This window comes from Scyliorhinus canicula, chromosome 18 (genome assembly GCF_902713615.1).
Source record: "Scyliorhinus canicula chromosome 18, sScyCan1.1, whole genome shotgun sequence".
Lineage (NCBI taxonomy): Eukaryota > Metazoa > Chordata > Chondrichthyes > Carcharhiniformes > Scyliorhinidae > Scyliorhinus > Scyliorhinus canicula.
Genome location: NC_052163.1, coordinates 130,348,784 through 130,410,300, shown reverse-complemented (window position 1 = coordinate 130,410,300; position 61,517 = coordinate 130,348,784). Strand labels below are relative to the sequence as shown.

The 61,517-nt window shown below is 47.8% G+C and overlaps 1 protein-coding gene across 2 annotated transcripts; it reads left to right on the top strand.

Annotated features, from left to right (window-relative positions):
- Positions 1-6,893: 6,893 nt before the first annotated feature.
- LOC119953591 (E-selectin-like) lies at positions 6,894-52,406 on the top strand. Of its 2 annotated transcripts, XM_038777988.1 has the most exons (10): positions 6,894-6,987; positions 7,115-7,237; positions 7,494-7,860; positions 15,302-15,410; positions 28,593-28,700; positions 30,997-31,182; positions 40,894-41,073; positions 46,312-46,425; positions 48,093-48,114; positions 51,956-52,406. In XM_038777988.1, the coding sequence occupies exons 3-10, from the start codon at positions 7,816-7,818 to the stop codon at positions 52,098-52,100; spliced, it is 909 nt and encodes a 302-aa protein (XP_038633916.1). In that variant the 5' UTR covers positions 6,894-6,987; positions 7,115-7,237; positions 7,494-7,815; the 3' UTR covers positions 52,101-52,406. The 2 variants fall into 2 exon arrangements, with proteins under 2 accessions (XP_038633916.1, XP_038633917.1); XM_038777989.1 differs by lacking the exon at positions 6,894-6,987 and having other exon boundaries at positions 7,073-7,237.
- Positions 52,407-61,517: the final 9,111 nt, after the last annotated feature.

Sequence of the window (61,517 nt, the reverse complement as noted above, 5' to 3'; positions counted from 1 at the left end):
TGATCCAGGCTTGGGGGCTTCGCGTCCCTCCACTGTAAAAGAATCCTGCGCCGGGCTACTAGAGACGCAAAGGCCAGAATACCGGCCTCTCTTGCCTCCTGCACTCCCGGCTCCGATGCTGCCCCAAAAATAGCGAGCCCCCAGCCCGGCTCCACCATGGAACCAACCACCTTAGACAAGGCATAAATCTGATTGATTAGATATTGGTGATGTCAATTGAAGGATGAATGGTGGTGAGCTCTGTTCTTGCAATAGTGCCATGGAATCTTTCACACCTATTTCAACATAGTAAATATTAGGCAGATGTGAAACGCCAAAGAGGAAGGGGGTATAGGTACGCAAAGAATGACGTTGGAGTAGTTATGACAGAGTTTCAAGCATATGTAGGGGTATTAGTAAATCCACTCAATACGTCAGGTCACTGCAGAGCAGTTACTGTTGCAAACAGAGTGCTGAACTATACAACCAAATTTACTTTTGAACAAGCCTTTCTTAAATTTGGGTATGCAAAATATATGGATCTGGCCTATGGACTCTTCTGGTTTGCAAAGATCTGGTTCCTTTGTTCCATTACTTAGACACCAAACATATTTGTGATGTTATTTTCTGGCAATCAGCAATCACTTTTAACATGCCAGTATCCAAACCATTGAAAAAATTAGGAATCCCCATCCATGTAACATTTGGAGGCAACAGGGTGTGGGTTTAGGGAATTTAGGACCTTTCACGAAAAGGGGAAATATGCAAAGCACCAAATGAATTTGAAAACTTGGACCATATTGAGAAGGTATGCGCTGGCAGTGATCTGTCAAGTTCATATGTGACCCACAGATTTCAGGAAAAGGAACAGAGTGCTCTATAAAATGGGCACCCTTGCATTTGGAAGGAGAGAAGGAAGAGGAGGTCTTCCAAGAAAGCTTTTTGCAGGAGCTAAGGGCCATGATGTCAGTTTTGTAAACGGGGCACATTGTAAACCTGCAGTGGTTCCTGGATGGGAAGTATTTTCCTTGGCCTCAAAAATAAACACATGATTGCACCCAGAATGTTACCTTGAAATGAAATGAAAATGAAAATCGCTTATTGTCACGAGTAGGCTTCAATGAAGTTACTGTGAAAAGCCCCTAGTCGCCACATTCCGGCGCCTGTCCGGGGAGGCTGGTACGGGAATCGAACCGTGCTGCTGGCCTGCTTGGTCTGCTTTAAAAGCCAGCGATTTAGCCCAGTGAGCTAAACCAGCCCCTTGCTTGCTCTTGGCATCAATGCTGATTGATCTGCTAATGTTTACAGGATTTTCAGTTTTTATTTACATTTCATCTGATCGTAATGATGGATAAAGCACAGTGGTTAGCACTGTTGCTTCACAGTGCCAAGGACCCTGGTTCGATTCCCGCTGGGTCCCCGTCTGTGCGGAGTCTGCATGTTCTCCCCGTGTCTGTGTGGGTTTCCTCCGGGTTCTCCAGTTTCCTCCCACAAGTCCCGAAAGACGTGCTTGTTAGGTGAATTGGACATTCTGAATTCCCCCTCTATGACCCGAACAGATGTCTGAATGTGGCGACTAGGGAATTTTCACAGTAACTTCATTGCAGTGTTAATGTAAGCCTACTTGTGATACTAATAAAGATGATTATTATGTAGAAACAGTTTCCCAGTCGGGGTCAAAGTAGCCTGCGGTGCTGGATCTTGGTGGTAGGGTTTCAAGCTAGCCCAAACCGATTCCAGCAAGTTGGCTTATTTCAATAATTTAATGATGTACCCGGGCAGCATGGTGGCGCAGTGGGTTAGCCCTGTTGCCTCACGGCGCCGAGGTCCCAGGTTCAATCCCGGCTCTGGGTCACTGTCCGTGTGGAGTTTGCACATTCTCCCCGTGTTTGCGTGGGTTTGCCCCCACAACCCAAAGATGTGCAGGGTAGGTGGATTGGCCAGGCTAAATTGCCCCTTAATGGAAAAATGAACTTGGGCACTCTAAATTTATTAAAAAAAAAAAAAAAATGATGTTACCCTGCACACCTTGCCCATTCTTTAAGAGTATTGATCCAGTTGAGGGAATTGCAGTTGAAATTGGGTTGGTTGTGTGTGCAGCATTAAAGAATTACCAAGCTTCTGAAAGGAGACAGCTGGTTTGGGTTCGGAAGCCAATGAAACATGGCTGGAGAAAATCCCCAAAGTATATCTTCGCAGAGAGGAGGCTGGAGGGTTTTACTAGCAGCGGTTGTCACAAGGAGAAAGTCTGTTATTGGGAGGGGGGAAATCCAACAAATAAAGCCGAAGGAGTCAGGTGAGAGATTTCCATTCAGGTGGATCAATGAATACTGTCTCCACGCATGGATCTATTTTTTGAAATAAATTTAGAGTACCCAATCATTTTTTTTCTCAATTAAGGGGCAATTTAGTAATATGTTTTGTGGCCAATCTACCTACCCTGAACATCTTTGGGTTGTGGGGGTGAGACCCACGCAGACACCAACAAAAAGGAAGGACGGTAGAAAGGGAAATCGACTGTGGATATCTAAGGAAATAAGGGAGAGTATCAAATTGAAGGAAAAAGCATATAAAGTGGCAAAGATTGCTGGGAGATTAGAGGACTGGGAAATCATTAGGGCGCAACAGAAAGCTACTAAAAAGCTATAAAGAAGAGTAAGATAGAGTATGAGAGGTAAACTTGCTCAGAATATAAAAACAGACAGTAAAGTTTTTACAAATATATAAAACAAAAAAGAGTGGCTAAGGTAAATATTGGTCCTTTAGAGGATGAGAAGGGAGTTTTAATAATGGGAAATGAGGAAATGGCTGAGGAACTGAACAGGTTTTTTGGGTCAGTCTTCACAGTGGAAGACACAAATAACATGCCAGCGACTGATAGAAATGAGGCTATGACAGGTGAGGACCTTGAGAGGATTGTTATCACTAAGGAGGTAGTGATGGGCAAGCTAATGGGGCTAAAGGTAGACAAGTCTCCTGGCCCTGATGGAATGCATCCCAGAGTGCTAAAAGAGATGGCTGGGAAATTGCAGATGCACTAGTGATAATTTACCGAAATTCACTAGACTCTGGGGTGGTCCCGGTGGATTGGAAATTAGCAAACGTGACACCAGTTTAAAAAAGGAGCTGTGACCAGGGCTGCCAAGCTGGAGCCCCTGCACGAAGCCTCCTCCACCCACTCCCAGATAGACCCGTACCCACCATCCACTTCCTTATCATAGCGATGTTGGCCACCCAGTAATAATTAATCAGACTCGGCAAAGCCAGCCCTCCCTCGCTGCTGGTTCCTCTCCATCATCGCCTTCTTCACCCGCGAGGATTTTCCCGCCCAGACAAAGCTCATGATCATCCTGTTAACTCTTTTGAAGAAGGACTGTGGGACAAAGATCGGGAGGCACTGAAAAACAAACAGAAATCTAGGGAGGATTGTCATCTTTACAGTCTGCACCCTCCCTGCCAGCGACAGCGGGAGTGCATCCCATCTCCAAAACTGTCCCTTCATTTGCTCCACCACCCTAGCCAAATTTAACTTGTGCAGCGTGCCCCAGTCTCGTGCCACCTGGATTCCCAAATACCGGAAATTTTAATATCCCCACTTCTGGCCTTATGATGGAAGGGAGGTAATTGATGAAGCAACTGAAGGTGGTTGGGCCGAGGACACGACCTGAGGAACTCCTGCAGGAACTGAGATGATCGACCTCCAACCACCACAACCATCTTCCTCTGTGCCAGGTATGACTCCAACTAGCGGAGAGTTTTCTCCCTGATTCCCATTGACCAGTTTAGCTAGGGCTCCTTGATGCCATATTCAGTCAAATGCTGCCTTGATGTTAAGCGCAGTCACTCTCACCTCTGCCATTCAGCTCTTTTGTCCATGTTTGAACCAAGTCTGTAATGAAGTCAGCAGCTAAGTGACACTGGCGGAACCCAAACTGAGTGTCTGTGAGCAGGGTATTGCTGAGTAAGTGCCGCTTGATAACACTGTTGATGACTCCTTCCATCACTTTGCTAATGATGGAGAGTAGACTGATAGGGCAGTAATTGGCTGGGTTGGATTTGTCCTGTTTCTTGTGTACAGGACACACCTGGGCAATTTTCCACATTGCCAGGTAGATGCCAGTGTTGTAGCTGTACTGGAACAGCTTGGCTAGGGGTGTGGCAAGTTCTTCGAGCACAAGTCTTCAGTATTACAGCCAGAATATTGTCAGGGCCCAGAGCCTTTGCCGTATCCAGTGTCTTCAGTCATTTCTTGATATCACGTGGAGTGAATCGTATTGGTTGAAGACTGACATCTATGATGTTGGGGACCTCCAGAGAAGACCGAGATGGATCATCCACTCGGCACTTATGGCTGAAGGTTGATGTGAATGCCTCAATCTTGTCTTTTACACATCTGTACTGGGCTCCTCCATCATTGATGATGGGGATATTTGTGGAATCGTCTCCTCCAGTGAGTCGTTCAGTTGTGCCACCACCATTCACTGCTGGATATGGCAGGGACTGCAGAGCTTAGATCTGATGCGTTGGTTGTGGAATCACTCAGCCCTGTCTATTGTTTGTTGCTTATGCTGTTTGACACACAGTGGTCCTGTGTTATAGCTTCACCTCATTTTCGGTCTGCCTGATGTTGCTCCTGGCATGCTCTCCTGCACTCTTCATTGAACCAGGGTTGATCCTCTGGCTCAGTGGTAATGGTAGAGTGGGGGAGATGCCAGACCTGAGGTTACAGGTTGCGATTGAATTCAATTCTGCTGCTGCTGATGGCCCACAGCACCTCATGGATGCCCCGTCTTGAGTTGCTAGATCTGTTCAAAGTCTACCCCAATCAGCACGGTGGTAGTGCCACACAACACGATGGAACGTACCCTCAATGTGAAGATGGGACTTTGTCTCCACAAGGACTGTGCGGTGGTCACTTCTACCGATACTTCTACTTCTACCGCAGCTCCAGCAGGTGAGGATGAGGGATGTTTTTCCCTCATGTTGGTTCCCTCCACCACCTGCTGCAGTCCCAGTCTAGCAGCTATTGTCCTTTAGGACCCGGCCAGCTCGGTCTGTGGTGGTACTACTGAGCCCCTCTTGGTGATGGACATTGAAGTCCCCACCCAGAGTATGTTCTGTGCCCTTGCCACCCTCAGTGCTTCCTCCAAGTGGTGCTCAACAGGAGGAGTAACTGATTCATCAGCTGATGGTGGCGGTACGTGGTAATCAGCAGGAGGTTTCCTTGCCCATGTTAACCTGAAGCCAGGAGACATCATGGGGTCTAGAGTCGATGTTGAGGACTCCAGGGCAACCCCCAACCCACCCCTCCCCCGACTGTGTACCACTGTGCCGCCACCTCTGCAGGAATGGTGATAGTGGTGTTTGTATTGTACAATGTCTGTAAGGTATGATTCTGTGAGTGTGACTATGTCAGGCTGTTGCTTAACCAGTCTGTGAGACAGCTTTCCCAAACTTTGGCACAAGCCCCCAGATGTTAGTGAGGAGGATTACAGGATCGGCAGGGCTGGGTTTGCCGTTGTCGTTTCCGGTGTCTGGTTCGATGCTGGGTGGTCCGTCCAGTTTCATTTCTTTTCGTGTAGCAGTTCGATACACCTGATAGTGGCTTGCTAGGCCATTTCGGAATCAACCTTGCTATGGGTCTGGAGTCACATATAGGCCAGACCAGGTATGGACAACAGATTTCCTTCCCTAAAGAGTGTTAGGAACCAGATGGTTTTTTTTTTTTAAGTTTAGATTACCCAATTATTTTTTCCAATTAAGGGGCAATTTAGCGTGGCCCAATCCACCTACTCTGCACATTTTTGGGTTGTGGGGGCGAAACCCACGCAGACACGGCAGAATGTGCAAACTCCACACGGACAGTGACCCAGAGCCGGGATATCGAACCTGGGACTCAGCGCCGTGAGGCAGTTGTGCTACCCACTAGGCCACCGTGCTGCCCCAGATGGTTTTTAGACAATCGTTCATCATTAGTCTTTTAATTCCAGATATTTTTATTGCGTGTAAATTCCACCAAATGCCATGGTGGGATTTGAACCCAGGTCCCCAGATCATTACCTGGGTCTCAGTCCAGCTACAATACTTCCACGCCACGGCCTTACCACCATTACGTTGTGGGAGTAAAGGCAGGATGTGAGGTTTGTGTTTGGTGAAAACATGGGTTCCACTTGGATCTTCAGAAAACCAGTAATCCTGTAAATCTACATAGCTCTAACTGAATGCTACCTTGCGTGGATGTTAAAGTTAATAAATTAACTAGTTCTGCTGTAAAACGGCATCAATGACAAATACGTGCCCTAACTGCAGTGAGGTTACATTAGAGAGATTACAACACAGAGACCAATGACTGTCTTAAACAAGTACCATAAAACTGGAGAGCCAGGGGCATCTTCACAGTTGTAGGAAGAGCAGTAATTGATCAAGAGCAATGAAATAGAACTTTAAAGGAGAGAAACAAGCCATCCAGCCCAAAGGGCCTATATTAATGTTTATCCTCCATATAAACCCTCATTCCAGCTCACTTCATCTCATTCCATCAACATATTCCTCTATCCCTTTTCCTTTGGGCTTAATGACCTTTCTCACAAACGCAGGTAACTCCATGTGGGAGAACATTTCACATCCTCAACTCTCCCAGAGATTCTCCTAAATTCCCCATCGGATTGTCAGTGATTGTCTTATATTTCTGATTTGAACCACCTCATAAATAGAAAATCTTGTCCACTTCTTCCTTATTGAAACCCTTCATAGTTCAAAAAATAACCATCCCTCAGATTAAGTATCAGTCTTGTCTTTCCGAGGGAACAGAGTTCAGACTTCTGCTTTTCCGGGTAGTTGTACAATCACAATATTGTTATCATCCTGGTAAATCGTCAGCGTTTTTTTCAGTGCATCTAGGTATTTTCTGAGTACAAGCTTCCTGCAGCAATTAATCAAACCACATTGGACTTGGATTGTACCAAGATCTACAAACAAAAGGGAGGAACCACATCAAAATATGTTTAGGTGGGCTTGTTTCATACTTTCTGCTAATAGTGCTGGACAAACTTGAGGAAAAATCCAACTTTTAGTGTTTGTTTATTTGACTTAAAATTGGTGCTTCATTCAGTAATTATTTTTTATTGCAATGAAGGACTATGGGGTCACTCCCTCTTCAACATGAATTACTTTCCTTGGATGAAGTTCTGCTGCTGTTTTCGTTGGTTCAGTTCTGGCAGTATGTGGAGCAATATCGTCGGATTCCTCTTCTTGGCTGGTATGATAACTTCTTACACATCTCCCTTTATAATTACACGGATGCCGACAGAGAGTTTTGGAAATGCGGTTGTCAAACTAATTCACGTGTAAAAAGCAATATCACTAATTCACATTTAACAATTGTACACAATAATGTTCTAGCTTCCTCTGTGTCCATTGATTAAAAATAGATCTTGAAGAGTTCAAGTCTATTCATTGAGCATTTTAGTTATAAAGAAGTTTCATTTATGGTTGTTTTCCCCCCATGTGTTTAGGCTATCCATGTATTTCTGAAAGTGTCATGTATAAGTTACAGAGAGCTGAACAATCATTCCAAGATTCCCAAGCGGATTGTACTTGGCAATTTGATGGACTGGCTGAAGTCTCCAATGTAGAACTGCAGCAATATTTAGCACAAATTGCAGGTGGCAATGAAGTCTGGATTGGTGTGTCAAAATGTAAATCAAACTGGTGCTACAGTGGCTCAGGTAGAACAGTGTCCTTCACGAACTGGGCACAGGGAGAAGCCCAACAATTACTATTCTTTATTATTTGGAGCAGAGGACTGCGTTCTGATGCTCAGCAGCTGGAAATGGAATGATGAAAATTGCTCTACAAAATACTATTTTGTGTGCCAACAATGTAAGTATTATTATTAACAATGTGAATATTATTATTAACAATGTAAGTATTATTATTAACAATGTGAGTATTATTATTAACAATTTGAGTGTTATTATTAACAATGTGAGTATTATTATAACCATGTAAGTATTATCAACAATGTAAGTATTATTATTATTGACCATGTAAGTATTATATTAACAATGTGAGTAATATTATTAACATTGTAAGTATGATTATTAACAATGTGAGTTTTATTATAACAATGTAAGTATTATTATTAACCATGTAAATATTATTATTAACAATGTGAGTATTATTCTTTGCAATGCATTATTATTAACAATGTGAGTATATTATTAACAATGTAAGTATTATGGTCGGCATTGTGGCGCAGTGGTTAGCACTGGGATTGCAGTGCTGAGGGTCCAGGTTTGAATCCCGGCCCTGGGTCACTGTCAGTGTGGAGTTTGCACATTCTCCCCATGTCTGCGTGGGTTTCGCCCCCACAACCCAAAGATGCGCAGGGTAGGTAGATTGGCCACGCTAAATTGCCCCTTAATTGGAAAAAAAAAATTGGGTAATCTAATTTATAAAATAAAAAAAACAATGTTTAAGTATTATTATTAACAATGGAAGTATTAATATTAACAATGTGAGTATGAGAATACCCAACCCTGGGACAGGGGGAGGCGAGGGGAGGCGAGGGGGGGAGGGGGAGGCGAGGGGGGAGGGGAAGGCAAAAAAAAAAAGAAAACAATGTGATATTATTATTTAAAAATTAACCACTGCACCGCATGCCGACCATAATACTTCCATTAAAAATTAAGTATTATTAACATGTATTGTTATTAACAATGTATGTATTATTATTAACAATGTAACTATTATTATGATTAATGATGGAGGTATTATATTAACAATGTGCGTATTATTATTAACAATGTATTATTATTAATAATGTGAGTTTATTATTAACAATGTGAGTATTAACAATGTATTATTATTAACAATGAATGTATTATTAACAATGTAAGTATTATTAATGATGGAAGTGTATTATTAACAATGTGCGATTATTGTTATTAACATTGTGAGTCTTTTTATTAACAATGTGAGTATTATTGTCTCAGAGCTATCATTGCCAAGCTGGTGCTACAATCTCTACAGGATGTCAATGAGGTCATGTGTCACCAGATTTCTTTATTTAGTTTTTATTTTGTATCACCGTCCCGGTTTTCCACTAATTCGCTGGAAATGGGATTCAGTTGTAGTTGCACCAATAAAACGTGTTTTCTGGCAGGAAAAGCATTTTATTTGTCCTTCTGGTGGCTATGATGGGGCTCCAGTATTATCATAGATAATCATAGAATTACAGTGAAGAAGGAGGCCGTTTGGCCCACCGAGTCTGCACTGGCCCTTGGAAAGAGCACCCTACTTAAGCCCACGCCTCCACCCTACCCTCATAACCCTGTAACCCACCTAACTTTTTTGGGCACTGAGGGCAATTTATCATGTCCAATCCACCTAACCTGCACATCTTTGGACTGAGGGAGGAAACCGGAGCACCCCGGAGGAAACCCACGCACACACAGGGAGAACATGCAGGCCCCGGGTCCCTGGAGCTGTGAGGCAACAGTGCTAACCCACTGTGCTACCATGCTGCCCATAATGGGGGGAGGGGTTATTCCCCTACTAAAGTCCTCTCCACCTCCCTGAAATAAAACAGAAACCATAGGAAATACTCAGCAGGTTGGGCACCATCTGTGGAGGGAGAAACAGAGATAATAGGTAGGATTTCCCCCCCTCCCCCGGCGGTGAAGGTGGCCCGTCGTTGGCCAATGGTGGGATACTCTGGTCCTGCGCTATCAACGAGCTTTTCTGTTGTTCATGCCCTCTGCTGGCAGGGAATCCATGGCGGACATCCCCATTATTGCGACTAGAAGATCCCGCAGAACATTTCCTGTCACGTCTTTCTACAGAACAGGGGAAAGTCAGAAATGTTATAGGTGGGTAAAGATCAAAATGAAAGGACTGTGGTCGGGCAAAAACCAGCACCTTCCCAGCAACCACCACCTTCCCCAGCAACCACCACCTTCCCCAGCAACCACCACCTTCCTGCACCTGGCTGAATTTACTTCACGTTGAACAACTTCTTCTTCAATACCACTCACTTCCTCCAAATGAAAAAGTGTTGCCTTGGATACCCACATGGGTCTGACCTTTGGGGGATTAAATGGGATCATCTTTGTTCCAGTTCTCACTCGGCCCTCTGCCTCAGCTCTTTTTTGTGTTTCCTGCCTTCAATCCAAACTGGAAAATTTACCGATTATTCTTCCAATTTCCACCTTTCCCATTGATTTCACATTGATCCATCCATGATCCATCCATGATCCATCCATGATCCATCCATGACTCTTCCCTTCCTGGACATCTGTCATTATTTCTGGGGATATGCTTTCAACCACTCCACTAAAAGCACACTGTGCCTTGACTACATTCCCTCACAAAGTGTTTTCGGTCAGGACTCTATTCCATTCTCCCAGTATTGCTCTTAGAAACCTTTCATACTCTGGCTTCTGATATGTCTTCCCTTATCCTCAAATGCTGATTCTCCCTCCCCACAGTACCCCCCCCCCCCCCCCCCCCCCCCCCCCCCCCCCCCAATCCTGCCATCCCACCCCCATGGCACCTTCACTGTTCCCTTCCTACTTTATCAACTTCTGCTCTTACATCTTCCTCTCCTCCTGAACCAAGATAATTCCTCTTGTTCTGACCTTCCATCCCACCAGCCTCTATTTTCAAAGGGTCAATTTCCACCAATTTATGCTCCCCCCCCCCCCCCCCCCCCTAGTGTGATGCCACCATCAAACTCATCTCCCCATCCCACCCTCTTTTAGTATTGCAAAGGGACTGTTATTCCGTGTTGCCCTGGTCTAATCCTCAGCCGCCGCCGACACCTTATCCTACGGCGCCTTTCCATGTAAGCAACACTTGCTCTTTACCTTCTCCCTTCTCACTGTTAAAAACAATTCATATGCACTGCTTTCAATTTAGTGTGTTGTATCCGTTACTCACAATGTGGTTTCCTCTACATGGAAGGGATCAAACTTATCTGACTTGGTAAACACATTGCGGATTATATTTGTTCAATTTGCGAGCGTGACCCTGAGTTTTCAGTCACTGCCATATTTCTTTGCTCCCACTCTGACCTTTCTGTCCTTGACCTGACAAAGTTTTCAAATGGAGCTCAGCTTAAAGTCAAGGAACTCATCTTTCAACAGTGTATATCACAGCCTTCTGGAGAGCACCATCAATAACAGCAGCTTATATTTATATCGAGTATTTAGCATAATGGAACTCCCCAAAGCATTTCACAGGAGCATTAATAAACAAGTATGGCATTGAAGCACATATTAGGTCAGGTGGTCAAAAACGTGTGGTATGAGGGGTGTCTTAAAGCTGGAACAAGGAGGTCAAGAGGCAGAGAAATGTAGGGAGGGGATTCCCGAGTTTAGGGCTGAGGAAATTAGCAGCGGGGGGTGATAGAAGGTTGGGACGGTACGGGCTGAGACATGGCAGTGGTGTTTTGGATGACCTCAAATGCAGAAGAGCATTGGAATAGTCAAGATTGGAGGTAGCAGAACCATACATGAAAGTTTCAGAAGCAGGATGAATTGAAACGGGGGAAAAGTCGGTCAATATTGCGGGAGTGAGAATAGTCAATATTACGAACATAGGTTGGGAGGTCACCTCAGGGTCAAATGTGGCACCAGGATTGTGAACAAACTGGTTCCATTTCAGACGTTTGCCGGGGATGGAGCCAGTACTTAGGGAATGATTTTTTAGAGCCGGGATCAAAAGCAATGGTTTCAGTCATCCCAATATTGAATTGGAGGAAATCTCTGTTGATCCAGGATGCGATGTCAGAAGCAGTTTGATAATTCAGTGCCAATGGAGGAACGGAGAAAGGTAGTGGTGAAATAGAGCTCAGTGGCCAACATACAGGTGAAAGTAACACTGTGTTTCAGACAATGGCAAGAGGGCAGTAGCTGGATGAGAATTAGGGGGTAGATCCTTGGGAAACACCTCACATAACAGGAAGAGAAGCCACTGCACGTGATACTCCAGCTATGATTGGATAGATAGTGAAGCAGGTAAAAGCAGTGCCACCTGATAGTGGAGAGACAATAGAGGAGGATGGGCGGCCCACATTTGGCAAAAGCAGCAGACAAGTGCAGAAGGACGAAGAATTTATCTTTGCCACAGTCATTTAGAATTGTCCAGTAATATAGTTAGACACAGTCAAATAGTAATTTGTGACTTTGCTAAGAGCCGTTGGGGTATGTGCAGGGGGTGGAAATGGCTAAGAGCCATTGGGGTATGTGCAGGGTTAGGGTTAGGGTTAGGGTTATGTGCAGGGGGTGAAACGGCTAAGAGCCGTTGGGGTATGTGCAGGGTTAGGGTTATGTGCAGGGGGTGGAAACGGCTAAGAGCCGTTGGGGTATGTGCAGGGTTAGGGTTAGGGTTAGGGTTATGTGCAGGGTTAGGGTTAGGGTTAGGGTTAGGGTTAGGGTTATGTGCAGGGGGTGGAAAGTGAATCGGAACAATTCAAACCCAGAGTTCTGAAAGAACAGAATGGATTTCAGAGACAACAACATGTTCAGGGACTTTGGGCAAGAAAGGCAGGTGGGAGATGGGGGGGGGAGGGGGGGGTTAGTTTTAATAGGTTGGAGATGGGATAGTTTATCAGGTTGGAGATGGGGGGTAGTTTATCAGGTTGGAGATGGGGGGGATAGTTTATCAGGATGGAGATGGGGGGGGGATAGTTTATCAGGATGGAGATGGGGGGGATAGTTTATCAGGTTGGAGATGGGGGGAGAGTTTATCAGGATGGAGATGGGGGGGGTAGTTTATCAGGTTGGAGATGGGGGGAGAGTTTATCAGGTTGGAGATGGGGGGGGATAGTTTATCAGGTTGGAGATGGGGGGATAGTTTATCAGGATGGAGATGGGGGGGATAGTTTATCAGGTTGGAGATGGGGGGGGAGAGTTTATCAGGATGGAGATGGGGGGGTGTTTATCAGGTTTGGAGATGGGGGGGGTAGTTTATCAGGATGGAGATGGGGGGGCTAGTTTATCAGGTGGAGATGGGGGGGGGGATAGTTATCAGGATGGAGAGGGGGGGGGGGGTTATCAGGTTGGAGATGGGGGGTAGTTTATCAGGATGGAGATGGGGGGGTAGTTATCAGGTGGAGATGGGGGGGATAGTTTATCAGGTTGGAGATGGGGGGGGGGTTTATCAGGTTGGAGATGGGGGGGATAGTTTATCAGGATGGAGATGGGGGGATAGTTTATCAGGTTGGAGATGGGGGGGATAGTTTATCAGGTTGGAGATGGGGGGGGTAGTTTATCAGGTGGAGATGGGGGGGGATAGTTTATCAGGATGGAGATGGGGGGTAGTTTATCAGGTTGGAGGATGGGGGGGGTAGTTTTATCAGGTTGGAGATGGGGGGGGGTAGTTTATCAGGTTGGAGATGGGGGGGGTAGTTTATCAGGATGGTGGGTCAATAGTATTTTTTTGAGAAGGGGTGATGACAGCAGATTTGAAGGAGAAATGGACAACACCTGGAGAGAAAACCGTTACCAACAATGTTCAGTCAGAACACCTGCCCCCATTCGTTTCCTCTTTCTTAATTGGTTTATGTTTTTGATCTTCACGTTTCTGCATTGTTTCCTCTCCGAGACCTTCCGACGTCAGGAATTGAGAATCCTAACTTTCACCTTGCCAGAGATATCTGTCTCACCCATCCCCCTCCCCTCTCCCCACCGCCACTCCCCACCGCCACTCTCCACCCCCACTCCCAACACCCGGCTCCCTGCTCCCCACTCCCCACCCACCCACTCCCCTCCCCACTCCCAACACCCGGCTCCCTGCTCCCACCCGCCACCCTACCACTCCCAACACCCAGCTCCCTGCTCCCCACTCCCCACCCCACTCCCAACACCCCGCTCCCTGCTCCGCACTCCCCACTCCCCCCCCTCCCACTCCCCTCCCCACTCCCAACACTCCCAACACTCAGCTCCCTGCTCCACACCCTACCACTCCCCTCCCCACTCCCATTCCCCACTCCCCACCCCCACTCCCCTTCCCACTCCCAACACTCACCTCCCTGCTCCACACCCGCCACCCTCCCACTCCCACTCCCCACTCTCACACCCCACTCCCCACCCTCCCACTCCCCTCCCCACTCCCACTCCTCCCCACTCCCACCGCCACTCCACACCGCCACTCTCCACTCCCAACAGGAGGGGGCCTCCCTGCTCCCCACTCCCCACCCTCCCACTCCCCTCCCCACTCCCATTCCCCACTCCCCACCCACCCACTCCCCTTCCCACTCCCAACACTCACCTCCCTGCTCCACACCCGCCACCCTCCCACTCCCCTCCCCACTCCCAACACCCGGCTCCCTGCTCCCCACTCCCCACCCTCCCACTCCCGTCCCCACTCCCAACACCCGGCTCCCCACTCCCCACTCCCCACCCTCCCACTCCCCCCCCACTCCCAACACCCGGCTCCCCACTCCCCACTCCCCACCCTAGCACTCCCCTCCCCACTCCCATTTCCCCACTCCACACCCTCCCACTCCCCTCCCCACTCCCAACACCCGGCTCCCTGCTCCCCACTCCCCCTCCCCACTCCCCACTGCCACTCCCCACCGCCACTCTCCACCCCCCTCCCAACACCCGGCTCCCTGCTCCCACTCCCCACCCACCCACTCCCCTCCCCAACTCCAACACTCAGCTCCCTGCTCCACACCCTACCACTCCCCTCCCCACTCCCATTCCCCACTCCCCACCCACCCACTCCCCTTCCCACTCCCAACACTCACCTCCTTGCTCCCCACCCGCCACCCTCCCACTCCCCTCCCCACTTCCACACCGGCTCCCTGCTCCCCACTCCCCACTGTCACACTCCCCTCCCCACTCCCACTCATCTTACCTGGTCTAATCTGCACATACTGGGTTTTGGCCACTTCAGTGGAGGCTGCTGGTGATTAAAATGGCTGGCTGCTTTCATAAACCCTGCATACATGGACCCCCGGCCCAACTCCAATCTGCCCCACGAAAACAGGAAATGCAATGTTTGATCACAGGACATTTAATTTCCATCCATTTCCAGGATTTTTGCGATGACAGGGAGCCCCTCCAATGTAGCAGAAATCTGGGCTTGCACGTCCCCAGCAGTCCCTCTTTATATGTGCTCTATGCACTTGAACAATTCTCCTCACGTGTTTATCTGAACAATATACTTTATGACCTATTTCTCGGTGATCATACAGATGCACAATATTGTTTAATTAATGCATTATCAGCAGCTAATCAGACTTTGTAATGTTAACAATTAATCTGAAAATGATTTATTTGTGTTATAATTGTGTGTGCTATTGCCTCCACAGTGCAATGTAAAGCAAACAAGCTGCAACAGGAGAGGTAGATGTGAGGAATTGGCTGGAGGTTATCAGTGCTTCTGTTCCCATGGTTTCCATGGAAACAATTGTGAAAATGGTAAGGAGCTGGAGAAAAAAACGGCATAAGAACATAAGAACATAAGAACTAGGAGTCAGGAAGTCGGCCATCTGGCCCCTCGAGCCTGCTCCGCCATTCAATTAGATCATGGCTGATCTTTGTGGACTCAGCTCCACTTTCCGGCCCGAACACCATAACCCTTATTCCCTTTATTCTCAAAAACTATCTATCTTTACCTTAAAACATGGAATGAAGGAGCCTCAACTGCTTCACTGGGCAAGGAATTCCATAGATTCACAACCCTTTGGGTGAAGAAGTTCCTCCTAAACTCAGTCCTAAATCTACTTCCCCTATTTTGAGGCTATGTCCCCTAGTTCTGCTGTCACCCGCCAGTGGAAACACCCTGCCCGCATCTATCACTATCTATTCCCTTCATAATTTTAAATGTTTCTATAAGATCCCCCCTCATCCTTCTAAATTCCAACGATTACAGTCCCAGTCTACTCAACCCTCTCCTCATAATCCAACCCCTTCAGCTCTGGGATTAACCTAGTGAATCTCCTCTGCACACCCTCCAGTGCCAGTACATCGTTTCTCAAGTAAGGAGACCAAAACTGAACACAATACTCCAGGTGTGGCCGCACTAACACCTTATACAATTGCAACATAACCTCCCTAGTCTTAAACTCCATCCCTCTAGCAATGAAGGACAAAATTCCATTTGCCTTCTTAATCACCTGTTGCACTTGTAAACCAACCTTCTGTGACTCATGCACTAGCACACCCAAGTCTCTCTGAACAGTGGCATGCTTTAATATTTTATCGTTTAAATAATAATCCCGTTTGCTGTTATTCCTACCAAAATGGATAACATCACATTTGTCAACATTGCATTCCAGGACCCTAGCCCATTCACTTAACCTATCCAAATCCCTCTGCAGACTTCCAGTATCCTCTGCACTTTTCGCTTTACCACTCCATCTTACTGTCATCTGCAAACTTGGACACATTGCCCTTGGTCCCCAACTTCCAAATCATCTATGTAAATTGTGAACAATTGTGGGCCCAACACGGATCCCTGAGGGACACCACTAGCTACTGATTGCCACCAGAGAAACACCCATTTATCCCAACCCTTTGCTTTCTATTAATTAACCAATCCTCTATCCATGCTACTACTTTACCCTTAATGCCATGCATCTTTATCTTATGCAGCAACCTTTTGTGTGGCACCCTTGTCAAAGGCTTTCTGGAAATCCAGATATACCACACCCATACGCTCCCGGTTATCTACTGCACTGGTAATGTCCTCAAAAATTCCACTAAATTAGTTAGGCATGACCTGCCCTTTACGAACCCATGCTACGTCTGCCCAATGGGGACAATTTCTATCCAGATGGCCTCGCAATTTCTTCCTTGATGATAGATTCCAGCATCTTCCCTACTACCGAAGTTAAGCTCACTGGCCTATAATTTCCTGCTTTCTGCCTACCTCCTTTTTTAAAACAGTGGCGTCACGTTGCTAATTTCCATCCACCGGGACCACCCCAGAGTCTAGTGAATTTCGGTAAATTATCACTAGTGCATCTGCAATTTCCTAGCCATCTCTTTAGCACTCTGGGATGCATTCCATCAGGGCCAGGAGGACTTGCCCATATAGCTTGCCCATCACTCCCTCCTAGTGATAACAATCCTCTCAAGGTCCTCACCTGTCATAGCCTCATTTCTATCAGTCCGCTGGCATGTTATTTGTGTCTTCCACTGTGAAGACCGACCCAAAAACCTGTTCAGTTCCTCAGCCATTTCCTAATTTCCCATTATTAAAACTCCCTTCTCATCCTCTAAAGGACCAATATTTACCTTAGCCACTCTTTTTTGTCTTATATATTGTAAAAACTTTTACTGTCTGTTTTTATATTCTGAGCAAGTTACTCTCTAACTCTATCTTACTTTTCTTTATAGCTTTTTTAGTAGCTTTCTGTTGCCCCCTAAAGATTTCCCAGTCCTCTAAGCTCCCAGCAATCTTTGCCACTTTATATGCTTTTTCCTTCAATTTGATACTCTCCCTTATTTCCTTAGATATCCACGGTCGATTTTCCCTCTTTCTTCCGTCCTTCCTTTTTGTTGGTATAAACCTTTGCTGAGCACTGTGAAAAATCGCTTGGAAGGTTCTCCACTGTTCCTCAACTGTTCCACCATAAAGGCTTAGCTCCCAGTCTACCTTAGCTAGTTCTTCTCTCATCCCTTTGTAATCTCCTTTGTTTAAACACAAAACACTAGTATTTGATTTACTTTCTCACCCTCCATCTGTATTTTAAATTCCACCATATTGTGATCGCTCCTTCCGAGAGGATCCCTAACTATGAGATCATGAATAAATCCTGTCTCATTACACAGGACAAGATCTAGGACCGCTTGTTCCCTCGTAGGTTCCATTACATACTGTTCTAGGAAACTATCGCGGATACATTCTATAAACTCCTCCTCAAGGTTGCCTTGACCGACCTGGTTAAACCAATCGACATGTAGATTAAAATCCCCCATGATAACTGCTGTACCATTTCTACATGCATCAGTTATTTCTTTGTTTATTGCCTGCCCCACCATATCGTTACTATTGGTGGCCGATAGACTACTCCTATCAGTGACTTTTGCGCCTTACTATTCCTGATTTCCACCCAAATGGATTCAACCTTATCCTCCATAGCACCGATGTCATCCCTTACTATTGCCCGGATGTCATCCTTAAATAACAGAGCAACACCACCTCCCTTACCATCCACTCTGTCCTTCCGAATAGTTTGATACCCTCGGATATTTAACTCCCAGTCGTGACCATCCTTTAACCATGTTTCAGTAATGGCCACTAAATCATAGTCATTTACGATGATTTGTGCCATCAACTCATTTACTTTATTCCGAATACTACGAGCATTCAGGTAAAGTACACTTATGTTGGTTTTTTTACCTCTGTTTTGAATCTTAACATCTCCAGTTTTATTCCTTTTCACTGGGCCTATTCACTGAGCTCCCCTCAGTCACTGTACCTTGTACTGTCGCCCTTTTAGATTTTTGACTATGTCTTCTCTGCCTTGCACTTTTCCCCTTACTTCCTTTTGCTTCTGTCCCTGTTTTACTACCTTCCAACTTCCTGCATTGGTTCCCATCCCCCTGCCACATTAGTTTAAACCCTCCCCAACAGCTCTAGAAAACATCCCCCCTAGGACATCGGTTCCAGTCCTGCCCAGGTGCAGACCGTCCGGTTTGTACTGGTCCCACCTCCCCCAGAACCGGTCCCAATGCCCCAGGAATTTGAATCCCTCCCTCTTGCACCATCTCTCAAGCCACGCATTCATCCTATCTATCCTGACATTCCTACTCTGACTAGCTCGTGGCACTGGTAGCAATCCTGAGATTACTACCTTTGAGGTCCTACTTTTTAGTTTAACTCCTAACTCCTTGAATTCCGCTTGTAGGACCTCATCCCGTTTTTTACCTATATCGTTGGTGCCTATGTGCACCACGACAGCTGGCTGTTCACCCTCCCCCCCCCCCCCCCCCCCCCCCCCCCCAGAATGTCCTGCAGCCGCTCCGAGACATCCTTGACCCTTGCACCAGGGAGGCAACATACCATCCTGGAGTCTCGATTGCGTCCACAGAACCGCCTGTCTATTCCCCTTACGATCGAGTCCGCTATCACAATAGCCATGCCATTTTTCTTCCTGCCCTGCTGTGCAGCAGAGCCAGCCACGGTGCCATGAACCTGGCTGCTGCTGCCTTCCCCTGGTGAGCCATCTCCCCCAACAGTATCCAAAGCGGTATATCTGTTTTGCAGGGAGATGACCGCAGGGGACACCTGCACTGCCTTCCTACTCTTGCTCTTTCTTTTGGTCACCCATTTTCTATCTCCCTCAGTACCCTTCACCTGCGGTGTGACCAACTCGCTAAACGTGCTATCCACGACCTCCTCAGCATCGCGGATGCTCCAAAGTGAGTCCATCCGCAGCTCCAGGCATGGAGTATGAATTTGAAAAGGTAATCCAGTAACACTGCATCGACTGTCGCCTGGTGGAGAGGCTGCCAAAACTGCTGGTGGCTTCCCTGTGGACATTCTCCATTAATAAATCTCTTGATATTTAAAAAAATATTTTAAAAAATAAATTTAGAGTACCCAATTCATTTTTTCCAATCAAGGGGCAATTTAGCGTGGCCAATCCACCTACCCTGCACATCTTTGGGTTGTGGGGGCGAAACCCACGCAAACACGGGGAGAATGTGCAAACTCCACACGGACAGTGACCCAGAGCCGGGATCGAACCTGGGACCTCAGCGCCGTGAGGCTGCAGGGCTAACCCACTGCGCATAACTCTCTTGATATTGACAAATTCTTGGACTGTGGGCAATTTCGTGGTTGAGTTTAATTCTCTCTTTTCTTTGACATCCACACAAACACACACACATATAGAAACACAAACAAACACACACTCAAACACATACACACACAAACAAATACAAACACACACACAAACAAACACACACACACAAACAAACACACACAAACAAATACAAACACACACACAAACAAACACACAAACACACACACACACAAACACAAACAAACACACAAACACAAACACACACAAACACAAATAAACAAACACACACACACACAAACACACACACAGGGTGGCACAGTGGTTAGCACTGTGGCTTCACAACGCCATGGTCCCAGGTTCAATTCCAGCCTCGGGTGACTGTGCAGAGTTTGCACGTTCTCCCCGTGTCTGTGTGGGTTTCCTCCGGGTGCTCCGGTTTCCTCCCACAGTCCAAAGTTACGCAGATCCGGTGAATTGGCCATGATGAATTGCCCCTTAGTGTCCAGGGATGTGCAGATTGGGTTATGGGGATGGGCTGGGGTGGATGCGTGAGTGGCCTCGGTGGAGGGCTCTTTCAAAGGGTCAGTGCACGCAATGGGCAGAATTGCCTCTTTCTAAATTGTAGGGATTCTATTCTATGTTGATGACCGACAACGCCTGGAATCTCAGTCTGATTTGACCTTTCTCAAACCACAGAGTTTCCTCATGAAATACTGCCACTCACTTCGCTCTGTTTTATATTAATAGTAACATTTAACTGTTGAGTAAGAAAGTAAGTCAACTTCGATGCAGTGACTATTGAACTGTTGAATTAGGATTGACCTTGAGTGAGAGTCAGCTGCACATCTCCAACTGTTACTCCGGGTTTACTGAATTCAGCACAGCCCAAGAATGGAATGTGTGCTATTGATCAGTTTCACAGGACAGTCTTTGTTCATTGAGGAACCACATTTCTTTTTGGTGAATCACGATCACAAATCCCAAATTATTTGCCACTTGTATCCATTGTATTCCTTCAGCTTTATTTTAATTTATTGATTTCAGGGATGGCTTGGCCATCATTAATTAACCATCCCAAACTGCCCTCAGGTTAATAATGTAGATTTGCTCAGGCTTCCAATTACATCAAGGACGGTCCCAAAGACCAGAGGGGTCTAGACAGGGTCCCAGCGAAGTAACAAAGTCACCAAGTTTCTTTCATTTAAAAAAATTAATTTACGGGATGTGGGCGACGCTGGCTAGGCACGCATTTATTGCCCATCCCTAATTGCCCTTCAAAAGGTGGCGTTGAACTGCTTTCTTGAACCGCTTCAGTCCATGTGGTGTAGGTACACCCACCGTGCTGTTAGGGAGGGAGTTCCAGGATGTTGTTAACAGACGGTTACATTTCCTCATATGAGTTTGTTTGCTGTACATTGATAATATTTGTGGAACAATAGCACACTTTAAGTAACTCACGCTGTGTTCTGAAAGTTACAGTAATTCCGGACAAATGAACTGTTTGTGTTGCAGACCAGAACAAGAAGGTTAAGTTCACGAAACCCTGAGAATTGATAACCGGTGTTACACGGTGTTACACGGTGTTACACGGTGCTGGACAGGGTGTGAGAATGATAACCAGGACAGTGAAATAGAAATAAATATGATACTTACTCTGTATTGTTGCTCGTTTTACTGGAGTGTATTAACACGCCTCCGTTTAAAGGCCGTGTGCTTAACACTACTATGGCTCTGTGTATGTAATTATGCTCGGAGTCGCCAGGTGCCGTATTTAGACACCTCACAAGTATATCAAGGTCAGGTTCAAAGTAATAAATCTGTACACCGATTAGTAAGTCCAAACGATTGATATTTATTATGACAAATATAATAAATACACATGCATACGCTAAAGAGACTAACTTACTTCTAATACTAAACAACTAAAATACTTATCTAGACAGGAACAGGCAAGGTCAGGGAGCAAGGCCTTCATCCCGTTCTTGGTCTGCAACTCTCAGGTACTTAAAGTTGTCAGGGCGTAGCAAGGTCTGGATCACGTAGCGATCGTTGTATTGGCACTTACAGTTCGATGGCTGATGGCTCAACGGCCGGTGCTGAAACTGGAGTCAGGATGCGATGTAACAAGTCTGGGCCGGAGTCTGGAAGCAACAGACCGAACCATGTGCGGGGTCTATTCTTATAGTCCCTAGAAGTCCGTGCCCCTTCGGGGCGGGCCTTTTACCTGCCATGTATCGATTGGGCCTTTCCCAATCGATATCTTCCAAACCCCCCAATCTGAGGGTCATTTCTCGATGGGTGGGCTGTCCCTATGGTTCTTTGTGTTGGATACTGTGGTGCCGTTCTGTCTGGGCGTCTACTCAAAAGTATCCATTCATACTTAAATGTTTCTATTTTGCGGGGTCTGGATCTGGATCACCTCATTACTATGTAGATCTTGTTGCCATTTACACCTTTGGCTGACACTCTGCACCTGGCCACAAACTGGTTTCTGTACGTGCAGAATGCTAATTAGTCTCCTGCAAACTGCTTGTCCTTGCTAAGACTGTTTTTCCCTGCAGCCTTAGCAGTTCTCCATTTTGTAGCCCAGTGTCCATCTTAGGTGGCTACAGTATGATACTTGCTTTGGCTGCATTTAGCAGACAGTAGATCTCCACCGGGGGGGGGCAAACATTGATTGTATTAGCGAGAGGCAGCACGGTTTTGTGAAGGGGAGGTTGTGTCTCACTAACTTGATAGAGTTTTTCGAGGAGGTCACAAAGATGATTGATGCAGGTAGGGCAGTGGATGTTGCCTGTATGGACTTCAGTAAGGCCTTTGACAAGGTCCCTCATGGCAGACTGGTACAAAAGGTGAAGTCACACGGGATCAGGGGTGAGCTGGCAAGGTGGATACAGAACTGGCTAGGTCATAGAAGGCAGAGAGTAGCAATGGAAGGGTGCTTTTCTGATTGGAGGGCTGTGACTAGTGGTGTTCCGCAGGGATCAGTGCTGGGACCTTTGCTGTCCATAGTATATATAAATGATTTGGAGGAAAATGTAACTGGTCTGATTAGTTTGCGGACGACACAAAGGTTGGTGGAATTGGGGATAGCGATGAGGACTGTCAGAGGATACAGCAGGATTTAGATCGTTTGGAGACTTGGGCGGAGAGGTGGCAGATGGAGTTTAATCCGGACAAATGTGAGGTAATGCATTTTGGAAGGTCTAATGCAGGTAGGGAATATACAGTGAATGGTAGAACCCTCAAGAGTATTGACAGTCAGAGAGATCTCGGTGTACAGGTCCACAGGACACTGAAAGGGCCAACGCAGGTGGAGAAGGTAGTCAAGAAGGCAGACGGCATGCTTGCCTTCATTGGCCGGGACATTGAGTATAAGAATTGGCAAGCCAGGTTGCAGCTGTATAGAACCTTAGTTAGGCCACACTTGGAGTATAGTGTTCAATTCTGGTCGCCACACTACCAGAAGGATGTGGAGGCTTTAGAGAGGGTGCAGAAAAGATTTACCAGGATGTTGCCTGGTATGGGGGGCATTAGCTATGAGGAGCGGTTGAATAAACTCTGTTTGTTCTCACTGGAACGACGGAGGTTGAGGGGCGACCTGATAGAGGTCGACAAAATTATGAGGGGCATAGACAGAGTGGATAGTCAGAGGCTTTTCCCCAGGGTAGAGGGGTCAATTACTGGGGGGCATAAGTTTATGGTGCGAGGGGCAAGTTTTAGAGGAGATGTACGAGGTAAGTTTTTTACACAGAGGGTAGCGGGTGCCTGGAACTCGCTGCCGGAGGAGGTGGTGGAAGCAGGGACGATAGTGACATTTAAGGGGCATCTTGACAAATACATGAATAGGATGGGAATAGAGGGATACAGACCCCGGAAGTGTAGAAGATTTTAGTTTAGACGGGCAGCATGGTCGGCCCAGGCTTGAAGGGCAGAAGGGCCTGTTCCTGTGCTGTACTTTTCTTGGTTTTCTGTACTTTGATAACAAGACTCAGCTTTGCTCAGGCCCGAAGCTGGGTCATATATCATTGCAATAATGTAAACTCCGAGGGGGGGGGAGAGAGAGAGAGAGAGAGAGAGGGGGGGGGGGGGGTGACGCTGGTTTGGTGAAGCACCAGGGAGATTCATTAAAGAAGAAGGAGAGGGGGAGAAGGCCATTCAGCCCCTCGAGCCTCATGGTTGATTTGATATTAGCCTGAAATCTGCATCCCACAGAGACGGACTTTCAATGAAAGACACGGTGCCGCAGCGCGGGGCCCCGGCCAATGGGGAGAAGGGTAGGGACATACGGAGAAGTGAATGTTGTGGTGGGAACACCAATCAGAGCCTTGGTAGCTCTCAATTTGCTGGCAAGACAGAACAACATCGGGCTGTGATTGGTGAATCCCAGGGGAACAGTTAGCCAGGTGTTGAGAGGCGGTGGAGAGACGTCAGACACAAATCTCCTGAATTGGTGAGAAGTTTCGGAACGATCACTGAGTAAAGATGCGAAAGAGCCGGGTTTCTGACATTCAGTCCGGCAAACAGCCTGAGGCGACCCAACATCGGGGTGCGAGTCTGCAAAGCCTTCAGCGAGGTGAGGAGGAGGTGCTGGCTAACGGCCCTCGAGGGGAACAGTGCGTCGATTCTGACCTTCAGACCAGGGCTGAGGAGGGCGGGTGAGAAATTAACCAAGGGGCTGGTTTAGCTCACTGGGCTAAATCGCTGGCTTTTAAAGCAGACCAAGCAGGCCAGCAGCACGGTTCAATTCCCGTACCAGCCTCCCCGGACAGGCGCCGGAATGTGGCGACTAGGGGCTTTTCACAGTAACTTCATTGAAGCGATTCATTGACAATAAGCGATTTTCATTTTTCAAATGTAACAGAGGTCAACAGGTCAGATAGCGAGCAGCTGGAGCCAGGGAGCCAGCCAGGGGAGTCATCGGGGCGAGGGCCGAGAGGTGGGCAGAGACGTCACTGGGGTGGGACTCAATGTCATTGGGGGTAGGCTGCCATGTTAACAGGGGGTGGGGTATGACGCAGGGGCCCCTACAAAGAGGGAGAGCGTGGGTTCCCCAAAGTGTAAGCCCCACCTACACCTCATAATCTTTCACCTCCTTACTTAACAAGAATCTATCCACTTCTGCCTTAAAAATATTGAAAGACTGTTTCCACCATCTTTTCAAGAAGACTCACGACCCCCTGGAAAAAACGTTTTCCTTTACAAATCCTGTCCAAACTTTTTGTTCCTTAAGTCCTCTGTGAACAAACCTCCTGACATCTAAACTAGTTCAATGGTTCTGTACTGCACATGTGACTGGTAACCTAACCTATATAACCAATCTATAATGTAGTTCCTTGATTTAAAACCTCCAGTGTGAAGTTTTACCCAGTAGCACTGCTAGCCCCTCACCGATCCCAGGATCGGTGAGGGTTCGGTGCCGATTTTGGCGTTGTAAAATGCCACAGATCCCACACCGGCGTCGGCACTTAGCCACAAAATTGGAGAATCCAGCCCATGATCTTAATAAAGATTTATTTACCCATGTATTTTAACCGAGATCTGCATGCCTCACAAAATGTTGGAACTCTACATTAATCATACACAAGGAACCCCCCACATGTTTACATTACATTTATCCATGTTAAAAGTTATCTGACCAACTTTCACCAATGTCCCAACAGAGAAATGCAAATCAACAATCTGTGCCAGGAGAGGGACCTGTGCTGAATTAGCTGAAGGATTTAGGTGCACCTGAGACCCAGGTTTCTATGGAAACAATTGTGAAAATGGTAAAAGCTGGAGGAAAAAAGTGAAAAAGTGATATGTTCAAGAATTTCATCTCCTGAGGACACTGATTCTCGCTGGGGTAGGATTGCTATTTGAATCCAGCTCGGAATCTCCTGAATTTACAGACACTAGCTAGAGTTACAGTCCAGATGTAACCTTCTGCCTTCTTGTCCAAGTGGAGAATTCTTCATGAATGACCAGATTATTGGATATTGACTAATTATTGTGGTGGCAGCAGGCTCCAGCCGAGCTGAATCCTGCCTTTATCTATTCCCAGGTTTATATTCCATAGCAGGTCTGAGAACTCTGGCTGATTTTTCCCTTCTCCGACTCAGAAACACTGAGCACGTGTTTCAGTTTCCAAACATTGTATTGTAAACTCAGCACATCCCATAAATAAATGGGATCATTCTCGATCCATCGCGTGGTTTCACGCTGGGCAGAGATTTTGCTCATTAAGGTAGTGAATGAGAATCCTTTTAATAATTGTAGATCACAAATCCCAAATTACTTCCCTTTGACAAACATTTCATTAATTCTGGTTAACCAGTAATGTAGCTTTTATATTCAGCTATCCAGAGAGGAGGAAGGCAAGAATACCCCCTGTCCCTGTCCCGTCACGGAGCCTGTCCCTGTCCCGTCACGGAGCCTGTCCCTGTCTATCAAAATGTCGTCCAACTTTTGCATTAATTGATATTAGTTCATTTGCCATATATTGGTCAATATTTCCTGCAGTAATAACAGGATTTCCATGAAAAAATGAAATGAAATGAAATGAAAAAAAGGGAGTTAGCAGAGTCATTACAGTAATTTCAGGCATTGAATAGGCTGCAGACTAAGAGGATAGTTAACTACCTGTCACAAGTAGGCTTACACTAACACTGCTAGTTAGTTAAGACCCATATAAGACCCATATTTTTAAAAAAAATAAATTTAGAGTACCCAATTATTTTTTCCAATTAAGGGGCAATTTAGCATGGCCAATCCACCTACTCTGCACATTTTTTTTGGGTTGTGGGGGCAAAACCCACGCAGACACGGGGAGAACGTGCAAACTCCACACAGACAGTGACCCAGAGCCGGGATCGAACCTGGGACCTCAGCGCCGTGAGGCGGTTGTGCTAACCACTAGGCCACCGTGCTGCCCTATATAAGACCCATATAACAATAACCTGCCCTGTACCTTGTGTAGTCTACATGGATTTCAGCCCAGCATTTGACAAGGTCCCACATGGGAGATTACAAAGAAGGCAAATGGGATACAGGGGAAGTTGTTAAAGTGGATTCAAAGCAGCTGAGCTGAGACAGAGGGTGATGACAGACGGCTGCTTTAGCGACTGGAAGCCGGTGATCGATGGCGTACCACAGGGATCCGTGCTCGGCTCCCTATTGTTTGTCATTTATATAAATTACTTCGATGACTATGTGGGGGGTAGAATCTGTAAGTTTGCGGATGACACAAAGATTGGCCGGGTGGTTAACAGTGGAGTTGAGTGTCTTGGGTCACAGGAAGATATCGACGGGATGGTCAACTGGGCAGGAAAGTGGCCGATGGAATTTAATCCTGAAAAGCGTGAGGTGTTACACTTTGGAAGGAGCAATTTGACAAGGAAGTATTCAATGAATGGCCTGACACTGGGAAGTCCTGAGGAACAAAGGGACCTGGGCATGTTTGTCCATAGATCTCTGAAGGCAGAAGGGCAGGTTAATAGGGGGGTGAAAAAGGTATTTGGGACACTTGCCTTTATCAATCGAATTATAGATTACAAAAGCAGGGAGGCCATGTTGGAGTTGGAGAACTTTGGTGAGGCCACACCTGGAGCACTGTGTGTAATTCTGATCACCACATTATAGGAAGGATGTGATTGTACTGGAGGGGGTGCAGAGGAGATTCACCAGGATGGTGCCTGGGATGGAGCATTTCAGTTATGAAGAGAGGTTGGATAGGCTTGGGCTGTTTTCTCTGGAGCAGAGAAGACTGAGGGGCAACCTGATCGAGGTGGGCAAGATTATGAGGGACAGGGTGGATAGGGAGCAGCTGTTCCACTTGAAGAGTCAGTTATGAGAAAGGCACAAGTTCAAGGGTGGGAGCTTCAGGAGGGGTTTGAGGAAAAACCTTTTTACCCAGAGGGTGGTGATGGTCTGGAATGCACAGCCTGGGAGGGTGGTGACGGTCAGGAACACACTGCCTGGGAGGGTGGTGACGGTCTGGAACACACTGCCTGGGAGGGTGGTGAGGGTCAGGAACGCACTGCCTGGGAGGGTGGTGAGGGTCAGGAACGCACTGCCTGGGAGGGTGGTGACGGTCAGGAACACACTGCCTGGGAGGGTGGTGACGGTCTGGAACACACTGCCTGGGAGGGTGGTGATGGTCTGGAACGCACTGCCTGGGAGGGTGGTGAGGGTCAGGAACACACTGCCTGGGAGGGTGGTGAGGGTCTGGAACACACTGCCTGGGAGGGTGGTGACGGTCAGGAACACACTGCCTGGGAGGGTGGTGACGGTCTGGAACACACTGCCTGGGAGGGTGGTGATGGTCTGGAACGCACTGCCTGGGAGGGTGGTGAGGGTCAGGAACACACTGCCTGGGAGGGTGGTGAGGGTCTGGAACACACTGCCTGGGAGGGTGGTGACGGTCAGGAACACACTGCCTGGGAGGGTGGGAGAGGGTCAGGAACACACTGCCTGGGAGGGTGGGAGAGGCTGGAACACACTGCCTGGGAGGGTGGGAGAGGCTGGAACACACTGTCTGGGAGGGTGGTAGAGGTGGGTTGCATCACATCCTTGAAAAAGTACCTGGATGAGCACTTGGCACGTCACAAGATTCAAGGCTATGGGCCAAGTGCTGGCAAATGGGATTAGGATTGGCAGGTCAGGTGCCTTTCATGCGGCCGTGCAGACTCGATGGGCTGAAGGGCCTTTTCTGCACTGTATTTTTCTGTGATTCTGTGATGTTTCTGTGATTCTAGTGTGAGCATGGCTAGCAAAAGTCCCACCCACAAGCATTACACTTGTCTATGCTAAATGCCATCTGGCAGATATGGACCCAATGTTAATGTTTGCCTTGCCTCCACAGAGAAATGTCAAGCGTTAAGCTGCAACATGAGAGGTAGATGTGCTGAATTGACTGGTGGTTTTAGGTGTTTCTGTGACCGTGGTTTCTATGGAAACAAATGTGAAAATGGTAAGTGCAGGAGAAAAAAAAGTCAAAACATATGTGTTCAAGAATGTAATATTTAAGACCCATGTTATAACTTGTTGCACACTACCCTTCCAAGTTATAAACTTGTCATGTGAGCCTGTTTGGGAAAAGCCCGACCCACAGGCATTTGTTAGGATCCCAGACGAGAACTCAGGAATTTGCAATTTGTAAAACTGTGAGAAAAGGATATTTCGCCCCAGTAGTGACAACACTGACCAATTAATTGGTATCTTTAATGTTCACACAAACTTTAATGTAAACACAGAATCAATTACATCAGTAAAATAAGTAACAACTTTACAGTTAATAGTTTAAACAGTTCTTAAATAAAAGGAAGAACTTTAACTTACTTCCTACATCTGCCGCTATATATTCCAATTAAGTAAACCAATATAGTTCAAAGGCCAATGATAAATAAAGTGAACAATCAGGTTTACTTGCTTTTCTCTGTGCAAAGACATTGGAGAGAACCTTTCAGCAGCCACCTGGAACCTATCTTGTCAATCTAAAATCCTGAGGCAAACTGCAAAATAACAGACAGACCTGTCTCCACCCCTTAAGTAGATCATAAAGCATCCGTCAGACTCCACCTACTAAGATATCCCATCACCTGTTATCCAGAACTAAGCACCATCCCTCATAAATTATCTACACCACTGGGATCCTACAAAATCAATTCCGTGCTTGGTGGGCACCACAGGGGTCGGACTGCTTTATCAACCCCAATTTTCACATTTTGGTTTGATGTTTTTAAGTTTCCGTTCCTCTTTGTTCTTTTTGGGCTACGCTCCATTCGTCCTTTGCAAGAGCGGCCCCCTTTAATTTATCCCTTAATTAGTTTCAGTTCTTCTGATTGGTTGATTGGTCCTATACTGCATCCTACAAAATCAAAACAATGTTTCTTTAGCCATCTATCTGTAAACAAATAAATGGTTAAAATCAATGGTTACCTCACTTTTATGACCCCTTAATCACAGCTTTAGCAGGCATACTGCCTGCATGTATTTTAAACCAGGGTTTTACATAACATTACTACAACAAATATAAAATATAATATGCAACAATTTCTGACATTCATCCTTAAAATAAATCAGCAATAGGGTTGGTGGGTAGCTGATGGGTTGAATGGCCTCCTTTGCACTGTAGGGACTCTGGATTCTATGAAAACTGGTGCAATGCTTAACACAGTTGTCTGATTGTCAAATGCCTTTTGGCATTCTGACATCCACTGAAGTTTCCTGTGCTTTTTCAAAAGCTCAGTCAGTGAAGGAACCACATCTGGCACAAATTTTCTGTAAAAGTCACTCAGAACCAGAAATGTCAAAACTTCTCATTGACGGTATTGGGACCTCCCCATTGGCTTTCATTTTCACATCCCGTAGGACCATCTGACCATGTCCAACAGTCCGGTCAAAGAATGTGACTTGGACTTTCACAAATTCACTTTTAGTCATGTTTACCACCAAGCCAGCCTCCTGTGGTCGATCGAATAATTCCTTTAAATGTCCCAAATGCTCTTTCCACCTTTCACTGAACTCCACCAAACCGTCCAGGTGCACTGCACAATTGTTAAGTCCAGAAACCAACTGGCTTATTGGTTAGTCTTTGGAATGTTGCTGCTGAATCTTCCAAATAGCATCAATTTAAACTGATATGGACCATTTGGCGTCACAACTTCCTTTGCCCTTTCCGATAAAGGTACTTGCCAGTATCCTTTTAGTAAGTCAACTTTGGGAAAGAAATTTGCTCTTCCCACCTTTTCAAATCACTCTTCCAAGTGAGGATTCCAAATCTGACTTTGTAACTGTATTGACATTCCCATACTCCACACACAATCGTTGCGTTCCATCTGGTTTTGGTACCATCACAAGAGGTGAGCTCCTATCGCTGCAACTCACTTCAATAACGTAATTCTTAAGCATGCTTTCAATCTCCTTTTGTACCTGTGCCAACTTTAGTGGATTCAGTCCATATGGATTTTGCTTAATTGGAACAGAACTTCCTACATCTGTATAATCACCTTTGTATTTCCTAATTTGTTCCCACATATGGCTCTGTGTGACTGCAAAAACTCTCTCAGGTCACTTTGATTTTCCTCCAGAAGGTAACTCAGTGCTTCTCAAATGTTTTCCCATATTAGGACAGGATTTCCTGGTATGTCTCTATACTTTTAATGGTGGCTGCATAATTTGAAACTCATTTGTTTAAAAATTGGAACGGTTCGGAAAGAATCCTTCATTACACAAAATATTCTGCATTCAACTCTTTTGTTCTTCAGTTAGATCTTGCCCGGTCGTTACAAAACCAGATCACGGTGCAGTTACATGCGGAGGGTTAAATGGGAAGAGCTATTTCCAGTCTGTGTGCACATTCACTTGTGATCGAGGATTTATTCTAAACGGGAGCATTTCAGCAACCTGCCAATCATCTGGTTCCTGGACGCCAGACAATCCAATCTGCCAAGGTCAGTGCCAGTTTATTAAAAGCCAACTGTTACATTTGACAGAGTTTATAGTTAAATACATTTGAATAAGTTCCTGGTTCTCTCAAAGTGAATTTTTTTTGGACAAGCTCTGCTATTTTTGATGTAATATTGTTTGCAGTTTTGGTTTGCGTAAGGACTGCACTTCCCACATGCCACCTGAATATGTATTAAATTCAGTTGATACAGTTACCATTGCAATTCGCCAACATTAGATGATCTCCCATTGGGGCTGCACCTGAGGAAATCAGTCCAATTGCAGCATTCCAGTCAAGGGGAAGCTGGGTGGGTTTGGAGGAAGGAGGCAGGAGGCAGGATAGGGATGGCAGGAAGTGGGAGAGAAGAGTCTTGAACCCATAATTTCTTTGACTAAAAAGGCAAGCGTGCTACCAACCAGCCAAGCAGATGTCTGAAACTTAATGGTGAGAATGGGGTGGGCGGGGTCGGGGGGGTGAGGGGGGAGGGGGGGGTGGTGCGGTTGGGGGGGTGAGGGGTGGGGGGGTGGGGGGGCGGTGCGGGGGGTGGGGGGGGGCGGTGCGGGGGGGTGAGGGGTGGTGCGGGGGGGGCGGTGCGGGGGGGGTGAGGGGTGGGCGGGGTCGGGGGGCGGGGTCGGGGGGGGGCGGGGGCGGGGGGGGGGGGCGGTGCGGGGGGGCGGTGCGGGGGGGTGGGAGCGGTGCGGGGCGGTGCGGGGGGGTGAGGGGTGGGCGGGGTCGGGGGGGGTGAGGGGTGGGCGGGGTCGGGGGCGGTGCGGGGGGGTGAGGGGTGGTGGGGAGATTCTCTGTTGTGTGCTGCCAATAGTGGAGTTCCTGATACAACAGAGAATCCTGTTTTGGGGGAAATGCGGGATTGGCACCAGGCCCAGATCCGTTCCCGATGCTCTGGTGATGGTATCGAGGTTCACACACACCCCCCCCCCGGGCCAGCAGGAGGAGGCAAATGGCTCAAAATTATATGGGGGGGTCTCTGATATGGGGGGGGTTCCCTGATATGGGGGGGGGGGTTCCCTGATATGGGGGTCTCTGGTGGGGGTCTCTGTGGGAGGGGTCACCCTCATGCATGCATACTGTGGGTGGGAGGGGGTGGTGAGGATGTCCCATTTGTCAGTGGGTGTGGCAGGATTAGGATTGTGGGGGGGGGGGCCGCCGCTGGTCCCCATTATTGGGCCTCCCAACCCAAATGACAGCCCGATAGTGGATTCGGAGCGGAATCCATTGCAATCCGCACCTTGCAAAGTTTGCAATTGAGCGAGGCTAGTCCGACTACCCTGAACACCCTTTGGGTTGTGGGGGTGAAACCCACACAGACATGGGGAGAATGTGCAAATGCCACACAGACAACACAAAATTATTAACTTGTCCTTGTCCAGTGTCACTGCTGCCACTCTGTGGAGTCGGGATGGATGGGCACGGAACGGCATTGCTGCAGCCGGCAAGGCTGCCATACAGCTGTGCACGCTACTGACAGCCCATGGATCGTATATCCTGCAGGGCACCCCTCTGGGTGACCCCTGGCCCCAGACGACCCATCAACTGTATCGCCATGCTCTCGCTGGGATGGTGTGTGTGGCTGGGATGGTGTGTGTGGCTGGGATGGTGTGTGTGGCTGGGATGGTGTGTGTGGCTGGGATGGTGTGTGTGGCTGGGATGGTGTGTGTGGCTGGGATGGTGTGTGTGGCTGGGATGGTGTGTGTGGCTGGGATGGTGTGTGTGGCTGGGATGGTGTGTGTGGCTGGGATGGTGTGTGTGGCTGGGATGGTGTGTGTGGCTGGGATGGTGTGTGTGGCTGGGATGGTGTGTGTGGCTGGGATGGTGTGTGTGGCTGGGATGGTGTGTGTGGCTGGGATGGTGTGTGTGGCTGGGATGGTGTGTGTGGCTGGGATGGTGTGTGTGGCTGGGATGGTGTGTGTGGCTGGGATGGTGTGTGTGGCTGGGATGGTGTGTGTGGCTGGGATGGTGTGTGTGGGGAGTGTAATGTGTATCTGTGGCTCCAGCTTGTCAGCCTCCCGAGTGTCAATCACGGATCCCGACCATTGTTTGTTAAATCAAGTGTGTTCCACGCGGCTCCGGCACTTGGGGCTGGTTTAGCTCACTGGGCTAAATCGCTGGCTTTTAAAGCAGACCAAGCAGGCCAGCAGCACGGTTCGATTCCCGTACCAGCCTCCCCGAACAGGCGCCGGAATGTGGCGACTAGGGGCTTTTCACAGTAACTTCATTTGAAGCCTACTCGTGACAATAAGCGATTTTCATTTTTTTTTCATTTACTAGCCCCTCAATGTGTGTTCCACGCGGCTCCGGTACGGCCCCTCAATGTGTGTTCCACGCGGCTCCGGTACGGCCCCTCAATGTGTGTTCCACGCGGCTCGGGTACGGCCCCTCAATGTGTGTTCCACGCGGCTCCGGTACGGCCCCTCAATGTGTGTTCCACGCGGCTCCGGTACGGCCCCTCAATGTGTGTTCCACGCGGCTCCGGTACGGCCCTCAATGTGTGTTCCACGCGGCTCCGGTACGGCCCCTCAATGTGTGTTCCACGCGGCTCCGGTACGGCCCCTCAATGGTAGCGATATCGGTCCAGGTGCGGTGCCGGTTTATGTAAATGTCCACGGATTCTGCGTTGGCGTCAACACAAAGAGCTGGATCCCCGATTTTGAGGCTATGTTCAGAGGAAGTGCCTAGTTTTACAATGAAAAAGTCATCGCCGCCCCCGCTGGGTGGGGGGGGGTGGTTAAGCAGCCGTGCCCCCGCTGGGTGGGGGGGGGGGGTTAAGCAGCCGTGCCCCCGCTGGGTGGGGGGGGTGGTTAAGCAGCTGCGCCCCCGCTCAGTGGGGGTGGGGGTGGGGGGGGGAGCAGCCGCGCCACATAGAACTCCTGGCGTTCCTGACATAAACGGCTGGAAAATTGCCGGGCCCTCGGCCTCCCAGCGCACAGCGACGACCTGCAGCAGTCGCGCTGTACAACATGGCACCAGTCGCCCGCGGACCCTGCTGGCCAAATAGTACCTCCTGGACCCGCCCTTACCCCCCCCCCCCACCAGTCCCAGCAGCCCTCTCTGACGCCCTCCCTGCCAGCAGCATGGTTCCTGCAGCGGGGGCCTGACTGTGGCGGGCTGGACAGTGTCCGCAGCCGCCACGCCGGGATTACAAAAACTCAGACCACACGCGACTGGTGCGGTCGGGAACTCGGCCCATCAGTGGGGGAGCATCGAGGGAGGGTCTCAAAGCGACACACTGACACCGTCGCAGTGGCGTGCGCGCACTCCTAGATGATGCCGATTTGGAGGGGGTGGAGCTTCCAGAAACAGCGCCGGCTCCGACTCGGTCGCAAACAGGAATTCTCCGTCCGATTGCCGAATACTATTTTGGCGTCGGGCGATGGAGAATCCCGTCCATAGTCTCAGAAACGGATAACGCCGCCCCATGTTCTATTCCAGAAAGCTGGACAAGGACAAGGTAATAACATTTGCCGGGATTCTCCATTGCCCGACGCCGATACCGTAATTGGCCGTCTGGCGGAGAATCCCTTTTGATGCCAGAATCGGTGGCGATGCCTGTGTACGGCCACTCCGGCCCCTCCAAATCGGCGTAATCAGTGAGTACACCACACACCACCGGGACGGCTTCAGGATGTCATCAGAAGGCCCTCCCCCGATGCTCTGCCCCTGATGGGCCGACTTCCTGATGGCGTGGGCACGTGTGCTCTGAGTTTTCGGCAACCTCGCGTGGCTGTGACTCCCACCATGGGTTGGATTATGTTCCCAGGCCGGCGTAAACACACTGCAGTTTTACTCCAGCGATTCCTGTGAAAGAATGCAGCTAATTCCCAGCCCTGCAGGGAGCTGGTAGGACCCGGAGTAAATCTCGCAACTTTAGCTGCAGATACCGCCCCCCCGCACTTCTGCTTTGGAGTCCGCGCATTCGCACAATGGCGGCCTCCAGCGGCCACGCCGAGCTCCATGGTGGATTCGGACCGCGGAGACAGATGCAAAAATTAGACCCCGCCCAGTCGGCCGAGTGCCCAGGCATCAAACCGCACAAAAGCATGCCCCAGCCACCCATAAGGCCCCTCAGTGTCCAATTTCCCCCACCCCCCCCGACCAGGAAAGCCGTGAATGAGTCCGCGGCCGTCACTCTAACATCCCAACCGGCAATAGCAGGTTAGTCCCACGCCGTCGGGAACTCGGCCGGTTGGGAGCGGAGGATCGCTGGGGAGGCCTCTGTCAAAGGGCCTGCAGCCACGCGGCCTCCTCCACGGAAACAGAGATTCCCGAGTCCCGGAGAATCGGCGGACCGGCTCCGGGCCCGATGTCGGGGTGAAAGTGGATTCTCCGCTCCCTGCGCCGAACGCGATTTTGGCACGAGGCAGCGGAGAATCCAGCCCATGTTTGGCACCAGCAGAGGTGGCCTGTCATTGGCTAGGGACAGGATCTTCCGGTCCCGCCCCTGTTAATGGGGCTTCTCAATTTATTCCCCCCCCCCCCCCCCCCCCCCCCCCCACTGCAGGGGCTTCACTGTCGGCTGAATCCGAAGTTCCCGCTAACGGGAACGGCCTCTGCTTTCACCACCTTTCCAGGAAGTGGGTTTCAAGACTTGAGAAAAATAAGTTTGTCCAATCTCCATTTTAAATAGGCTTTTAAACTCGTTTATTTTAAATTCCCTTATTTTTAAACAGTGTGTGGTGAACCACTGTGCACCTGTATTAGGGGATGTAAGGTAGAACCTGTACTACAGGTTCGCCGGTAGCCCCTGCCGGCTGGCTCCGCCCACTAGGAGCTGTATAAATATGCGGGTCCTCCACTGATCTGCCATTTCACCAGCTGCAGCAGGAGGCCACGCATCTGACTGCAATAAGTCCAGTTGTACCCAATCTGAGTCTTTGTGCAATTGATTGTGCATCACAGTGACCCCTGGTTCTAGATCAGGGGTGGGCAAACTACGCATGCGGCCCGCCAAAGGTCTTTATGCGGCCCACCAAGATCAAGTCATTAAAAAAAAAAATTTTTTTGTAAAAGAAATTTTTTTTTTTTTTTAATTTTAAGGTTATTATGGGGGGGCTGTTGGGTTACTGGTATAGGGTGGATACGTTGACTTGAGTAGGGTGATCATTGCTCGGCACAACATGTGTTTCATGTGAAGTTTCTACTTTAAAATATTAATTAATAAAAATTAATTGCTTTTTTTTTCTTTAAAAACCTTTTATTTTGGCTATTTTAAATATTAATTATTTTACTTAATATACTATGCGGCCCTTTAAAATTGTGAATTTCTGAATGTGGCCCTTACACGGAAAAGTTTGCCCACCCCTGTTCTAGATTCTCCCACAAGAGGAAACCTCCTCTCCATATCCACAGACTAGCGTTACAGACTCTCTGCGATTGTGGCAAGGACTAAACAACATAACGGGCTACAAAGCGAAGCCGAGCAGTATCTCTGGCAGCAGTGCACCCCTCCCCGATGAACTCCGTGCATTCTATGCTCGGTTCGAGCAGGTAACCAACAATCTGCTGTCGAGTGCCCCAGCAGCCCATAATTCACCCGTACCCACCATCACAGTTTCCGAAGTCAGATCGGCCTTCCTGAAAGTGAACCCATGGAAGGCGATGGGCCCGGATGGGATCCCTGGTCGTGCACTCAGAGCCTGCGCATACCAGCTGGCAGAGGTATTCACAGACATCTTTAACCTATCCCTACTCCACTCCGAGGTCCCCACCTGCTTCAAGAAGACCACCATCATACCAGTACCAAAGAAGAACCAGGCAATGTGCCTCAATGACTACCGCCCGGTGGCCCTGACGTCAGTTGTAATGAAGTTCTTCGAGAGGCTGATCATGAAGCGCATCACCTCCATACTCCCAGAACGCCTTGACCCACTTCAATTCGCATACCGTCGCAAACGGTCCAGAACAGACGCCATTTCCCTGGCCCTACACTCATCCCTAGAGCATCTCGAAAACAAGGACTCCAACATCAGACTCCTAATTATTGACTACAGCCCCGCCTTCAACACCATAATCCCAGCCAAGCTCATATCAAAGCTCCAAAACCTAGGACTTGGCTCTGACCAACAGACCACAATCAGTAAGAATGAACACCAACACCTCCTCCACAATAGTCTTCAATACCGGTGCCCCACAAGGCTGCGTACTTAGCCCCCTACTCTACTCCCTGTACACACACGGCTGCGTGGCAAAACTTGGTTCCAACTCCATCTAAAAGTTTGCTGCCGATACGACCATAGTGGGCAGGATCTTGAATAACGACGAGTCAGAATACAGGAAGGAGATAGAGAACCGAGCAGAGTGGTGCAGCGACAACAATCTCTCCCTCAATGCCAGCAAAACTAAAGAGCTGGTCATCGACTTCAGGAAGCAAAGTACTGTACACACCCCTGTCAGCATCAACGGGGCCGAGGTGGAGATGGTTAGCAGTTTCAAATTCCTAGGTGTGCACATCACCAAAAATCTTTCCTGGTCCATCCACATCGACACTATCACCAAGAAAGCACAACAGCGCCTATACTTCCTCAGGAAACTAAGGAAATTCGGCATGTCCACATTAACCCTTACCAACTTTTACAGATGCACCATGGGCGCGATTCTCAGCAAATGCGGCGAGTCGTAAAGGCTGCCGTGAAACTGGCCGTGTTTCACGGCAGCCTCCGCGCCCCCTCCCGGGACCTGATGCTCCCCCCCTGGGCGGGGCTAGCAGCGCGGCCCCGTGAAGCACGGCATCGCAGGCTTAGCGACCGTCGCTAAGCCCACGCGCCAAGCGTCACGGTGGCTGACGCGCACGATGACGTCATCATGCATATGCGTCAAACCCGCGCATGCGCGGGCCGTCATGCCCCTCAGCCGCCCCACGGACTGATCCTGCGGGGCGGCGGAATAACAAATAGTGCACGGGTATCGGACCCGCTGCCCGCGATCGGTGCCCACCGATCGCAGGCCCATGCCACCCTTGGCACGGCCGTGGTGCGGCCGAGCCAATCGGTGCCATGGTTGTCCGGGACGGCACTTTGCGGCCGTTTTCACGAACGGTGATAGCAGGTGTGTTTGCGTTCGTGAAAATGGCCGTAAAGGCCTGGGAACTCAGCCCATTGGCCTGAGGAGAATCGCTGTTCGCCGTAAAAAACGGCGAGCAGCGATTCGTGTCGTGGGGCGGCCGGGGGGGGGGGGGGGGGGGGGGGGGGGAGAATAGTGGGAGGTCGGGAAAAATGTTGGGAAGGCCCTCCCGCTATTCTCCGACCCGTCGTGGGCAGCGGAGAATCGCGCCCCATAGAAAGCTTCCTACCGGGCTGCATCACAGCCTGGTATGGCAACTGCTCGGCCCAGGACCACAAGAAACTTCAGAGAGTCATGAACACAGCCCAGTCCATCACACAAACCTGCCTCTCATCTATTGACTCCATCGACACCTCCCGCTGCCTGGGGAAAGCGGGCAGCATAATCAAAGACCCCTCCCACCAGCTTACTCACTCTTCCAACTTCTTCCATCGGGCAGGAGATACAGAAGTCTGAGAACACGCACGAACAGACTCAAAAACAGCTTCTTCCCCACTGTCACCAGACTCCTAAACGACCCTCTTATGGACTGACCTGCTTAATACTACACCCCTGTACGCTTCACCCGATGCCCGTGTCTATGTATTTACATTGTGTACCTTGTGTGGCCCTATTATTTAATTATTTTATTTTATTTTATTTTCATGTACTTAATGATCTGTTGAGCTGCTCACAGAAAAATACTTTTCACTGTACACGTGACAATAAACAAATCCAATCCAATCCAATCCCTGTCAATGCCCCTCAGGTATTGTCTCAATGAAGTTGCCTCTTACTCTACTAATATCCCTAGCGCTAGTTTGCTTAGAGAAAAACCTTTGATGGATTAAAGAAGTAATGTTTATTCAAGTTTCATTGATGAAAAAACATTAACAAACTAATTAGACTCAACTGCCTCCGAACTCCTAAAAAAACAACTGTGTGATGTGATTCTTCTCCAATCTGGACATTGCCACGAAGACTAAGAATCCTGTCTCGAATGACACAGCTTCCTTAAATTTCACTGCACAGGGCAAAGACATTGGTGTTAGTTCCTGTTTGCTTTGCTTTTTATAGAGTCTATACAATGTGGTTGTAGCTAGAAATTGTTTTGATTTGCCGATTGATACCCAAGAGCCGCATTGCAACAAGATGTCCAAAGTATTCAGAACTGGAACATGACACAATAGAATTTATTAAACAAGGTTCTTTGAACAGATGCTGGGCTCCCCCATTACCTCATCACTAATGGGGACATTACAGCTGCTTTAGCTACACGCCAGCTACACACCTGGCTTTTCTCGATATATTGTTTAGCATTGGGAAGAAAAATATCCAGGTGACGTGTCCCGTGGCATCATGCTGGTGGGTGAGGCCCGATAATGCCAGCAATGTTGGGTTTCCTGAGATTGGGGCGCTCCAATGTCCGGTTCAAAAATAAGAGGACCAGCTCCCAATGCCCACAAAGAACCACCCCCCTTCCCACACGTTCTCGGGGAACCCCCCCATCCCACTGGGACACGGAGAACCACCCCCCTTCCCACACGTTCTCGGGGAACCCCCCCATCCCACTGGGACACGGAGAACCACCCCCCTTCCCACACGTTCTCGGGGAACCCCCCCATCCCACTGGGACACGGAGAACCACCCCCCTTCCCACACGTTCTCGGGGAACCCCCCCATCCCACTGGGACACGGAGAACCACCCCCCCTTCCCACACGTTCTCGGGGAACCCCCCCACCCCACTGGGACACGGAGAACCACCCCCCTTCCCACACGTTCTCGGGGAACCCCCCCATCCCACTGGGACACGGAGAACCACCCCCCTTCCCACACGTTCTCGGGGAACCCCCCCATCCCACTGGGACACGGAGAACCACCCCCCTTCCCACACGTTCTCGGGGAACCCCCCCATCCCACTGGGACACGGAGAACCACCCCCCCTTCCCACACGTTCTCGGGGAACCCCCCCATCCCACTGGGACACGGAGAACCACCCCCCCTTCCCACACGTTCTCGGGGAACCCCCCCATCCCACTGGGACACGGAGAACCACCCCCCTTCCCACACGTTCTCGGGGAACCCCCCCATCCCACTGGGACACGGAGAACCACCCCCCCTTCCCACACGTTCTCGGGGAACCCCCCCATCCCACTGGGACACGGAGAGACCACCCCCCTTCCCACACGTTCTCGGGGAACCCCCATCCCACTGGGACACGGAGAACCACCCCCTTCCCACACGTTCTCGGGGAACCCCCCCATCCCACTGGGACACGGAGAACCACCCCCCTTCCCACACGTTCTCGGGGAACCCCCATCCCACTGGGACACGGAGAACCGCCCCCCTTCCCACACGTTCTCGGGGAACCCCCCCATCCCACTGGGACACGGAGAACCACCCCCCTTCCCACACGTTCTCGGGGAACCCCCATCCCACTGGGACACGGAGAACCGCCTTCCCCATGGAGCTGCCCAGAGGGTCCCCCTGGCGGATAGTGTCAGGGGGCAATGCCAGAGTGCCGGGGGCAGTACCGGGGGGCCCAAGTAAGTAACATTTCAGTGATGGTTTATCTTTATGTTTTATTTCATATAAACTGTGATACGCACCAGAGGGAGTTGTTGTTAATGAATATTTACTGACCAATATGTTCCTTCATAGCAATTACCTGTGCACTCTTAGAGAAACCAGAACACAGCAATGTGAATTGCTCGGGCCCCCATGGTGAGAAGCATTACAACACATCTTGTTATTTTTCATGTGACGATGGTTACACTCTGGAAGGAAATCATAAAACCATCTGTATGGAATCAGGGAGCTGGAATTCACATGGTGGACAATGTAAGTATTCCTTACATGCTGATACTTGACACTTATGCTCGTTGGAGGTTGGAATGACCTTCCCCATCGATTATATTTGTTCACATTCTTCAGCTAACCAGCAAAGAATAAGATGAGGAATAGAACAAAGTCCAAATTTCTTCAGCTTACCAGAGCCAGCTCTGCATCAATTCCCCAGAGACACCTGGAACAAGGAGTCTGCCAAGAACTTCTGGTGAAGAGCAGGTTGACCAAGTGGCCCTTGGTCCAGGCTATAAATACCAGCAAACCGCAGACATGAAGCCATGTTATATTCATTAAGTAGCACCATTCCTCACACACAGATAGAATCTTTCATTTATTAAAAATAAAAACAAATGAGAAACATTGCGTTCATTTAGTTAGAAATGCAAAATATAAAGCAACAGTCTTGGAGTAAACATTTTTGAAGCATAACATTTCAAACAATGAGTAACAAAAATCAATGGACAGTTTAATTTGATCTATTTCATCTAATTTTTCTAGCTGTTTAGGAATTGTATAAACATTCCCTGAATTAGAGAGTAGGAAAGGTAGATTATTGCCCTTGTCTTGATTATGTGGAGCTTTACTTCTAGCGAAGTTTGCCAATGATACAAAGTTAGGTGGTCAGGCAGGTAGTGCTGAGGAAGTGGGGAGGCTGCAGAAGGATCTAGACAGTTTGGGAGAGTGGTGCAGGAAATGGCTGATGCAATTCAACGTGAGAAAATGTGAGGTCTTGCACTTCGGAAAAAAGAATCCAAGCATAGACTACTTTCTAAACGGTGAGAAAATTCATAATGCCAAAGTACAAAGGGATCTGGGAGTGCTAGTCGAGGATTCCCTAAAGGTAAACATGCAGGTTGAATCTGTGATTAAGAAAGCGAATGCAATGTTGTCATTTATCTCAAGAGGGTTGGAATATAAAAGCAGCGATGTGCTACTGAGCCTTTATAAGGCTCTGGTTAGGCCCCATTTGGAGTACTGTGTCCAGTTTTGTGCCCCACATCTCAGGAAGGACATACTGGCACTGGAGCGTGTCCAGCGGAGATTCACACGGATGATCCCTGGAATGGCGGGTCTAACATATGATGAACGGCTGAGGATCCTGGGATTGTATTCATTGGAGTTTAGAAGGTTAAGGGGAGATTTAATAGAAACTTACAAGATAATACATGGCTTAGAAAGGGTGGACGCAAAGAAACTGTTTCCGTTAGGCGAGGAGACGAGGACCCGTGGGCACAGCCTTAGAATTAGAGGGGGTAAATTCAGAACAGAAATGCGGAGACATTTCTTCAGCCAGAGAGTGGTGGGCCTGTGGAATTCATTGCCACGGAGTGCAGTGGAGGCCGGGACGCTAAATGGCTTCAAGGCAGAGATAGATAAATTCTTGATGTCGCGAGGAATTAAGGGCTACGGGGAGAATGCTGGTAGGTGGAGTTGAAATGCCCATCAGCCATGATTGAATGGCGGAGTGGACTCGATGGGCCGAATGGCCTTACTTCCACTCCTATGTCTTATGGTCTTATGGGGAGATGTCAACTCTTCAGTGTTGACATATTGTTCCGATCCCACTTGGTGTTCTGACTGGATGGGAAGATCCCAGAATAGATCCCTGACCCCATAACCTTCACTGATTTAAATAAAACATGGAGGAACACAGCCACAGGACTGCTCATTAATTTTAACAAGAAAAAAATATTTATTTATTAAAAATGGAAAAAATGGATTATGATACACACTCCTTAGTTTTACATTTACACACAGATTTTAAGATTAATGCAGGTTACAAAGCAGTTACACATCTTAAGCTACAATGATCTCATTAACACACAAAGACATTGTTAAGCACACAAGATGAGTGTGGTCAAATACACACACTCTGCTTTGAACCCCAAGTGAAAGTCTCGAGATGCCCCCTCAGAATCCCCCCCAGATGACTGTGATTTACATTCTGAAATCCAGACTAGGTTTTCCAAATGACTTTTAAACAAAGCTTCTGCTCCACAGCGAACCAAGTTCAACCCCTTTACGATTTATTTGTCTTGACTGATGAGGAAACTGTTCACAATTGCTTTAACTCTCAATTCCCAGATTGTATTAAAATGGCATCAGATTTACTTTTAAAGTCTGGTATTTCAATTGTCTCTTTAACTCAGAACACTCTATTTACCGTTCCTTGAATTCTTCTGAATCATACATTGGTCTCTGATTTTTTAACTCCAGTCATCTTAAGAAATTTCTGTCCCAATTCCCTGGTTATCTGGACTGTATCTTGTTCCTTCGAAAGCCTGCGTCTTTGTAACTCCTTTGTCCTGTCCAGTATCTGCTGGCAGAGTTGGAAGAGGTTCACTCCCCAGTACCCTGTTTCCAACTGCCAACAAATTCAGTTAAAATTAAAACTTAAAGGTCATGGGCGCGATTCTCCCATATGGGGAGAAATCGTAAGGCTGGTGTCAAATCCGGGCGGGTTTGATGCCAGCCCCCCCCTTCCCGACCGGGAACCGATTCTGGTCTCCGGTCGGGGCTAGCATCCCGACGCCGTAAACTCCGGCATCGCGGGCTTAACGAATTTCGTTAAGCCTGCTTGCCAGAGTTAGCGCCGGCTGACGCGTCATATGACGTCAGCCGCGCATGCGCGGATTGGAAGACTCCAACCCGCGCATGCACGGATGACATCATCGCGCATTTGCGCGAAACCCGCGCATGCGCGGGCCGGGATGCCCCTCAGCCGCCCCGCGAATGGATACTGCGGGGCGGCGGAAGGACAAAGAGTGCGCGGGCATCGGGCCCGCTGCCCGCGATCGGTGCCCACCGATCGCGGGCCCATGGCACCCTTGGCACGGCCGTGGTACTGCCGTGCCAATCAGTGCCATGGTTTTAAAAATCGACAGTTTACGGCCGTTTTTACGAACGGCCAGACCAGGTGTATTTGCCGTTCGTAAAAACAGCCGTAAAGGGCTGGAACTTCGGCCCACCGGACAGCTGAGAATCGCTGCCGGCCGTAAAAAAACGGCGGCAGCGATTCGTATCGGGAGTCAGGCGTGGGGGGGGGGGGAGAATAGCGGGAGGGCGTCGGAACAGCGTGGCCGTAAAATTTTACGAGCCACGCTATTCTCCGCACCGTCGGGAGTGCGGAGAATCGCGCCCCATGATTCTCTATTTGGGAGACCGTGGGCTGGATTCTCGATTTCAGCCGCTAAGTGTTGGCACCAGCGGAGCATGTGTGGTCCTTTACGACCAAAATATCTGCATGAAACCCTCACCGTTTCTGGGACTGGTGAGGGGCTAGCACTGGCACCGGGTGAAGTTCCCGCCTTCCATGCCGAAAACAGGCAGAGAATGGCTCTGTTATTGGCCTGTGGTGCACTTATCTACGGTACAGTACGAAGCCTCTCCTATCCTCCCACTCCTGATACTGATACTTTCAAGCAACTAGTGTCCTGGGCCGCGCATGCGCAAAGCTGATACCTGCAGCGGTCACGTCGTGCAGCATGGACCTGACCCGCCATCCACAACCCCACAGCCCACCCATTGCCACCCCCTGACCACCACCCATCATTCCCCCCAGCCCTCGCAGAAGCCCCCCCCCCCCCCCCCCCCCCCCCCCCCCCCCTCCCGGCCAATCACCATGCCGGGTTCCCGCACGGCTGAAACCACACGTGTTCCACGCCATCGGTACCTCAGCCCATCAGGGGCGGAGCATCACAGGAGGGACAGCTGATGATGCGCCAACAATGTTGCTACATTGCACAGCACGTGGTGCGATGATGCCATTTCGGAGGGGGTGGAGATTCCTGCCGGTGCTGAATTGCACCAATTTTCTGATCCCCTTGGGATCATAAAGCAGATTGCAACTCAGTGGTCCACGCCATGCACATTTATGCCTGATGTGGAATACAAGGGATTGCCAGGGAATCCAGCTATCAGGTTGCCCTCATGAGCGGGTGGTCTGATAGCGAGGACCCACGGCTAGCCACCTCCCCCCCACCACACAGTAGTCCCCCACCTCGAGATTACCTGGGTGTCCCCCCAAGTACAGGGGTGGCCTGCCCCACGCCCCAAGGACCCCTTTTACAGGGGGACCCTCCAGGGACCCCTCCATAGGGACCCCAGTATTAGGGAGAGACCCCACAAGGGCACCTGTAATAGTGGGTCCCCACAGGGACCCCCTCCATACACAGACAACCCCCCCCCTCGCTGCACAGACCCCTGCCCCAGAAAAGGGACCCCTGTGTGGAAGCTAAGCAACCCTTGCTGGTTCTGTTTACTCTTCATGCCATAGCCCTCTCTAAGCACAATAGAAGTGGCTGGTTTAGCACTGGGCTAAACCCACGGTAGGGGCCTCACGGTAGCATGGTGGTTAGCATCAATGCTTCACAGCTCCAGGGTCCCAGGTTCGATTCCCGGCTGGGTCACTGTCTGTGTGGAGTCTGCACATCCTCCCCGTGTGTGCGTGGGTTTCCTCCGGGTGCTCCGGTTTCCTCCCACAGTCCAAAGATGTGTGGGTTAGGTGGATTGGCCATGATAAATTGCCCATAGTGTAAGGTTAATGGGGGGATTGTTGGGTTATGGGTATACAGGTTACGTGGGTTTAAGTAGGGTGATCATTGTTCGGCACAACATCGAGGGCCGAAGGGCCTGTTCTGTGCTGTACTGTTCTATGTTCTAAATCGCTGGCTTTTAAAGCAGACCGAGGCAGGCCAGCAGCACGGTTCAATTCCCATACCAGCCTCCCCGAACAGGCGCCGGAATGTGGCGACTAGGGGCTTTTCACAGTAACTTCATTGAAGCCTACTCGTGACAATAAGCAATTTTTATTTCATTTTATTTAAATAGAATCACGGTGAGAATTGAAACCAACCCCCACACATACATTCGAGCATGAATCTAACTACAGGCTTTACCATTCCAATCACAGAAACATTAAATTATACCCACTTACAACTATAATTTATTTCTCATGTTTACCAATACAAGTATAAATCCCTTAAAACTACCTTTGTTTTCATAACAATACGGTGTTAAGTTCTTACCAGAAATTTAGCGAATGGGGAAATCATAGATACTAACTCAAAATGCTCGGTATAATTCTCCAAATATGCGAATTGAGCATATCTGAGAATTTTGGGCAATTCATTTTTTATAAAGTTAACCTCACTGAGCCAATGCCTGACTTTGTTCATCACATGTAACAATTAATTAATCTATTACTCTCAATTTTCATGTTTTGATCTCTAGGCACTGTTAATCAACTCAAACTGATCCTAATCATTGTTCCTGTGGGATCAATAGCAGCAGCTCTTCTAATTCTACTCACTGTGATCTGTTGGTATAATAGGAGAAAGCATCAAGGTAATATCCTGATTGTGTAATCAGCATTATTATAACATTTAATATATCGCCTTTTATTCCAAGACTTGTGTATGGTGCTGAACATTGTACAGTCACCCGCAAACATCCCCACTTCTGACCTTATGATGGAAGGGAGGTCACTGATGACGCAGCTGAAGATGGTTGGGACCGAGGACTCTACCCTGAGGAACTCCTGCAGTGATGTCCTGGAGCTGAGATGATTGACCTCCAACCACCACAACAATCTGGATAAAAGCAAATTACTGTTGATGCTGGAATCTGAAACCAAAGAGAAAATGCTGGAAAATCTCAGCAGGTCTGGCAGCATCTGTAGGGAGAGAACAGAGCAAATGTTTCGAGACCAGATGATCCCTTGTCAAAGCATCGCTGGTTGGGTCTGGAGTCACATGTAGGCCAGACCAGGTAAGGGCGGCAGATTTCCTTCACTGAAGGACATTAGTGAACCAGACGGGTTTTTATGACAATCGATTGGACTTTTAATTCCAGATTGTTTTTTGTTATGGAATTAAATTCCATCATCTGCCACAGTGGGATTTCAACCCAGGTATTCAGATCATTATCCTGAGTCACTGGATTACTAGTCTCTGGATTACTAGTCCCTGGATTACTAGTCACTGGATTACTAGTCTCTGGATTACTAGTCACTGGATTACTAGTCTCTGGATTACTAGTCACTGGATTACTGGTCTCTGGATTACTAGTCACTGGATTACTGGTCTCTGGATTACTAGTCACTGGATTACTAGTCACTGGATTACTAGTCTCTGGATTACTGGTCTCTGGATTGCTAGTCACTGGATTACTGGTCTCTGGATTACTAGTCACTGGATTACTAGTCACTGGATTACTAGTCACTGGATTACTGGTCTCTGGATTGCTAGTCACTGGATTACTGGTCTCTGGATTACTAGTCACTGGATTACTAGTCACTGGATTACTAGTCTCTGGATTACTAGTCTCTGGATTACTGGTCTCTGGATTACTAGTCACTGGATTACTGGTCTCTGGATTACTAGTCACTGGATTACTGGTCTCTGGATTACTAGTCTCTGGATTACTAGTCTCTGGATTACTAGTCACTGGATTACTAGTCTCTGGATTACTAGTCACTGGATTACTAGTCTCTGGATTGCTAGTCCCTGGATTACTAGTCACTGGATTACTAGTCTCTGGATTACTAGTCACTGGATTACTAGTCTCTGGATTACTAGTCACTGGATTACTGGTCTCTGGATTACTAGTCACTGGATTGCTAGTCTCTGGATTACTGGTCACTGGATTACTGGTCTCTGGATTACTAGTCTCTGGATTACTAGTCTCTGGATTACTAGTCACTGGATTACTAGTCTCTGGATTACTAGTCACTGGATTACTAGTCACTGGATTACTAGTCTCTGGATTACTAGTCTCTGGATTACTAGTCTCTGGATTACTAGTTACTAGATTACTAGTCACTGGATTACTAGTCCAGTGACAAGGACACTCTGCCACCATCTCCCTAATATTACCCCCTGCATCATGTAACTTTATCTTGTGCAATAACCTTTGATGTGGCTCCTTATGCTGTGAAATAAGATACAGGCGGAAATGTGCTACAGATCTTAAGATGCATCCATTCCAATAACCTCTTTCTATCTTTTCTTTAGCGCAAAGCACCAGCGATGACCTGTGAGTATCATTCAATACTTTATTCTGGCACACTGTTTCAGTCAAAGATAGTTTAATGATTTAAGGATAAGCAGTGGTAATGACAAACTCGCCTGTTACAAGTGGAATTTCTTCAATAGCGTGACACGACTGTTGTAAATGCGGTTGGTTTCCGTGCCACTAAATTATGTTAGTTAGGGTCCTGTACTTCTGTCAACACTCCATCCACAAATATTTCTGAATTTCCCTTCCATCTCCATAATAACAGTTCATGGCTCAATATGCAGATTTTAATTTTCAATTAGAATACATTTCTAGTTTACTTTGAGAATTTTGAAACTGTCCTGTGTATTCATTTGAAAGATTACATTAAATAATGTAGGATTAAATAATACGAGCAATTATGTATGATTTGTCATGTGGCAGTACCTTTAAGAAATGGGTGTTTATCAAATAGCTGCAGTGATGTCAGAGTGTGGGTGGAGCTGGGCTGTTTGCTTTACTTTCGCTTTTGAGCTGGCAGCTACAGTGTGTGTTTAGTTTTGTTTTGAGAGGCAAAGCAAGCAGCTGTATAATGATCTCTCTCTCTATAGCTACAGACTCTCTTCAGCTCATTTGAGGATTTCAAAGTAATACCTGTTTCTGTAGAGAATTTAAACCTGCTGTCTTTCTTTGAAAAAGGTTTAACATATGGATGTTGCCAGGAAAGATTCATAGATCATAGAATTTACAGTGCAGAAGGAGGCCATTCAGCCCATCGAGTCTGCACCAGCTCTTGGAAAGAGCACCCTAACCAAGGTCAACACCTTCACCCTATCCCCATATCCCCTTGTCCCAGTAATCCCACCCAACACTAAGGGCAATTTTGGACACTAAGGGCAATTTATCATGGCCAATCCACCTAACCTGCACATCTTTGGACTGTGGAAGGAAACCGGAGCACCCGGAGGAAACCCACACAGACACGGGGAGGATGTGCTGACTCCGCACAGACAGTGACCCAAGCCGGAATCGAACCTGGGACCCTGGAGCTGTGAAGCGATTGTGCTATCCACAATGCTACCGTGCATTGGGTTACTTACAGAGTACAGTATTCTTTGGGGGAGTATTTGAGTTGACAGTTGCTAAGATGTTTACTTGTGTTTTTATAAAATGTTAACTGGATTCATAGAATAAACATTATTCATTTTAAAAGTGCTTTAGATCTCTGTTGCATCACACCTGGAAAGTGGGCCCTTGTGCTCCCCATAACCACAATCTATTTAAAAGTTGTGGGTCAGCTGAACTCCATGATACACTTTGGGGTTCTCTAAATCCTGGCCCATAACAGATTGTTACAAAAATCATTGAAATTCTTGCTCCAAACGTTATGATGGAATATAGAACTCCCAAAGTTAAACAATCTGTTATAACCCTGAAACTCTATCTGAGGTGAACTATACTTTTGTATATTTTGCCAGATCTCTGGCACCTTGGCCCGGATTTTCAATGAGTCTGAACAGTAGCAGACTATTTAATTGTGAATTCATCAGAACCAATTCTTGCAATGATATCTGTAAGCATTGGGGTGCTGGCTGATTGTTCTCCGCTCCTGCCTCAAGCTTTCAGACATTGTAATCACTGGCAACAACCTGGCCATGGATCAGTTAGGTCAGAACATACTGGGGATCAAAGCTAGCAGTTTCTTTAGAAAGCTCCATTCTTAATTTTAAATACACAAAAAGAAAAACATTTTTTATTTCATAGAACCTTTTACTGCTGAATGGTTATTAATATTGATTCTGTAAACTGCAATGTGGAAATGGAGACGGCACTGAAATCTGCAAATCAGTTGACAACAGTTACTTAAATTATTGTATCAAAACTCACGCCAGTGACAATTCCTGACTCCTTTGCATTTGCTGGGACCACCAGCTGCGAAGACCCATTTTTGTCAGGGCTTCCTTCATGCAGCAGTTTGTGAATTCGAAAGTTTCCTTTTGAACTCCACCTAAATGCATGAGACCCCCGTGTTGAAAGGCAATGCCACCAACACAGGTTTAGCGCAGTGTAAAAACAGCCAGCAACCCAGCAACAATCAACTGAATTTAGATACCGCCTCGAATGTATCCCGACACACATCAAGCAGTAGAAAGTGGCACAAAAGGGACAATGCTGGAAAATCTCAGCAAGTCTGGCAGCATCTGTATGGAGAGAAAAGACCTAACGTTTCGAGTCCGATGACTTTTTGTCAAAGAGTCTTTGTCAAAGCTCTTTTCTCTCCCTACAGATGCTGCCAGACTTGCTGAGATTTTCCAGCATTGTCCCTTTCGTTTCAGATTCCAGCATCCGCCGTAATTTGCTTTTATCCAGTAGAAAGTGACAACTGACCAGGAGCATCAGATTTGGAAAAGATGGACACTAGATTTGTAATGTTAGACAGAGAAGTAGCAAAGGTGTGTGTTCCTCAAAATCAAACTAATGCAACCTAAAATTCTGGAAAGAGGAGGTACGCTAGTTCTAAAATAGTTTTGTTTTTTCCTAATGTTCTGTTTGGAGAAAGTTCTGGCTTATCCGTGACTTATTGACCCCCTTTCTCAATTCTCCTCGAAGCTGTCGATGAGCGGCTTCCACCTCCAGGCAAACCAACCGGCCCTCTTTTTAAAAAAAATTTAGATTACCCAATTATTTTTTCCCAATTAAGGGGCAATTTAGCGTGGCCAATCCACCTACTCTGCACATTTTTGGGTTGTGGGGAGAAACCCACGCAAACACGGGGAGAATGTGCAAACTCCACACGGACAGTGACCCAGAGCTGGGATCGAACCTGGGACCTCAGCGCCGTGAGGCGGTTGTGCTAACCACTAGGCCACCGTGCTGCCCTTACCAGCCGGCCCTCTTAAGATAAACTTGATTTTCTCCAACCTCAGGACCTCTGCCTGGTCCCTCACCCACACCCCCGGTTTCGGGGACTCCGAGTCCCTCCACTCCAGGAAAATCCGTCTGCAGGCTACCAGGGAGGCAAAGGCCAGAACATCTGCCTCTCTCACCCTCCTGGACTCCTGGGTTATCCGACACTCCAAATATTGCCACTTCTGGACTCGGGACCGCCTTCACCCTCAACACCTCAGACAATACATCTGCAAACTCCTGCCAGAACTCCTTCAGTTTAAAAAAAATAAATTTAGAGTACTCAATCATTTTTTCCAATTAAGGGGCAATTTAGTGTGGCCAATCCACCTACCCTGCACATCTTTGGGCTGTGGGGGCGAAACCCACTCAGACACGGGGAGAATGTGCAAACTCCACACAGACAGTGACCCAGAGTCGGGATCGAACCTGGGACCTCGGCGTTGTGAGGCAGCAGTGCTAACCACTACGCCACCGTGCTGCCCTAGAAACCTTTTAGTTTTGGACATGCTCAGAACATGTGTAGATGGTTGTCTGCAGTGCGATTAAGGGTTATGGTGGACAGTAGTCATGGCTATTTCACCAGGTATATGGAGACCGCCTTCAAACCTGTGTCTTCCAGAGATGGTATATTCATTAAGGGAAGTGCAGGGCTGATGTTGGGACCTGGCTCACTCCAGAGGATGTTGATGTATCAGAGAGGCATTAGTCTCAATCATTGAAACCAAAACACCCATCAGCTTCTCACATGCCTCTTCAGGTGAGATTGAAGGGAGTGGGTCGGGGGATAGGATTGGTGGGAATAATTGGTCCTTTTTATTGTCTTTCTTCTCAAAGATGATATTGAATTTTTCGGAAGAATTTTCACATGACTGAAATGGGCAGCACATTGGGTAAAATTTGTAAACCTGAATCTTGTGTGTTTATTCTCATAATGATAATAAGTATTCAAAGTTCACAATTTTCTTTCTAGCCCAATGCAACAAAAGACTTTGGCATATGAAAATCAAGGTATTTACGTGCTACCAACACCGTACCTGAATAATGACATCCCACAAGATGAAATGTATGTCAACAACCTCAGCACAGATCAGGAAATATATAAGAATTTAGAGTAGATAAGAATGGCAAAGTGAACAGGAAACCGTTGGAGCTTCACTTGTTGAAATGTGCAACATTGTCTTTTCTCAGACATCAATATTAAACTGTTGTTGTATTCGCAGATACTTAATGTATCTTATGGCATTTCGCTCACTGTAACCTTAGTGGAGACAGTAACTCATTTTTAAAAATCTGCACTTTTGTTAAAATAATAAATTGAAGAATGTCTTTTGAACGTGTTGAGCATTTGAGTGCCAACATCACCGATAGTAATTTCTAAGCTATTGTATAATATTAAACTGAAAAGATATTGGAAAGAAAAATAGATAACAGCAATACTTTGTTTTAAAACTAGATACATGTAATGAGGGTTTACAATAGCTCACAACAGCATTGTTATTGTTTTGATATAATTTTGGAAATATTATTGCGCACACATCATAGATCCAGAGCCCAGGGCCTGAAGGTATTACAGTTCTGAATGTATCATCGGTCAGGACTGAAGGTTCCCAATTTTCGCACTGTGGGAAATGGGATACGATTGCTGGCTCTCCTACTGGCCCAGTTGCATGATGCAGTGAACAATTACACTTGCAATGGAATAAAGTTCCAGATTCAATCCCGGCTCTACACTGAGGACAGTAGAACTGAGTTCACTGCCTTGTTTCAAACTTGGCTCCAATACCAAAGAGAAAAACTTATATTTATATCTTTCTGCAACACCTACATCTCGAAGCCATCATCTGTTTTGTGATCTTGATTAGGGAATAAATATTAGGCAGGACCGCCACTCTAGCTCACTCGGCTAAATCGCTGGCTTTTAAAGCAGACCAAGCAGGCCAGCAGCACGGTTCAATTCCCGTACCAGCCTCCCCGGACAGGCGCCGGAATGTGGTGACTAGGGGCTTTTCACAGTAACTTCATTGAAGCCTACTCATGACAATAAGCATTTTTCATTTTCATTTTCAAATATAACCACAGGAACATTTTCCTCACTCAAGCAGACAGTTGGGGCCTCAGTTTAATGTTTCATCCAAGGAACAGAACCCTCAACAGCGCAGCATCCCCTCAGTGTACACCGCAGTGCCATTGTTGTTCTCAAGCCCTGGAGTGGGACTGGAACTCAGAGCAAGATTGCGACCAACTGAACCACGGCCAACACTATGGAAAGAGAAGTTAACCCAGCTCCTCGTCTACAAATACATGGAGTGAAATCCACATGTTGGGTCAGCAGCTGGATTAGACTACTACAAAGAACAAAGAAAAATACAGAAGAGAAAATGATGGAAAATCTCAGCAGGTCTGGCAGCAGCTGTAGGGAGAGAAAAGAGCTAATGTTTCGAGTCCAATGACTCTTTGACAATGAGCTTATGAGCTTTGACAAAGAGTCATTGGACTTGAAACGTTAGGTCTTTTCTCTCGCTACAGATGCTGCCAAACTTGCTGAGATTTTCCAGCATTTTCTCTGGTTTCAGATTCCAGCATCCGCAGTAATTTTGTTTTATTAAAGAAAAATACAGCACAGGAACAGGCCCTCCAAGCCTGTACCGACCATGCTGCCCATCTAAACTACAATCTTCTACACTTCCTGTGTCCGTATCCCTCTATTCCCATTCTATTCATGTATTTGTCAAGATGCCCCTTAAATGTCACTATCGTCCCTGCTTCCACCACCTCCTCCGGCAGCGAGTTCCAGGCACCCACTACCCTCTGTGTAAAAAACTTGCCTCGTACATCTCCTCTAAACCTTGCCCCTCACACCTTAAACATATGCCCACTAGTAATTGACCCCTCTACCCTGGGAAAAAGTCTCTGACTATCCACCCTGTTTATGCCTCTCACAATTTTGTAGACCTCTATCAGGTCGCCCTTCAATCTCCGTCGTGTAGGTGTTAATATGTACTAGATGCTGTGGTATGAAGAGCCAAGAGTTCAGCTCCTGTTTCACCAACACACCTTTAATGGTTCAAACTCACTCTGCACAGAACTCTACAGATCATCACATGCTCCAGAGTCCGCCTGAAGCCCCTTTACATATCAGTGTCAATCATTGAACACTTAACATAAATGAGACAATCATTGAATACTTAACATAAATGAGACAACTAATTGCAATGTCTCTTAACCCATTACTTAACAGTCTCCGCTTCCTTGCAGCGGCTGACATCATACCGGCGCATGCACAGGGGAGGGGGTCTCTTCCGCAGAAGAAAAAGAGTGTCCCCACGGCACAGACCCGCCGGCCGATCGGTGGGCCCCAATCGCGGCCAGGCCACCGTGGGGGAACCCCCGGGGCCAGATCGCCCCGCGCCCCCCCCCCCCAGGACCCCGGCGCCCACCCGTGCCGCCAATCCCGCTGGCACCAGACGTGCTTTGATTCCTGCCGGTGGGAACGGCCTGTCAGCGGCGGGACTTCGGCCCATCGCGGGCCGGAGAATCGCCGCGAGGGGCCAGCCGACCGGTGCGGCACGATTCCCGCTCACGCCGATTCCCGGGTGGTGGAGAATTCGGGTCACGGCAGGGGCGGGATTGACGCCAGCCCTGGGCGATTCTCCGACACCCTGGGGGGTCGGAGAATTCCGCCCCTTGTTCTTGTACTCTGTGCCCCTTATTAATACATCCCAGAACATTCTCTGCTTTATTACCTGCTCTCCTCCTGTTCTGCCACCATCAATGATCGATACACACATACACCCAGGTCGCTCTGCTCCTACATCCCCTTTAAGAATTTTACCCCTTATTTTATATTGTCTGCCCATGTTCTACCAAAATGCATCATCTCACACTTCTCCACATTTAACATAATTTGCCACCTATCCGCCCACTCCACCAACTTGTCCATGTCCTTTTGAAGTTCTACACTGTTCACAATGCTTCCACGTTTTGTGTCGTCTGCAAACTTTGAAATTATCCCCTGCACACCAAGGTTTCGATAATTAATATACATCAGGAAAAACACAAGTTCCAATACTGACCCCTGGGGAAGTCCACGACAAACCTTCCTCCAGCCCCAAAAAATATCCCTTAACCATTACTCTCGGTTTCCTATCATTCAGCCAATTTTGTTTTATAACTTTTTTCCCACATCTGTTGTGTGGAACTGTATCGAATATCTTTCCACATCATCACGATCACCCTCACTGATCCTTTTTTACCTCTTCAAAAAACACCAGCAAGTTAGTTAAATACTATTTCCCCTTTAGAAATCCAAGCTATCTCTTCCTAAGCAACCCACACTTTTCCATGTGGTTCGCTCTGAATAATGTTTCTGGAAGTTTCCCCAGCACTGATGTTAAACTGACTGCTCTGTAATTGCCGAGCTTATCCTTCCAAACGTTTTTGAACAAGGGCGTACGGTCGGCAGTGCTCCAGCCCTCTGGCACCTCCCCTGAGTCTGCAGAAGACTGAGATTGTGGCCTGCATCCCTGCAATTTCCACTCCCAATTCCTTCACTATCCTTGGATACATCTCATCAGTCCCGGAGCCTTGTCAACTTTCAGTACCAACAATCTATCCAACATTTCCTCCTTATCAACTTTGAACTCTTCTGGTGACTTTTATACCATAAAATAGAGCATTTGAGTGACGAGTTGAAGTCAAGCCACATACCAACACTAGGTGTGGAGACGCGTAGCAACAACAACAACTTCCAATTATACAGTGACTTCAATATATTCAAATGACCCAAGGCATCTTACACAGGAGAGTTATCAGAATTTGATACTGAGTCGTGCCGAGATACATGTGACCAAGACTGTCATATGTGACAGAGCTAGAGAGGCGGAAAAAATTAGGGAAGCAATTCCAAAGTGTAGAGCCGAGACAGATGAAGGAAATTGGGACGGTGCAGGATACCTGTGTGGGAGCAATGCAGAGTTCGAGAAGGGGAGCAGGGCTGATCTCAGAAATTGGGAGGGGTGAGGCCATGAAGAGATTTGAACACAAGGAGAGTATTTCCAAATCAAAGCGGTGCTGTAATGAGAGCCAGTGTAGGTCTGTGAGCACTGGGAGCACATTACAGGTGTAGTGCAACAGAGAGTTAAAGTACTTTTAAATTAAAACACTGTTTATTTATGAAACCAGTTAACACTTTATAAACCCACAGTAAACATCTTATCAACTATCAACACCAATCATCCCCACAGATACAATATTTGTGTGATTCCATCGCACAAATCCATTGACTCCATCTACACCTCCCGCTGCCGGGGGAAAGCGGGCAGCATAATCAAAGACCCCTCCCACCCGGCTTACTCACTCTTCCAACTTCTTCCATCGGGCAGGAGATACAAAAGTCTGCGAACACGCACGAACAGACTCAAAAACAGCTTCTTCCCCACTGTTACCAGACTCCTAAACAACCCTCTCATGAACTGACCTCATTAACACTACACCCTGTATGCTTCACCTTATGCTGGTGCTTATGTAGTTACATTGTGTATCTTGTGTTGCCCTATTATGTATTTTCTTTTTTTTCTTTTTCTTTTCATGTGCTTAATGATCTGTTTGAGCTGCTCATAGAAAAATAATTTTCACTGTTCCTCGGTACACGTGACAATAAACAAATCCAAATCCAAATCTCGGGAGTGTTCGAGAACTTGGTACACGTTGTGATACGGGCAACTAAATTCTGGATGAGCTCAAGTTTATGGAGGGTAAAAGATGGGAGAATATCCAGGAGAACTTTGGAATAGTGGAACTTGGAAGTAACAAAGTCATGAATGACTATGTGTGGGTAGGATCTATAAATTTGGGGATGATGGAAGGATTGGCCAAGTGGTTAACAGTGAGGGTGAGAGTCTAGGATTACAAGAAGATGTAATTGGGATGGTCAAATAGGCAGATAAGTGGCAGATGGAATTTAACCCTGAAAAGTATGAGGTGATACACTTTGGAAGGAGTACAGTGAGAAGTCTTACAACACCAGCTTAAAGACCAACAGGTTTGTTTCGAATCACTAGCTATCGGAGCACTGCTCCTTCCATAGGTGATGGACTTTAACCTGGTGTTGTAAGACTTCTTACTGTGCTCACCCCAGTCCAACACTGGCATCTCCAAACTTTGGAAGGAGTAATTTGACAAGGAAGTATTCAATGAATGACCTGACACGAGGACGATCTGAGGAAATGAGGACCTTGGTGTGTTTGTCCATAGATCTCTGAAGGCAGAAGGGAAGGTTAATAGGAGGGTGAAAAAGGCATATGGGACACTCGCTTTTATCAATCGAATCATAGATTACAAAAGCAGGGAGGTCATGTTGGAGTTGTATAGAACTTTGGTGAGGCCACAGCTGGAGCACTGTGTGTAATTCTGGTCGCCACATTATAGGATGGATGTGATTGTATTGGAGGGGGTGCAGAGGAGATTCACCAGGATGTTGCTGGGATGGAACATTTCAGTTGTGAAGAGAGGTTGGATAGGCTTGGGTTGTCTTCTCTGGAGCAGAGAAGACTGAGGGGCGACCTGATCGAGGTGGACAAGATTATGAGGGACAGGGTGGATAGGGAGCAGCTGTTCCCCTTAGTTGAAGGGTCAGTTACGAAGGGACACAAGTTCAAGGTGAGGGGTGGGAGGTTTAGGGGGGATTTGAGGTAAAATCTTTTTACCCAGAGGGTGGTGAGGATCTGGAACACACTGCCTGGGAGGGTGGTAGAGGCGGGTTGCCTCACATCCTTTAAAAAGTACCTGCCCCATTACTGTTTGCCATGTCCATAGAACCCTTAGTAATGGCCCTGAGAGCAGCAAATGCCTGGAAGGGTATAGTGAGGAGAGGGGGGGGGTTAGGGTTAGGGTTCAGGCACGGGGGCAGGAATGGAGGCTGAAGGAGTTCCCTTTGAAAGTGGTTGGGAAGAGTTTTAGGTATCTGGGGATTCAAGTGGCCAAGGATTGGGGGCAGCTTCACAAGTTAAATTTGGGCAAAGCAGTGGATCAAATGAGAAGGGATTTTTGTAGATGGGATATGCTCCCACTTATGCTGGCGGGGAGGGTTCAGACGGTAAAGATGATGGTCCTTCCGAGACGGCTTTTCTTTTTTCAGTGTCTCCCGATTTTTATCCCAAAGGCTTTTTTCAGAAATATGAATGTGGCGATATCGAGGTTTATATGGACGGGTAAAACCCCCGAGAGTAAAGAGGGTACTCCGGGAACGGGCCTGCGGGGAAGGGGGATTGGCTCTCCCGAGCTTTATTAACTATTACTAGGCTGCCAACATATCGATGGTCAGGAAGTGGGGAGTGGGGGAGGGGTTGGTCTGGGAGCGGATGGAGGCAGCATCCTGCAAAGGTACGAGTCTGGAGGCTTTACTGCCGAGCCCCTGCCATTCTCGCCGGCTCGGTACTCCACAAGTCCTGTGGTGGTGGCAGCCCTGAGGGTGTGGGGGGCAATGGAGGCAGCATATGAGACTGGAGGGGGCGTCAGTGTGGTCACCGATCTGTGACAATCACCGGTTTGTCCTGGGGGGGGGCTTTAAGGTATGGCAGCGGGCAGGGATTGAAAATTTTGGGGATCTATTCAGCCAGGAGAGCTTCCTGACCTTGGAAACATTAGAGGAGGAGTTTGACTTGCTAGGAAGGAACGGGTTTCGGTACCTTCAAGTGCGGGACTTTGTACGGAGACAGGTCCCAAGCTTTCCTCACCTCCCACTGAGGGGACTACAGGATAAAGTGCTGTCAGAAACAGGTTGGAGGTGGGAAGGTTTCGGACATACACAGGGAATTGTTAGAGTGGGAAGGGGCCCCTATCAGAGAGGTGAAGAGGAGCTAGGAGGGGAGCTGGAAACTGAACTGTGGGAAAAAGCCATGAAAAGGGTAAATGCATCCTCGTCCTGTGCTAGACTCAGCTTGATTCAGTTCAAGGTAATCCACAGGGCCCACATAACGGTAGCCCAGATGGGTGGGTCTTCGAAGAGGTGGAGGACAGATGTGGGCGGTGTGGGGGTTGCCCGGCCAACCATGTTCATATGTTTTGGGCATGTCCGAAACTGAGGGAATTCTGGCAGGGATTTGCGGATGTTATGTCAGAAGTCCTGGAAGGTAGGGTAACTCCGAGTCCAGAATTAGCAATATTTGGGGTGTCGGAGGATCAGGGGGAAAGGGGGGGGGGGGGGGGAGGCCAATATCCTGGCCTTCTCCCTGGTGGCCCGGAGACGGATCTTGCTGAGATGGAGGGACTCGGAGCCCCCGGAATCAGGAATGTGGGTCAGCGATACGGTAGGGTTTCTCAGTCTGGAGAAAATCAAGTTCGCTCTGAGAGAATCAATACAGGGATTCGCCCGGAGTTGGCAGCCATTCATCGATTTGGGAATAGTGATCACAATTCCGTAAATTTTAGAATACTCATGGACAAAGATGAGAATAGTCCTAAAGGAAGAGTGCTAAATTGGGGAAAGACCAACTATAACAAAATTCGGCAGGAGCTGGGGAATGTGGATTGGGAGCAGCTGTTTGAAGGTAAATCCACATTTGATATGTGGGAGGCTTTTAAAGAGAGGTTGATTAGAGTGCAGGACAGATATGTCCCTGTGAAAATGAGGGATAGAAATGGCAAGATTAGGGAACCATAGATGACGGGTGAAATTGTGAGACTAGCTAAGAGGAAAAAGGAAGCACGGTGGCGCAGTGGGTTAGCCCTGCTGCCTCACGGCGCTGAGGTCCCAGGTTCGATCCCGGCTCTGGGTCACTGTCCGTGTGGAGTTTGCACATTCTCCCCGTGTCTGCCTGGGTTTCACTCCCACAACCCAAAGATGTGCAGGGTAGGTGGATTGGCCACGCTAAATTGCCCCTTCATTGGAAAAAAATAATTGGGTACTCTAAATTTATATTTACAAAAATAGGACTAATCTGAAACATGGAATCAAGAGGGCTAAAAGGGGTCATGAAATATCTTTAGCTAACAGGGTTAACGAAAATCCCAAAGCCTTTTATTCATATATAAGGAGCAAGAGGGTAACTAGAGAAAGGGTTGGCCCACTCAAGGACAAAGGAGGAAAGTTATGCGTGGAGTCAGAGAAAATGGGTGAGATTCTTAACGAGTACTTTGCATCGGTATTTACCGAGGAGAGGGACATGACAGATGTTGAGGTTAGGGATAGATGTTTGATTACTCTCGGTCAAGTCAGCATAAGGAGGGAGGATGTGTTGGGTATTCTAAAAGGCATTAAGGTGGACAAGTCCCCAGCTCCGGATGGGATCTATCCCAGGTTACTGAGGGAAGTGAGAGGGGAAATAGCTGGGACCTTAACAGATTTCTGTGCAGCATCCTTAAACACGGGTGAGGTACCGGAGGACTGGAGAATTGCTAATGTTGTCCCTTTGTTTAAGAAGGGTAGCAGGGATAATCCAGGGAATTTTAGACCGGTGAGCTTGACGTCAGTGGTAGGGAAGCTGCTGGAGAAGATACTGAGAGATAGGATCTATTCACATTTGGAAGAAAATGGGCTTATCAGTGATAGGCAACATGGTTTTGTGCAGGGAAGGTCATGTCTTACCAACTTAATAGAATTCTTTGAGGAAGTGACAAAGTTGATTGATGAGGGAAGGGTTGTAGATGTCATATACATGGACTTCAGTAAGGCATTTGATAAGGTTCCCCATGGTAGGCTGATGGAGAAAGTGAAGTCTCATGGGGTCCAGGGTGTACTAGCTAGATGGATAAAGAACTGGCTGGGCAACATGAGACAGGGAGTAGTGGTGGAAGGGAGTGTCTCAAAATGGAGAAAGGTGACTAGTGGTATTCCACAGGGATCCGTGCTCGGACCACTGTTGTTTGTGATATACATAAATGATCTGGACGAAGGTATAGGTGGTCTGATTAGCAAGTTTGCAGATGACACTAAGATTGGTGGAGTCGCAGATAGTGAAGGGGACTGTCAGAGAATACAGCAGACTATAGATAGATTGGAGAGCTGGGCAGAGAAATGCCAGATGGAGTTCAATCCAGGCAAATGCGAGGTGATGCATTTTGGAAGATCCAATTCAAGAGCGAACTATACGGTCAATGGAAGTGTCCTGGGGAAAATTGATGTACAGAGAGATCTGGGTGTTCAGGTCCATTGTACCCTGAAGGTGGCTGCGCAGGTTGATAGAGTGGTCAAGAAGGCATATGACATGCTTTCCTTCATCGGAAGGGGTATTGAGTACAAGAGTTGGCAGGTCATGTTACAGTTGTATAGGACTTTGGTTCGGCCACATTTGGAATACTGCGTGCAGTTCTGGTCGCCACATTACCAAATGGATGTGGATGCTTTGGAGAAGGTGCAGAGGAGGTTCACCAGGATGTTGCCTGGTATGGAGGGTGCTAGCTATGAAGAAAGGTTGAGTAGATTAGGATTATTTTCATTAGAAAGACGGAGGTTGAGGGGGGACCTCGTTGAAGTCTACAAAATCATGAGAGGTATAGACAGGGTGGATAGCAAGAAGCTTTTTCCCAGAGTGGGG

Coding starts and splice junctions, on each gene's coding strand:
- LOC119953591 (XM_038777988.1), top strand. CDS start 7,816: ATGATGAAAATTGCTCTACAAAATACTATTTTGTGTGCCAACAAT. Junction 41,074..46,311: donor GAATTCACATGGTGGACAAT/GTAAGTATTCCT, acceptor TTTGATCTCTAG/GCACTGTTAATCAACTCAAA. Junction 46,426..48,092: donor TAATAGGAGAAAGCATCAAG/GTAATATCCTGA, acceptor TCTTTTCTTTAG/CGCAAAGCACCAGCGATGAC.